This window comes from Arachis ipaensis, chromosome B2 (genome assembly GCF_059453495.1).
Source record: "Arachis ipaensis isolate K30076 ecotype BB chromosome B2, ASM5945349v1, whole genome shotgun sequence".
Lineage (NCBI taxonomy): Eukaryota > Viridiplantae > Streptophyta > Magnoliopsida > Fabales > Fabaceae > Arachis > Arachis ipaensis.
Window position 1 is genome coordinate 902147 of NC_142437.1, and position 72089 is coordinate 974235.

The window sequence follows — 72089 nt, forward strand, 5'->3', positions numbered from 1 at the left end:
GACTCGATCAAGCTTTTTTGCCACGTCAACATAATTTTTCACCCTCCTGTACCAAGAAAACCGCCTCCCAATAGTCTTCAGATCAAACAAACCACTATCTCCTAATGAAGTAGCAAACATGTCTGCTCTTTGATGAGAAAATTGACAGCCCTTAGATTCATGAGAAAATTTGACTTCATTAAAATCACCAAGAACAATCCAAGGTCCTTGAAAAACCATGGATTGTGCAACAAGATAATCCCGAAGGAGAACCCTTTTATTAAATTGAGGACTGCCATAAATACCACTACACCTCCAAATTAAATTATCAAAGTGAACCTCAACAGCAACACCTTGATCAAAAGCATCAATGAACTTACAACAAACACCTTTCATAGAGGATAGAAACCAAATACCTCCCTTATGCCCCTCTGCTTCTACTATACCAACAGAGTGATACCCCAACCTTTCCCAAAATAATTTTAAATGCTGAAAAGGGGAGTGAGTTTCAACCACAATAAAGAAAACAAGTCTAAATTTTCTAACAAGTTCCTTACAATGCACCCGGGCTAACTTATTAGAAGCACCCCTAATATTCCAAACAATCATATTTAAACTATCCATAAATAATAGGGACAGAATAAATAAGAACATAAACTCTAAATAGAATCACCAACCTCAATAGGTGGTTTGTCCTGTGGTACTAGCACACTCTGATCCTCAATAATTGCCACCTTCGGACCCCCTGACACTGCACCTGTCATGCTTCCATCTACTAAGGTTTCCTTCGTTGTGCCACCATTTTTATCAACTGGCGAGTTCTGCAAGGAGGAAGGCCGAGGACACTTCCGTAGAGAAATTCCACGACGTGCAGGAGTTCTGCGCGATGGAGATGGCGCAATTTCATGTTTTTCTCGCTTCCCCATCCTAATGCCAATTGATTTGCCTCCATCACCATGCAAATTGGGCCTTGGAACCCTTCTCGAACCAAACTTGTGCTGCTTTCCATCTTGGTCCTTCAAACCTGATGACTGGCCCATTGTGAATTTTCCCTTACGCAGCACTTGTTGCCAGCCCTCTCCATCATCCATGCATGTCTCATTAACATGACCATCAGGCACGTGAGGAGCCAATGATTCCGTAACCACATCCTTCCCTTTAACAACTCCTAATTTCTCACCCAAATTACGAGGATTCTCACCCAAATCATGAGCTTTTGATTCAGCCTCTTTTTGAATCTCATGATTGTTGTGTGGCACTAGTATTGGGGCTTCATTATTTTTTCCATCACCAAAGGAATTTCCGTTTCCTGCCAATGACTCCTTCTCCCTGCACAATGATTTATCATACCCATACCGTGCACAAGTAGCACAAATCAACTGTAAACTCTCGTACTCCACTTCATAAGTCACACCCTCCACTATAATATATTTGATTAAGGCAACTCAAGATTAATTTGAACACAAGCTCGGACATATTTTTCTTTTTCTGCAAGCTTAGTGGCCAAATCTACTTTCACCAGAATCCCTATTGCAGAAGCAATTCGCAGCATTGCTTGTTCCTGGTAGCACCAAATTGGAAGTCCCGAGACTCGAATCCATACAAGCGTTGATCCAAAGGATTTTTCGCATGGCCTAAAATCCACATCCCATGGCTTTACTATAACATAGTGACCGTCTATCAACCACGGGCCACCAAGAATGACTTTCTCATGATCCGTAGCAATATCAAATTTAACCAAAAAATATCCAAACTCCACATCCAACAAATCAAACCCTCCTTTGATGCGCCATACTATCCGAAGCTTATGCATGAGAGCCGTGTAGCCATAATGCTTATCCAGCACCTTGATCATGATGGCTTCCTTATAAGGTTCAGCTAGACAGCTCTTTGCCTCCTTGGTAAAATTGACACTTGGTGGACAAGAATCACCCTGCTTACCTGTCACCGTCGCGATACCATCCCTAGATAAAGACCCTACTAATGCAAAGGCCTTAGACTTTTCTGCACCAATGACTTTATCTCTAAAGGAGACCTTGGATGACTTTTCTAACCCCTCTCGAGAAGAATCCTCCTTAACACCGGATAGACCCCACTCACGCTCTCCCCTTATCTCTTCCGATGGCATGGCCATCTTCCTCACTGTGTTTCGCCCTCAACCGCTAGCCCCTGCTCTCTCCTTCTCTCATTCTTCTTGAGTACGGAGTACGTACTCTTTATCTGCTAGAGTTTTTTTTAGCTCTATCCTATTTTAATATAAGATTTTTATTTCTAATCTTCTTTATTAAAATTTAATTTATCGACTAATTATTTACTAATTTAGTAGGGTTTACACATTCAGATTTTAATAATTTATTAATTAGTTTATACCTATTATATTATTGTATATTATATGTATTTATTGAAAAAATAATATTAATAAATATTGTATAATTATAAAAAAAATAAGTTATAATCAATAAAATATTTTTTGTTTATTTTTTAATTTGTAAAATTTTAATAAAATTTATAGGTAAATAAAAATATAATTAATTTAAGAATGAGTGAATTTTGTAATTAAAATTAAAAAATTATATAGAAATAAATTATTTGATGAAAGACCAACGAATTATAACTCAAATTATATAGTCTCCCTATATTCATCTAAAGGTCGCAAATTCAAGTCTCACTTTTAATTTCAAAAAACAAATTATTTGATGAAAGATTGTTATATATATAATTTGCAAATATGATAACAAAAAGTATGACAATTTAGTGGACTTGCAGCAGGAAGGAATACGGCAATACGCAGTGTCATAGTCCGCATTTACAACTTGAGCGATTTAGTTGGTCCGATTTTTATTGGATTTAACCGGTAGGTTCTGATTCTTTACGTGAAATGGTCTTAGCCAACTGATTTGCCTATATCTGCAACCTAAGCAAGTTGGTTGGTTTGATCTGGTTTTTACAATTATAATATTAGAATAATAACAATTTTTGTTAAATTATACCATTAGTTTTTATATTTTTACTGAAATTAAAAATCCTTATATTTTAAAAGTTTGTAATTAGATTTCTGTTATAATCAAGCTTTTAATAATGTTTACCGTAAAAAAATACACATTTATTATATTGTCTTTTTTTTTCCTTTTCTTCTTCTTTTCCTCTTCAGTTTTTCCTTCTTTTCTTTTATTTTTTCCACATATTAACATAAAAATAGTAGTTTAATTTACCACAATTATATAAAAATAACAACAAATAAACATATTATAATCTAACAACTAAAGAGCTAAAAAAGAAAATTAAAAAACTTTTTTTATAATATTAAAAGCAAAACGCAGGAGGAAGAGAGGGACTCGTGAGCATAGATGCAATGGATCCAGCATGACAATAGTAAACTGAAGAGTGAGACAAATAGTGCTGGAGTGGGATACTCTTTTGAAAAGTGAACCGGACCAACACACCCAAACAAAATCCGACCCAGACAAGACCCATCCCCAACACAACCATCGCAACCTATTGGTTTTTTAGTTGGATTAAATCCTTTGGAGAATTTGATGAACGATAATTGATACAATGACAATGAAGATCTCACCGCTGCCGAAGATGTTGTGAGTAATCGAGAGTTGTTGTATTTAGAGTTGGGACAGAGGGTGGTGGGTGGGTGGAGGATTGAATTCGGTGATAATGTAAAGACAGAATGCAGGATAGTGGACGGTGGGTGGGGTGCTGTTTTGGAAAGTGAAAAAGTGAGAGTGAGAGAGTTGGGGTGGAATGAGGTGGAGTGGATTCAGATAGCTTAGAGAGTTTTTGGTCATTTTTAAATGGTTAAATTATACATTTAGTTCCTATACTTTTACTAAAATTACAAATTAGTTTCTGTTGTCAAACAAGTACAACTCGCATGTTTAAAATAGCGAATATGTTGACGAATATTCTGTTAAATCAAAGGTTGTTTGAATGGTAGGGACTAAATTATAAAATTTAATTTTGTTTAAAGACCAATTACAAACCCTTAAAATATAAGGACCAATTTATAATTTTAATAAAAATATAAGAACCAACTGTGTAATTTAACCCAACAATTTTTGGTTAATCCTATCAAACCGGTAAACCGACTCCCTCGAGCTTGAGCGGTTCGACCCCAAACATTTCTTATAAAAGGCACAAAAAGCCAAACTGTTCGCTTCTTCTCACGTTGTCAGTTCTGTCCTCCCCGCCGTCCAGCCCACTGCTCGCTTGTGGTCTCCATTTGCTAACCGCCCCTTTCTTCTGTGTTCTTCCGTCTCTTCTATTCCTCTCTGTCGCCTATGTCACCTCTGTTCTGAGCTGCCCTTTTGCCGTCGCATCTGCCGTTGTCTCCTCTCTTGCCGCCGGCGCCGACGGTTCTGATTTGCCGTTGAGCTTATCTTCTCTGGTCAAGGAGTGTTTTTTGGAAGCAGAAGCAGCGTAGAAAGCTTGTGAGGAGCCAACTCTTATTATCAATAGTTTTGGGTGTAGATCCAATTTCAGTATGGCTTCATTTGGATTATACCAAACGAGAAAGAAAAGATTGTAATTTTGTGCAACTGAGGGCTTAACAAGAAGATTCCCCCTATTGAGCGCGAACAGAGGCGCTTGTTCACGTCAACCGCAGAACCCCGTTCTTTCCAAAGAGCAGCGAGTTGTGTTGTCTGCAATTGCAGTTTCAACACTTCCAGGAGACGGGTACCTCAGATCCCTCCCATCATTTTTTCACATCATGTGTTAGATTCTTAATTTGAGTTTTTATTTTTCTTTATTTTCTTCAGTTCCATATGCAAACTTCTTTTAAAGATCCAATTGTTCTGTTAGGAGTGTTAGTTTTGATTTTCACCATAATGTAAATAATATCACTAATGAAAACAGTTTTGATTAAATGCTTATTTAAGATCCAATGCCATTTGTTGTTTAAACGGGACAGAGTCTAAAATTCTTACAAGCTATTCAGTTTTACATACAGAACGAGGCTTAAAGAATTTATTTCGACCCTCACGGTGCATAGCATTTATCAAACAATCCATGCATGTTAAATATCCCGCTATGATGCTCTTGTAAAATTTTGGCCAACTAGTTCTCTTCAATGAACGGTGTATATGTGTGTGGCTATGTGTAAATTCTGCTAGTATTACAATTGCAAGCCCAATGCACATGAAATTCCGTTTTTAACAAGTGGCAACTGACTATATGCTCCTTTGAGATGTGTGTGCAGGATCACTGTCGATCCTGTGGGAGAACTTTGTGGAACGAAAATTCATCAAATCAAATGGTATGATACTGGTAGGGAGTGATACACTAGTTTAAGTATTATCCTTGAGGAGCTTCATAGAGCAACACTTTTATATGCAGGCTTTTACATTATTCTTTTCAAAGTCAATTTTGGATCTTCTTCTGTGATCATCCTCCTGGTACAGTCCCCAGTCTCAATCCTCCAGGAAGGAGGATCTGCAATCCAATGCATGGGTACAGTCGCTTGGGTGGAGGAGCACGTTCCAGCAGCTCGCCGCCACTGTCCCCACGTTTCCGCCATGGCCGGAGCAAGGGCAGCAGCTGCAGCAGAGGTTCATCAAAGGAGGACACTAATTGGATGGAGAAATTGGCCTTTCTTCTCATGTCGGCAGTTTTCAGAAGGAGAGGGTTGCTTTTGTTTGCGCCCTTGTTGTATATTTCGGGGATGTTGCTGTACATGGGTTCTTTGAGCTTTGATGTTGTGAGTATAAAAGATGGTGTTGTTGTTGTGCACAAGCGTGCTCCTCCCGGTTCAGTTTATAGAAGTCCTCAGGTCTTTGAAAAGCTATGGCCTTTCATGGTGGATGAGGGTGCTCAAGCCAATGCTAATGCCACTGGAAATGCGGTATCCAATCTTTTCTTCTCATTTCAATTTTTATTCTACCTTTCGTGTTTAGTTCAGTGGACCAATATTACCTCAATTCATGTTTGAAGAAGTGAACCTCGGCAATGGTGAAGAAGGCTTTTATTTTTGGTTCTTCATTTAGTTTACCAATTAAAGATAATTGATATTTGCATGGAGCTGTCTGAATAACTACTTCCAATAATGACATTCTGAATTTTGATGACTTGTACATTCTATTGGATTGCTTGGTAAAGGTTTGAGGAGTGTCAGCAAGATAATATTTCAAGGTTGCACTATATATTGTTACAGCTAACTCGCGGGGGGGGGGGGGGGGGGGTGGGGGAACACACAGATACAGTCCATCACTAACTTTGCATAAACAATATTTACACGGAATTCCGCAAATAACTTGCGAGTTAAACGCTAGTTATTGCTGCAACAGATATATGAGTGCTTATATCATTAGATCTACTAATTTAGGATCAATAGGTCTAATACCTGATGTGCAGCTGTGTAGGGTTGACAACAGCGACAAATGGGCCAAGTGGGAGTAAATACCAAGTTGGTGCCACTTGAGCTAACGAATTTTCATAGTATTTTCAGCCATGGAAAACTTGTTATTGAATAAATTTTCATTTTCATAATTCCTAGTATATTGTCCATTTCTTTTAATAATATGCTTTTGGCCATGACTGAATAAAGATGGAAATCATGCAGTTGATGAAATCATGGAATCTAAAGGAGCATAAAGGGTGGAAGCCTTGTGCTAACAAAAGTGTTCCTCAAACAGGTCTTTGCTCCTCTGAATGAGAAGTTGTGTAATCCTGAAATTTTGTTTTGTTTCTTGTTGCATAAAGCATCAATTTATTCACATTTATATCTTCTGTATACTTCCTTTCTTGTTTATTTTGTTCACCATTAACCTTTTAGATCATGAGTCTCCATCATTTCATCTCATGTGTTTGTTATCTTTGTTGAAGCAATTATCTAACTTTTTCTCTCAACCCCCCCCCCCCAATTTTTTTTTTTAAATTTTAGAATTGCCAAAGTCAAATGGGTTCCTTATAATTGAAGCAAACGGTGGCTTGAATCAGCAACGCCTTTCGGTATGCCTATTGATGAAATCATTTTTTTTTTTTCAGAACTTTATGTATTGTGAGTTTTACATCATATGTGGTGTGCATGAATGGTGATTCCATTCCGTGTAATAAGGGAAGGCCATTTTTGCTATAGAAAGAAATGGTAAATCCACATTATTCCTTGGTTTACATAGCCATGTATGGAGCATGGAAGCACCTTTCCTCCTACAAAAGGAAGGATTGAAATTTCATGCTGTACGAAATGGGAAACCTTCATTAGTTTTTACGGAATGACAACTATGGCCCTTGTTAAATTTCTATACAATTCAAATTTTTAGCTCTGAGGAGCATCTATGTTTATTTCGATAAACCTTGATTCAGTTCCACTTTGATTCCATATATCAAACTAGATTACAGTTATATTCCATTCTCATTACATTAAATCACTGTTCTGTGTATCAAAGTAATGGATGGGTGCAATGCAACTTTAAATCCTGTGCATAGGAGAGATTGAGAGTGCTATTAATGATCTACAAAAATGATTTGGTTTTGAAAATCTATGCCTAGCGAGTTATGCTCTATGAAGTTGCTGAATGTTGTTCTCTAGGTCATTTTGCTTTGAATGGAAGTATGGTGTACTCTGTTAGGAATATCAGATAAAGAAACTAGACAAACTGACAAAGGACATTAATACTGGGGATTGCTGTTTGCCATGCATCATATTTCCATATTGCCTTTTATCAGAAAATTCAAATTTTTATATTGTCTTGGTACTTACTATACTAACTATCATACAGATATGTGATGCTGTTGCTGTTGCTGGACTACTAAATGCAACTCTTGTTATTCCAATATTTCATTTAAACAGTGTGTGGCGAGACAAAAGGTAAACTTCTTTTGTTCCACTTAATTTCGGAATTGGCAACCTGAATACATTGGTTATTTGATTATTCATGTTAATTGTTGTGAAATACTAGCCACTAAGGTTTTTTTTTTTTTGGGTGGGTGGGGAGGGGATTTAGCCTTCCCAAAGAAAAACTATAAAATTGATATATGACCATATTTGTATCAAGGGTATAAAAGTCCATAGAAATGTGACCAAAAGGTAGCTAATGAGGTCCAACAACTTTATAGTTTATACAGGAGTAAAGATGTTTAGAATCTCTAGTTTGATAATTTTCCATGTTTTCTCATTCTGCTTCCTATATGTCTACCTTTAACTTGCAAATAATACTGGTGACATAGGGTAGATGGAAGATCATCTTGTTCTTTGATTGCCCTTTAAATAAAATCATTGACATGGACTTCAAATTTGAGGATTGAAAAATGTTTGCCTTGGAAGGAACTATCCAAACAAAACCAACCTTTAGTAATGGAAAATCTTTCACATCTGAATCCTTTATGAGACTAAGTATTAGTTAGAGCATCCTTGTATTTTTCTAAAGTAGATTCTTTCTTACTTATGACCTTCGTTCTCTGTATTTCATATCTATCTATAAATTGGTGTACTCTTCCCATATAAAAGTAACTGTGAAAACCATTAAAACACATACTTAAGATGAAATAATTAATTGACCTTGGTCATGTAGAAAATTGTATAAGTAGACAAACTTCTTGTACCGAAATGAGTTGTAGTACCATTCATTCTTAAGGCAATCCATTTTAATATTCTGAACTTTGGACGTTATGTAAACTTATTACAATATTACTACATATGCAAAGCTTCTACACAAATGTTGAATTGAAAGTCTTAACACATTGGTCACCAAGGGATATCCTACAGCATTTAAAGAAACACTTTTTGATTGGATGATTTTACACCTTGTGTCATTATATGTCTACTATCTTCTTGACGATTTGTTTTTCTTACTAAAAAAGAAGAAAAGAGAAAATCAATCCCTCGCTGTGCATAATTAACACATCTAAAGTGCAATACTGCAATCTCAGTTATGTGTCCGCATATCTGGAACACGTTTACGTAGATTTTAATTCTATAAATAATTACATAAAAGTTCTCATAGATATTTTGTTTATCATGTTATGTAATCCAAGTTAATGGCAGTTATTTTCTAGTCCATATGAATACTTCTGAACTTGTTTATGTGTTGATATTTTTCTTTTGATGTCTGGCAGCAACTTTGGTGACATTTTTGATGAAGATTTCTTCATAGAAACACTTGGAAATCGTGTGCATGTGGTAAGAGAGCTCCCAAGTGACATACTTCAGAGGTTCAATAATAACATAAGTAACATTGTCAATCTTAGAGTTAAAGCTTGGTCTAGTCCTGCTCACTATCTTCAGAAGGTCCTTCCTCAACTATTAGAAATGGGGTGCGTTTTTTTCCCCCTCTGTTTCCTCACCATTGGTTGGCCTCCAATTCTTCCCAGTGACAATTTCAAGTTTTCCAAATGCTAAAATGTCAAATAATATTCTAGTAGAAGATAGAACAAATGTAATATATTCCTAATGTTTACATGTAGTCTCTTCACTCATCAATATTTTGATAACTGAATATGTTTAATTTAAGTAGGATTATTTGCAGGGAACAAATTACTAAAACCCACTCAACATAATGAAGTCACAATTAATGGAAGCAATATAAGAAAAATAACCAAATACACAGAAATAAATACCTGATTTTCAGGATCCAAACGAGTACATGTAAATACGAATTCCCCCCCTTGACTTATCTTGAAAAACTTTACGCCTTTACGGTACCTGCCATCTTTTCCAAAAATCTCATAGATGAAAGTATTGTGTAAGCTTGATGACCATACTTGCCTGATTCAACTAATGTGTTGTTTGCAGAGTTATGTTATTGAAATCTCATATTCTTTTAAAAATTTAGGCTGGGCGTTTATTTTGTTGTTTCCTTTATGCTGACAACGGGTAGGCTGCTAGATAAGGTTTTGTTGATTTGGTATATATAAGTTGGCGTAGGCTTTTAAAGGCATGAATGCACATGTATATACAGGAAGTAGAACATGAAAGCAGAAATGATGCATTTATATTATATATAAATGACAGCATGTCTTGGTGCTCCAAATTTAAATTCCTATTTCCTAAAGAGTCACGCAGTTATTATTGCTTCATGGCTTGTGTCATTCCTTTGCTGACCAGGAACAAATGCAGGCTTATTGTTACTTCCTTATACGCATGCTATAAAAGATTCTCTTCATAAGAAAAGTAGTTCTTGTCAATTGCCGTGGTTCTTTATTAGTACTGTTAAAGTGTTAATTTATGCCCTTTGCAGACATGATTTTCTCCATATGTTGTCTAAGGCTTCTAAGAGGGATTTGTTCATACTTGCTACAGAGCTATTCGCATTGCACCTTTCTCCAACAGATTAGCTCAGGATGTACCCTCAAAAATTCAAGAGCTTAGGTGCTTTGCCAATTTTGGAGCTCTCAGATTTTCAGAATCTATAAGAACACTTGCAGAAAGCATGGTTAATCGGATGGTTGAACATAGCTCCCACAGTGGAGGGAAATATGTTTCTGTGCATCTTCGATTTGAGGAGGTGATATTCTAAAATGTTTCGGTTAGCTAGCTATGTTTCTTATGCATAATTTTAAGTATATTTTACTTATGATGATTGATTTTTTATTTTTTAATTTATAATGACTAAGATATTTTTTCTTATTAATTTTTTTGATTGGGATTTTAGCTTATTAATTTTTCTTTTGTTTGGATTTGACTAATTTATTTATTCTAATTTAGCTTTAGTATTTATGTATTTGGAGCAAGTTGATTACATTTATATGGGTAAACTACCAAAATGGTACTGATACTTCATGCCGTTGTCAAAAATAATTTTGAAAGATACGAACGACAAACCAACCCCTGAATAATTTAGAAACATGACAAAAAAAAACCAAAAATATTTATAAGTGACAAACAACTTTTGTATTTAGCAATTGTCCGTTTGATTCAAGCTTTTGTGTAATCATTTAGATAATTATTTAGAAGGTGGATATAAAAAATTGTAGCAAAATTCAATTTCTAGCCTTTTTTTTTCCGTAAAATCTATTAAAGCATTTGAATCATTCACAGAAAAAAAAAAAATCACTTGGTGTAAAATCACCAAATTTTAAGAATAAAAAGTCGATCTTTCTAATAGTGGTTGCAAAAAATTGCATTAAACTCTGATCTCTAAAGCTTTTTTGAAAATATATATTTAATATCTGGTTATTTTTGTCACATTTTTAAATATCATGGGGGTTTATTTGTCATTGGTATCTTTCAGGGTTATTTTTATGGGTGAGATGAACTTTTGAGTATCATTTTGGTAGTTTACCCACATTTATAAATATCATTTTTTTTGTTTTTTTTTTTATATGTTGAGTAATATACTATGTCAAATCTTTATAGAAGTTACTGATGTTTCTTTAGTTAATTCTTTGTACATTAATTATGTATCATAATTAATAGTGGTTATATGTATAAAGGATATGGTTGCATTTTCATGCTGTGAGTATGACGCTGGGGAGGAGGAGAAGCATGAAATGGATATTGCTCGCGAAAGGAGTTGGCGAGGCAAATTCAGGAGAAGACATAGGGTAATAAAGCCTGGTGTAAATCGGGTTGATGGAAGATGCCCATTGACTCCTTTGGAGGTATACAGATTACAAATTCATTTCTTCCTTTAAGTATGCATTGGTGTGCTTTGTTATATTTTTGGCAAAATTGTCATCTTTGCAAATGATCTGAAGTTTTTGCTTCTCGTGTTTCTTCTTTATTTCCCTTAAACCCTCGTATAGAAAATAGCCAAGATACAGGATGCATGCAGAGAACTGTAAACATTCTGAGTGGGCGTGTTAAGTTTTACATTACTTAAGGATATTGTCAAAATTTGGCTTTACGATTTCTTGGCCCTCCTCCCTCAAGCCAGTTCTTTGGATGGAGTTATGCCCAAAATTTACCTTTCATAAACTAGTTATCAAATGAAAAATTCAAATAGAAAACTCAAAGGACGACATGGTATTTTTATTTGAGCAATGATAATTGCATATTACATTTTTATGCACAGGAGAAATCCCCTTGAAGACATGTTGTATGTGACTACTAATATGTTTTTACTGGCTCAATTGCTTGGGTGAATCTTGCTGTAAGAATAGTATGTGTGATCGTTCTGATATTCATTGCTCAATTTTGTTTGATGCTGTAGGTGGGAATGATGCTTAGAGGAATGGGTTATGATAATACAACCTCCGTATATGTTGCAGCAGGAAAGATATATAAAGCACAGAAGTACATGGCACCACTCAGACAGATGTTTCCACGATTACAAACCAAGAATACACTGGCTACTCCAGAAGAGCTTGCTCAATTCATGGTATTTGTGAATCGAACTATGCATAGATCAAGAAAAATCCATATTATATTGTATAGAAATGAAAGATGATTTCATTAAGAAGTAAATATCTGTAACACATTTATGAGGCAGGGCTACTCTTCTAGGTTGGCTGCTCTTGATTATACCGTTTGCCTACACAGTGAAGTCTTTGTTACAACCCAGGGTGGAAATTTTCCACACTTCTTGATGGGTCACAGACGCTATATATATGGAGGACATGCAAAGACAATTAAACCTGACAAGCGAAAATTGGCTCTACTATTCGATAATCCTAACATAAGGTACAACTTTGGCTCTCTTTCTTGGTTTGTATTTGCATTTTCAGTTGATGTGGGCAGCAAGAAATGTGTTTGGTAATACATTCAGTATAATGTGATGAAACAGAGATGGTTGAATAATCATCATTATGGTTAGCATTGGTTTTAGAAGTTTCTTGTTGCTTCTACCAGGGTAGTTGCGTGTGCATACCTTCTTGATGTGAACTATTTCTCCTTGAAGGTATATTTGAATAGAGGAACATAATTGATTAAAAAGAGATCCTACTTGGTGATAGAGGCTCTAAAGTTATGTCTCAAAAATTTAAACTGTTAGATAAAGATACATTCTTTAACTCCAATGTTGGTAGTACTCTTTAAATGTTTATCATTGATTTTATGCAACCTTGCCATGGGTTAGGGTAACGCTTCTGGGTTGTCTTTTATTTTGTATATGTGAAGACATTGGGCAATCTTTGGTTTTCATTCTTGGCTTTTTCCTGCAATGCTTTATAGATAGATAATGTTATGTTTATATTTTTGTTGAGGTTTATTAATATTTATTAAAAATAATTGCTGCATACACATTTGGTTGATTTCATCCTTTTTAGGCAGATTAAAACTCCTTTCTCAAGACAAACTAATGCTTAGCCAGTGGCTATTAACTTATTATGACTAATGGCACAGTTTAGAAGATAATATTTCACCCTTGTTATGATTTGGATGCTTGTCTCAAAACAAATTCGATGTTATTTATCACTTATTTCTATAAATGTTGATGTTACTGTTCTTCCAGGCTGCCAAGCATCCTCAAGTTACTTATCTTTTATTTCAATATTGATAACTTCCATTCTCATAACTCATGTTTTAATTTATGCATAATTATGCAGGTGGGAAGTTTTCAAACAACAAATGAAAGACATGCTTCATCACAGTGATCAAAAGGGCATCGAGTTGAAAAAGCCTGGTGCTTCTCTTTATACGTTTCCCATGCCAGATTGCATGTGTAAACAGGAAGAAGCAAGAAGTAGAAATTGTAGCTCTGGGAAATGTATGATGTTTTGAGTGTAAATATATGGCCTTTAGGAATACGTTCAATACCTGTATTTTTTTTTTTTTTTTATCATTTAGTTCGATTTTCTTTTTTCTTTTAAAATATGGTAGAGTTATTTTAAGTAAAAGCTTATAAAAAGTCCACGAATTAAGTGTTAATTGTTATTTTCATTTAAGTGCAACAAATGGCACTTAAGTGTACATTAAATAATTGTAAACTTGCACAGATGTTAGATTGCATCATGAATTATTCTTGGTTCCCTGCTGACTGCTGAGTTTAGCATGGCAATTTAATAGCGTGAAGGCTATATTGATGGCCTATAATTTTGGTTCTGAATTTACCAATTAGAGATAATTGATATTTGTATGAACTGTCTAAATGACTACTTTCAATAATGGCATTCTAAGTTTTGATATGATACATTGCATTGGATTTCGTGGTAAAAGTTTGTGGAGTGGCAGCATGATGATATTTTCAGGTTGCATTATATATTGTTACAGCTACCATTACAATTATATAGTGCTTATATCAAAATTTTCACAAAAATATTATTTGTACACCAAAATTAATTATTAGTGTATTTGTATATAAATATGTGTGATTTAATTTATTTTTAATATGTATTTGTATTTTAACATGTATACTTTTATTTTTGCCTGCAAATTAAATGAAACTAATAGTTATATGTATTTTTTTAAAAAAATTATAAATATTAAAAATAAAAAAGGATACGTTTTCCAAAAAAATTTGTGACTGTTTCAGTATAATTTTTCTTAATACAATTTGAAGTATTGATTAAGTCAAAACCTACTCTTAATAAAAAAAAAATCAAACATCCACATATTTTGAAGCACACAAATTTAAACAAAAAATTATGCATGAAAATTTCGACTATACTCACGTACTAATCAAAACCTATTCTTAATTATATATTTTTTATAATTAAAATTAATGATTAAAAATGACTGAAATATCAGTTTATTTAAAAGTTTTCTTATATTATATATAAGTATAGTATAGTAAGAAGCAAGTAAAATTTTAACTAATCATATTCGAAGTTTTTTAGTATTATCAGAAAAAAGCAGTCAATCAAAGCGGGTAAAACTAATATATTAAAAATTAGGGTAAAGTATTAAATTGGTCTTTTACGTTTGGGTGTAATTTTGTTTTACTTTTTAAGGTTTAAAATGTCATATTTGAATCTAAAAAAGTTTCATTTAGTTTCAATGTAATTCTACCGTGAGGAAGTTAAATAATTAACGGAATGCCCTACATAACAGTAGTACAAGAACAAGGTCGATAATTTGGAGAACAAGTATAAACTCCAAAGGCACAAAATCAACTGTGGATGTATCAAAATTTATTTATCATTCTCCTTAGTTTTATAGAAAATATTTCATTTAAATTGTAAAAAAAATGATAAATAAATGTATTGATGCAACCATTTATGTCTTAGGAGCTTGTATTTGTTCTTTAAATTATCCACCTTATTCTTGTACTGCAGTCATGTAAGACATTCCGTTAATTATTTAACTTTGACTTCACGGTATGCTACATTCAAGCAAAATAATTTTTTTTTAATTCAAATAGGACACTTTAAATCTTAAAGACAAAAATATAATTACATCCAAATAAAGAAAATCAATTTAATATTTTACCCTAAAAATTAATTAAATATTACTTGTAAGCAAATGAATATTCATTTAACATATTAAATATTTAAAGGAGAAAAAGTTATTTACGAAGGATAAAGTTAAAAACATAAGACATAAAACAATTAAAAATTTAAGATATTCTCCACATCCAAATAATTTTGTCATCTAAGCTCATCCAAGCAATTTTAGGCCATGCGCTTTTTCCATTTTTCTTCTTTTCTCACGCTTCTTCTCTTCTGCACGCTTCACGGAGCGTCTTCTTCTTCGCGTTCCTCCTCCCCATTTTTATTGTATTTTTTTTTGTCTTTTTCTCCTTCTCTCCCTGGTGAAGAAGCAGTAGAAGATAAGGAGAAAGAGTTTTGAATTGTACAAAACAAAAATGAACCAAACATATTATTATGGTGAAACAATTGTATAGTACTAAATGAACGAAACATAATCCATTATTTAAATTCAAATTCGAACAGCTTTCTTCATAATGAACCGAACACGTACTCATGGTGAAATAATTGTATAGTACTGAGTGAACAAAACATAATCCATTATACATAATCCATTATATAAAATCAAATTCGAAACACCTCTGTCTATAATTTAGAGATTATTAATTCAATTCAATTCAGATTCAGAACACCTGCGTCCATTTAATTCAATTCAATTTAGCAATTGCATTCCATTCAATTTAATTGAAAAAATAATTTGTGTTGTTGGTGATGATGATAACGAAAGAGGAGAAGAGGAGGAGGACGACGAGGAGGAGTAAAAGAAGAATCTGCATGCGTGAAGAGGAGGAGGAGAAGGAGGTATATGTAAATTTGAAAGAAGAAAAAGATGACATATGTGTGTACTTGAAAGAAAAAGAAGAAGATGATGAAGAAGCGTAGCAAAGAAGAAAAAGAAAAAGCGCGTGTAATGATAATCTTTTAATAAGAGTGATTTTTGTTGATATTTGACCTACTTAAATAAAACTTAGATAAAAAAAATACTTAAATGTGTAGCATAGCCCTTTAAAACCTTGTTTTCTGTTTATAGTTAGGTAAACTAATCCAGTGATCTATATATATATATATATATATATACGCAATTGAGTATAGGATAGTAACAAGCAAATAAAATTTTGAGTAAACACCTAACCCGGTCCCTGTCCATTTTAAATTAGGACAACGCGATCCCTCACCAAAAAAGTAACCCATGCCGGTCCCTGTCTATGCATAAAATAACTCATCGCGCCCCCTCCCATGTATTTCCATCTATGGACAGGGACCGGCGTGGGTTACTTTTTTGGTGAGGGATCGCGTTTGTCCTAGTTTGAAATGGACATAGATCGGGTTGAGTGTTTACTCAAAAAATAATATTAAAATGAGTAGTGTCAAAAAATATTGTAAATTTAATATTATAAAAAAATTATATAACGAGTAGTTTGACTATGATATTCTTTCATTTTTAAACTAATTCTTGTTCAATTTATTAAAATTAATATATTAGAAAAAATTCACCTTATAAAAATTAATCAAAGTTAAAAGATTTTAATAATGTCCATAGAACTTATTTTATACAATTATAATACCTTAACACAAAAAATTAATCACCATATAAAAATAAGTTTAATATTCATAAAAAAAATACTTTTTTGTTATGAAAAAATTAATTTTTTATTATTGACAAATTTATTATTCTCTTATATTAAAGTTAGTAGTATCAAAAAATATTGTAAATTTAATATTATAAAAAAAAGTATATAAGGACTAGTTTGAGTATTAATCCTATATATTATTTTTAAATAATCTAAAAAATACATGTTAAAAATAAGTTTGCACACGTTAATACATGATGATATTTAGGTGTATCTAAATATATTTACAGACAATTTTTTTATTTTTTATTAAGATATAATTAGTTAAAAATATGACACTTCTATATGTTAAATATATTTTAAATATGATACTTCTCGATATTCATCTGATACATTAAATAAGTAAAAGTGTTCGCACTTCATAATTGATATAACATGGAAAAAATATGTATTAAAATGTTGAATCATTTGTTATATTGACACATTGCGTAACAAATACAAATAATGCAACATAAATGTTAAAGATATAAAAGATAAGAGAAGATTGAGGGAAAAGAATAACACAAAAGTAAAAAAATTGATAATACACAATAAAATTAGTGAATATTACCTTGGTCATAAGATGTTTCACGTTGGCTATGTGAGAAGATTTTAGTAAAAAAGAATTGGTAAAATATCTATTATACCCTTAATAATGAACTAGTTATATTTGAAATTTTCTATTAACTTCTTTATTTTTTTATTGGCCAGCCCCACAAAACAAAGTTAAGTTCTATACTTTCCAAAGAAAACAAAATCTGATATAAGAGAATAATAAATTTGTCAATAATAAAAAAAATTAATTTTTTCATAACAAAAAAAGAATTTTTTATGAATATTAAACTTATTTTTATATGGTGATTAATTTTGTGTTAAGGTAATATAATTGTATAAAATAAGTTCTATGTACATTATTAAAATCTTTTAACTTTTTGATTTTATTGAAAAATTAATATATTTAGGTGAATTTTTTCTAATATATTAATTTTAATAAATTGAATAAAAATTAATTTAAAAATAAAAGAATATTATGGTCAAACTAGTTCTTATATAATTTTTTTTATAATATTAAATTTATAATATTTTTTTTACACTACTTATTTTAATATTATTTTTTTGAGTAAACATCCAACTCGGTCCCTGTCCATTTTAAACTAGGACAACGCGATTCCTCACCAAAAAAGTAACCCACGTGGGTCTTTATCCATAGACGGAAATACATGGAATGGAGCGCGATGAGTTATTTTATGCATAGACAGAGACCGACGTGGATTACTTTTTTTTGTGAGGAATCGCGTTGTCCTAATTTAAAATGGACAGGAACCGAGTTGGGTGTTTACTCTAAAATTTTAACTAATCATATTCGAAGTCTTTTAGTAACGAAAAAGACAGTCAATCAAAGCGGGTTAAATTACTTTATTAAAAAATAATTAAATATTACTTCTAAGCAAATGAATATTCATTTAAAATATTAAATATTTAAAGGAGGAAAAGTCGTTTACGGTGGATAAGATTAAAACTTAAAAGCCATAAAAGACGAATAAAAATATTAAGTAAAAAATTTATTTTGTAATTAAATTTAATTAAATTTTTTTATGTTTTTTAATTATTAATTAAATTTAATTAATAATTTGATCATGTAGTAACGTAGTATGACCGAAACATAAAACAATTACAAATTTAAAACTTTGTTTTCTGTTTATAGTTGGGTAAACTTTTTTTTTTGGTGTCTAGTTAGGTAAACTAATCCAGTGATGTTTCTGTTTGTTCCTATCTTCTTCACCTTTACCTTTATTAGTACATAGTTATCTAGAAAAGGTGAATAATTGACATTTAAGATAATCTAGAAACAAGGGTGAATAATGAATCATGAATCATGAATGTGTACACAAAAAAGACAATCTAGAAGCGTTAGATTTAATTGTGAATTGTGATGAACGGCAACATCCACATCACTAATAAATGGTCAAAGTAAATGCGATGATACTTGAAGAAGAAAACTGTTCACAACTCAATTGACTATATAATAATTAGATCAATCAATTTTATTTTTATTTTCTTTATTCAATTTTTTAATTTTATATCCTAAACAAAATTCAGTTCTATATTATTTTATAGCCGTCAACGGATTCCATAAATATTACTAACAATTTCTCTCCCTTGTTCAAACAAATCTCATCTATCTATAGTTAAAAGCAAAGCACAGCGCATCCATGGTTTCAGCGGCAGATTCCATACAAAGGTAACAACTTTCACTTTTTTTTTTTAATACCCTTTTGTAAAAAACACAAATTTAGAAGGGCATTTTGGATTTTTTTCCCCCAGGTATGCAGTAGTTACAGGTTCAAACAAAGGGATAGGGTTGGAAACTGTTAAAGGGTTGGCATCGAATGGTGTGAAGGTTGTTCTGACAGCAAGAGATGAGAAAAGGGGATATGAAGCTGTTGAGAAATTGAGGAGAGAGTGTGGTTTCTCTAACGAACTTGTGATCTTTCACCAGCTTGATGTAACTGATTCTTCTAGCATTGCATCATTGGTGAAATTTGTGAAATTCCAATTTGGAAGACTTGATATCTTGGTAAGTTTCAAGATTTTTATGATTAATGCTCTGCATATCAATTAACATGATCTTTTGCTTCATCCTTTTGTATTTTTAATTTTTCTATTTACTCTCTTTTTCTTAAGTGCTTAAAGTTCGAACCTTTGCAGACTGATGCTGAATATTCTAAACGTTGCTTCATCTCTCTATTTTTTTTTTAAATGTTCTACTTTTTTATATTTTTTTTAAGTGTTTAACTTTCCCAGATTAATGCTGAATATTCTGAACTTTTCTATTTTTGTCCCCCCTCCTTTTATTTTTCTTTTTCCTAAGTGACATTTATTATAAAATAACAATGCTTGGAATCTGGCTTATGCATATATGCAAGAATTTTCTTTTTATAAAAACTTGGTCTTAATCAAGCAAATTCTGTGTCTGTTCCAAGAGTAATTCCTCTTATGGCAGATTTTTTTTTTTTTTTTTTAAATTTAGTTTATTGGAATGATTCTGTTAATTCTATTTGCTTATGAATAATGTTTGGTAAAGGCATATGTTAAAATATGGAAAACACACCGACTGAAGAGTACTATTTGCAGTGTTGCATTTTTTTTAATTGATGTGAAAGTCAATACTTTACATTAAATAACAAAATTATTGTCGTGTAGGTGAACAATGCAGGAATCAATGGTTTCGATTCAGCTGATCTTATAGGATCAATAATTAAGTGGAAAGAGCTTAATCAAACTTATGATATGGCTGAAAAATGCTTAACAACAAACTACTATGGTGCTAAAGAAACAACTGAGGCATTTCTTCCTTTGCTTCAGTTATCCACTTCACCTATGATTGTCAATGTTTCTTCCACAGCAGGGTTGTTACAGGTACAAGAAAATGGCCAAAGTTTAAGTATCTTTTTTGGTTTTGTTTTCATTTCCTGTCTTCCTTCTCAATGCTTTCAAGAGTGAAAACATGAAATGGAAGTAGACAAACGAGGTTCAATTGTTTTTAAAGAGTCAAATAAATTTTCGGTCTCTGTAAATTTGTAATTTTCTATTTGGTCCCTGCAAAATTTAAGATGTTTAGTCTTAGCTCTTGCTGTTTGTTTATATTAAATGATGATAAGTCTCTTCTTGCAAGGAACAAACAAAAAGAAACAAAAAATATGGATCTTAAAGAACTACACTTCTTTAACCCTTTCATGGAAATGGAGGACACTTAAAAAGAAACAAAGACTAAGAATAAAAACGAGATTGATCCTTTACTTTCTTTAAATTGACTTTTTTAAAGTGTGAACTTGTCTCTGATACTTTGACAACACTGACAACATTGTCTTATGATGTTTTTTTCAGCACATATCAAATGAATGGGCTAAAGGGGTGCTAGATGACACCGAAAACCTCACAGAAGATCTAATAGACAAGGTACTAAGGGAGTTCATGAAAGATTTCAAAGAAGGTTCATTGAAAACCAAAGGCTGGCCAACCTATCTGTCTGCATATATGCTCTCAAAAGCAGCCATGAATTCTTACACAAGGCTTCTGGCACGGAAGCATCCGAAATTCTGTGTTAATTGTGTCTGTCCAGGTTTTGTAAAAACGGACATTAACCGAAATACCGGAATCTTATCGGTTGAAAATGGTGCTGCTAGTGTTGTTAGATTAGCATTGTTGCCTAGTGGTTCACCTTCTGGCTACTTCTTTGCTATGCAAGAATTGTCAAGCTTTTGATTTTTGAAGTTTGATGAATGATTAATTTTTGTTACATATTATGCAAATTACTAGTGAAAATGAGAATGGTGAAATTCTTTACCGATGTGTAATTTCTTGTGTGATAGTGAAATGTAGGGGAATTTTTACATGCAAGTTGGCCAATTCTATATTTCTAAATTCTGACTATATTGATGCTTCAAAATGGTCAATTTCAATTGAAATAGAATAGTCAACTCTAATTTTGCAAGTGGTGTTTTGAAATTTAATGCTCTAGAATATGATGCTTCCATAACAAAGAAATTTTCAGCATTAATTAGTCCAATACATGGAAAATGGGCTAGTACCTTCTCATGTTATTATTAGTTTCTTTCGAATTGCATTTGTTTTGCGTCTACAAAAAATTGTTAATTATGTGGATTAACAATTATCTTGTGTGATAATGAAATGTGGGCAAGTTTACATGCAAATTGGGTTATTCTGTATTCTTCTGTTGACGTTGCTTCATATTTTGAAATTTCAATTTGAGAAAGAATGGTGAATCTAATAATTCGCAAGGGATATTTGGAACTTTAATGTTCTAGAATACGAACCTTCCATAACAGATTTTCTCAACATTATTTATTCCAATACATTGGAATGGATTAGTACCTTCTCAACTTAGTTTCTGTCACGGTGCCTCTTTTTTCTCCTACAAAATTTGACTAATTATGTGAATGACAAAATACTTTATGTGATGGTGAAATGCGGGGAACTTTTCATACAAGCTAGTTGATTTGATATTTTCTCATGTTGTTGATGCTTCAATAAAAAAAGAATGGTCAATTCTTTTTTTTTTATTAAGTGATAGTTTTGAGCGTTAATGTTCTAGAATATGAACTTTCCATTACAATTTACAAAGAAATTTTCAATGTTTGTCCAATACATTGAAATTAGGCTAGTACCTTCTCTAGTTATTAGAATTTATTTTCTATAAGTGTGTCTTTTTTTTCTATAAAATTTGATTAATTGAATCCCGCTTTATATATATAGCAATTTATTGGTTCAAATTCTTAAAAGACGTTTACATGTATCATGATATTATTGGACATTTTTATTAAATTGGTTAATAATTTATTTTTTAATAAATCAGAACAAAATCGGTTTATTATAGCAACAACAATAAACCCAATTGTTCGCACTATAATTATTAGACCCAATTTGATCTGATTGATTTACACAATTTAAACCGAATCATGTTTAAATTTTTCGATAAAAAGATAAATATATCCCTGATTTTTATTTTAAAAAAAACAAAAAAATGATCCAGTGGATTATGTAAATTGGTCGGTTCGATCGGATCGGATAACAATTGGATTTATTGTTAATTTGTTATTGTTATAAAAAAATCGGTTTTATTCTAGTTTGTTAAGAAACTAAAAAATAACCGGTTCATTAATACGTCCAATAATAATGCGACACATAAGTGTCTTTACAGAAATATGTTTTACAGTCTTTATGGAAGCATCCTCCTAATTTGTTGGGTTGGGAGAAATGAATCCTTTTAATGTTTTTAATAATTGAAAGAGTAAAATATGATCTCTTACTATTAATTTTATAAGTGAGATAAAAAAATATAAAAAAATATTAAAAATTAAAAATTAAATTTTATTTTTTAATTATTAAAAAAACTTGAGAGGATTATTTTTTCAAAGAAATAACATGAGAAACCAAAAAAAGTTTTGATTAATGGTGTGAATTGCCTGTTTTCTTGAAGGCACGTATATAAATGCTAGGGCTACACATGGATCGGATAATATCCGCATATCTGCGGTAATTATCCGCATCCGATCCGAATTTTGTAGATATTATCCGATCCGCAGAGGCATCGGATCGGATCGGATCCAATCCGCACTGTGGTAGGATCGGATTGCGGATTCGGTAGTGATATCTGCGGATCCGATCCGCAAATCCGCATATCCGCACATCATATATAAATAGCATAGTTTAAGAAAGTAAACCCTAATGTGATATGAATTTTAGTGTGTTATTTTATGAATTTTATGATATTTTGTTTTTAATTTTTTATGTTGTACTTCAACTTAGAATAATTAAACTTAAATCTTGTGTTATTATTTTGTTTTTGTTATTCAAGAGAACTATTATTGATAATATTTTAGGAGTAAATAAGCTTAAACAGATAAAAAATGAATTTTTTGGATTTTTTTTGTAAAAACAGCCAAACAGAATCTTAAAATAGTTTTTTTAAATTATACAGGTATACTCGATATCCGATCCGATCCGCATACTTGCGGATCGGATCGGATCGAATCTGACCTAAAAGAATGCGGATATCATGTCCGATCCGATCTGATGAGTGAAGTGCGGATCAGATAGAATTTTAGGCTATATCCAATCCAATCCGATCCGTGTGCAACCCTAATAAATGCCGAATCATGGAATGATCGGCGTTTTCACATTGCAACATGCCACATATTTCATAATGCCATGACCGATAAAGCTAGATTTTAGTTACATTAAAAAGTGAACAAATAATTGGTATGGAGTAATTAGTGCTAATAATTATAACCACCAATAGTCCACTAGGCTTCCATGGACATTGTAGCACTGCATTGGTCTAAAGAAAGACTATAATTACTTCATAAAAGAGATACAACAAGAAGGGGTACGGATTTCATGTGTCGTGTGTGTTTGGCTTACCAATGTGCATAATATTTAGCTTTGGTTGACCGATGCGTCTGTTGATAAAGAAGAGTCATTGGATTATATATGCTTTTTAATCTAACGGTAAAAATTTGTTTGAATCTCATTTCATAAGATTGGCTAGTAATACTCTAATTTACTTTTATGTCAGTGGGGGTAACTTTACAAATATTAGTTTTATGATGTTATTATTGTTAAATTTAAAATGTTTCGTGGTATTATATAAAAAAAAAATAAAAAAATCAAATATTTAAATTAATTCAGTTTGAATTTGGAACCTTAAGGCTCAGTTCTCTCAAGCTCCTCGGCGACGCTCACTTGAACAACGGAACCGTCAGCCTCACGTACGACCTTCCCGTCCCCAGCTCCGGCTCCGGCAAAGCCTTATATTCTCGTCCGGTCAAATTCCGCCAACCGGGAAACCATTCTCTGGCCAGCTTTCGAACCTTCTTCTCATTTTCTGTAACCAATCTCAACCCTTCATCGATTGGCGGCGGCCTCGCATTTGTCCTCTCGCCGGACGACGATTCACAGTGTTGAATGGTGGAGCTTTAGCTCTTTCTTTCCGTCGTCGTCCGCGGGGGCGGCGGCACCACCACCGCTGGCGGTTACTCTGATGAACCCGGGGGCTAATTCAGCTGGTTCTTCGTCGTTGTTGTCGCCACCGCCATCAATTGCACCTTCAGTGGCACAAAAGGAGAGTAAGTCGTCCACAATGGTTTGTGTAAAGAAAATTTGGGTGCGGTTGCCAGTGTTGTTACTGCTGGTGCTTTTGTTCTTGCTTTATTTGCTGGTGCTTTGATTTGGGTTTATTCTAAGAAATTCAAACGTGTTAAAAAATTGGATACACTTGGTTCTGAGATTATTAAGATGCCTAAGTAGTTTAGTTATAAGGAGTTGAAGGCTGCTACTAAGTGTTTCAATGCTAATAGGATTATTGGTCATGGTGCTTTTGGTACTGTGTATAAGGTGTTTCAATGATAATAGGATTATTGGTCATGGTGCTTTTTTGGTTCTACACAAAGAAGCACCGAGATTTACAATGTTGAATGGTGGAGCTTTAGCTCTTTTTTTCTGTCGTTGTTGGCGGTAGAAATAATGGAAGGGGGACGGCAAAAGAAGAGGAGGAAGAGAATCTGAAAGAGGAAACAGCTTTTAACAATTAAGTGAAATATATTTGTTTAAAAAAATTAAAAAAAATTACTCTTATTTTATATGTAATTGTATAAGAAACCCCACAAAAACATGTATTTTGATTTTGATATTTTTTTGGTGCGTCTGTGCACTGAATCTGTGCCCAAGAAGAAGAAAAAAATAAAGAAAGAGTATATCATTTGGCAAATGTTTGGGAAACCGCAATTACACATCTTTTTTATATTTGGAACACCACCTTTTGTATTTAGGGTGCCTAAGACCAGTTCCAATGAAAAAAAAAATTATTCCCACTTTATTTTATGTTAGAAAAAGCATTGACTTTGTTGAAGCACCAAAAAAGCAGTCCCTGCTCAAGGATTAACGAAGGACCGTCTATGTTTATTGGAATTTGGACATACCAATAAAAATTTAACGATTGTTAGAATTTAGCTAAAAAATTTTAATATAAAAAAAAAACGAATTTTTGCTGAAAATAGAATTTTTTAGTGTATATATAAGAGGATGGATGTTGTAGATATAGTAGGTGCAACACGCAGGTCACGTGCTGATTCAACACGCATGGTGCGTGATAGACACGTGGCCCAATCAGCAGCAACACGCACCTTGCGTGCTGTTTACGTGGCGAACATCAAGCCAATATGCACTTTGTGTATTGGACACGTGTCAGGCATGCAAGCAACATGTATTTTGCGTGTTGGACATATGTGGCAAACGCTAGTTGGATAGTTTTGCAACACAAAACCTGCGAGATAAGTCCTTTGCCTATAAAAACTGAAGCTTGTTACTATTTTACTGCATTGCAAGAGAGGTATTTTTTTCACTGGTGTGATGGAAGACACTGCAAATATAGTGGTTTACCACAACGGTGAGGTTATACGAAATACATACGAGGACGTGAGTTTTGCTTGTGAGAGTACATTTTTATTTGTGGTTCCATGCACTGTAACGTTTGCGGAACTATAGTACGGACTCTCACTACTAGAAAACTAGTCATTACAGACGGATATTTTCGACGGATTTTATCCTACGGAAATACAGACGGAATTTTAGAGGAATTTTTTGTCGGAAAACAAAAAAAATGAATTAGCATAAATTACAGACGGAAAAGAGAATCCGTCGATAATTCTATCGAAAAAATTAATTTTTTTTTCGTGGAAAATGATTACAGACGGAAAATCTGTCTGTAATTAAATAGACAAAAATACTAGTTTTATTAAATTATTACAGACAGAAAATCCGTCTATAATTTAAAATTTTCCGTCTATAATTTTTAGTTAAACCTAGCATTTGCTCGAACTCCACTCACAATACACAAATCAAAGAAACTTTAACTTCAAATCGAAGAACTCCCTTAGCTAAACCTAGCTTTCCCCTCTCCGTCAACGGGCTCCTTCTTCTCTCCGCCGCTAACAGAATCAACCCGCGAAGCTGATAGAATGGCCAACCTTGTTAGGTTCAGCTCCTCCGTCCCCTCCTTCGTCGCTAAGGACACCCGCGGTTGGCTCCTCGACCCTATCTCGCTAGCTCGAGCTTCTGGCATTTTAGGTTTTTCTTTTTCCCCTCTAACTTTGGTGTTTCTCATCATTACCTTTTAGTTAGAGATCGGTATGTCAAATTGTATCATGATTAGCATGTTTATAATGTGATTATGCGATGGAGTAGAGTCAAATTGAAGTTGAGAATTTTTGGGTGGAGTAATTTGGGGTCTCGTTCATTTCGAGAATAGTTTGCATTTTAGCTTTGTTTTTTTTAATGAGGATTTTGCATTCTTGTTATGGATCTGTTTCCTAGTGTTTAGTGGATTTGTTGATGTATTTGAGTGGTTTAATGGAGACTTAGATGTACGATGTGATTCTATGTTTTGTGGCCATTGGAATTTGAAAAGGAAATGGTGGTTGGTTCTCTGCAGGTGGAGCTCTCACTTGTGCTTCGGTTCATATAGGAGAGATTCGGCCTGGCAGGTTGAGAGGGAATCATAGGCATCATGATTGCAATGAGACATTTGTCCTTTGGGGTGCCCTAATCAAATTTAGGGTAAGCTTTATGGGATTCTATATTTCTATTATTTTATTAACATATATTTGTACTTCATATGTCTTGAGATATTTCTCACTATTTATTGTTAAGTATAGCAACTCTTGCAGAGAGTAAAGGTGTTTTAACAGCATGATGTAATTAATTATTAGTTGCAATCGCAATTCTAAAAAATTGATGAGGCTGCCATAGTTTCATTGCTCTGGGTTGAAAAGTATTTCATCTGACACAATTTGTTGGATTAGCTGTGAAAATTTAGTATATTGAGTTTAGTTGACATAAGACAGAAGTTAATAGGTCCTTTGTTGGATCCATTATGCATTGTTGCAGTTACACTGATATATAAAGTCTGATTCTTTAAATTGCAGCTCTAAATGCAAGTGGTCTTGACAAATTTATTAAATCAATAGGAAGAAATCCCTCATATGTTGATTTGGAGGTGAGTTAATATTCAGGACATGTCTTGTAGCTTATTTCTCCTCATTAAACCAAATTTTGTTGCTTTATTATAATTATTTGAATGTGTTCTTGTTTGACAGTTGACTGAACAAAAATTGACAAGAAAGGAAGGTATAAGCTTTTCTTGTTTGAGGTTACTTGCTAAGATTAAAGCCTCGCTGTCTTTCACTTAAAATTTCTGAAGGTTTTGATAAATTTTACCACCAATAGAAGTAGGAGGCTAATCTGATTCAATCTGCTCTTATTGTCAATTATCTCTGTTTCCATCTCAATGTGTTCCAACATTGTTCATCTTTTGTTGTTTAGGAAGCATGAGACAAGATTGCAGCTTCTGGTTACTATGTGGTCGTTCCGGACTTTTTTTATGGTGAACCCTATGATCCTCAGAATACTAATAGGCCTTTAGGAGAGTGGCTAAAAGATCATGGAACGGTTAGTTCTTTTTAATGATTCAACATTATTTCTTTGTTCATAATGATTCAACATTATTTCCCCGTGATCCAAACCACAAGCTGCAAATCCACCATATCCTCTCTCATCCTCTCCTCTTTCTCCAATGAAACCACCACAAACAAGAACAAGAGTACATTCAGGGGACTTGGTTGTGCTGCTGCTTCTGCATCATCACAACAAGTCTCAGTTCCTGCTGCGATTCGATCCTCTGCTGATTGGAAGAACACTAGGAAGAACAAGAAGTGCAGAAGGAGGAACACCGAAAAAAGCAGCATAACATGTGACCATAAACATGCTTCTTCTTCTTTTTCTTCTTCTTTTCAGGATGTATGGTGTGGCCCTGGAATTGGATTCGCATCAGATCATGCTTCTGCTTCTGTGAATTGTGTGGTGGCAAGGAAGAATGCTTCTTCAAGAAGGAGCCTTGATGCTGTTGAGAGAGCAACACATAGGGAAAAGGTATTCTTCTTTCTCCATCATCATCTTCTACTTCAATTCTTACTGTTTTCTTATTTATTTATTTAATTGATTCATTTATGTTATTTTCTCTTCAGACACTGCATTTTCATGTTCATATAATTGTTGTGAGTTGAAGCCTCTTCTCTTCCTCAACTCAATGACAGTTCTTGATTGCTTAATTGATCAAATACTTGTATAAAGTATCCAGTCACTGAATTGAATCTGAATCACTTGTTTTTAGACTTGTTCTGGTTTATTGCATTGTGTGCATTACATGTTCCAAATATGCTATTGCTATTTGGCAGCGTCCATGATCTTTAAAAAGAACTAACCCTGAGAAATCTATGGAAGAGTTCCGAGCAGCTAGTCAAAAACTTGGTGATGGCGTGGGTGTAAAGTCTTTAATGCAAAGCACGGGACTTTGAATGATTGCTGGCCAGGCAGTTTCTGCTTTTAATTATGAGTGTTTTTTAATCTAGTGTTAAGTTCTAAGCATTTTTAGGGGCTAATAGTTTCTTCTATTTATGTCCATATAGAACAATTCAATGTATCAAATCTCCAAAGTCAATCTCATTTATAATTGAATTTGGTATAATAAAGCTGATTCACTTCTTCTAACATTATATGATGTCTTAATTTTTTGATAATTTTTTACCTCTCCTCTGGTTAATGCTTATCTTGTTTCTCTATTGAAAATTAAGTATAAAATGCATGGCTAAGTCATTCTGTGTACTTGAAAAGGGTTATCATTCTGTGTACTTAGCCAATAAATGAACCGTTATCATTCTGTGTTGTGTTCTACCTCTTTTAGTACATTAATAAATCAATGTAACTGGAGAGAGTATTAAAATATTTTTGTTTTCTAATCTGTGGATTCTTGTCTTTTTACTATGAAGAATAAATGTTATTCTATTTGGATACGTAATGCAAATATTTTTTACTTTGTGTTATCAACAGTTGTTGTGGCAATTGCAGTTGCAAATCCAACTGATCTTGTGAAAGTTAGACTACAAGCAGAAGGAAAATTGCCAGTTATATTAGAAAAGGTGGCGCTCTTCTGGCCTAACAAAGTTGGTTTTAAACTCAAATTATGTGATATTTAACATATCTGCTTGATTATATTGTCAGTTAAGAGTTGTAGAGGAAAAACGCCAAGAAGTGGAGGCCAGAGCTAGGGAGCTTGATAAACAGGTGAGGGTCCCCCTCCTCTTCTCCTTTTTCCAAACCAAAAAAAAAAAAGATATTAACTGAGCTTTGAAACCTAACAATATTAATGTATATCCGAGTTTGATTTTTCATTTGCTTAATACTTACCAATAGAAATTGCTTTACTCCTTGTGCTGCCTTTGCTGATTTTTCGTGTCCTTGTTCATTTTAATTTTGGCAGGTTGCTTCTCTTAGAGAAGGTGTATCCCTAGAAACCAAACTTCTGAGTAGGTAAGTTATGGTGTCAGTTTGTCTTTGAAGTTTGTCAGGTTATCTGATGACAGACACAATTCAGTTAAGTTCACAAGGTCGAAAACCGACTTTGGAATATCTCCATGAATTTTGTTGCCGCATAAATTTAAGTACAGCAATGAATAAGATGAGATTGCACTTAGATTACATGTGAATTGGTTACTTGAAAGGTCTAAATGTTTCAAAAGCGGCAAAGATAAACACCAAGAAGGAATTATCCCATTTAAATAGCAGTTGAATGGTTTGGGTAAAAGATTGGATTTAATAGAATAAGAGAATACTAATGTGGGCGTAAAATTATTTTTTAAACTGACATCTAATTAGGTGTTTTATATAGTTAAAAGCAACTTCTTTTTGAGATATTTGGTGTGAAAATGAACTGTTTTTCTTTTTCCCTTTTTTAATTTATCTGTAAGATCTGATTAGATGTAATACATGGAAATTAAATTATTATTCCCTAATGTCATCCATTTTCATATCTTTTTGTTTTGTATTAAATTTTTGGATTAATTCTTCCCCCGCCCCCTGTATTAGTCAAGGGACATGTATTTCCTGCAAAAGCTTCTGAATTTGAAAGGAGATGATGGTTTCAGAATGAATAAGTGCTTGTATCACTGTGGTACATAATGGGTTTGTGGCCCTTGGCCTATAGCATGCTGCTACTTCCTACAGGAAGGAGGTATTTCACTCTGAATCTGATATTTCCTAAAAAATTAACATGGTTTGTTAATGTTAATTGCACTCCAATTGCAATGTTAACTCTGTTATTACTTTGCATGCCCTTGCAATGTTGACTATGATGTTCTACAGCTCAAAAAGCAAAGTTCCTGTTTGGCCCTTTTACTTTCATGTTTTGGCGGTGCATATGCGCTTCTTCCTTATTTCATACTTTGGAATCCACCAGCACCTCCGATTGAAGAAACTGAACTTAAATCATGGCCATTGATCTTTCTTGAATCAAAAGTAACTGCAGTGGTAAGCACTCATCTTAGTTTCATCTTGAAAATTGTTGCAGGCAGATACTTGAAATTTAATCAAAAGTAACTGCAGTGGTAACAACTCCTTTTTGGTTCTTTTTTCTAATAATTGCCTTATTTGTTGTCTGAGTGTAGATCGGATATAGTAAGGTAGACATCCTCTGCTCAGAAGGTGGGAAGCAGCGAATAATTTTGATGGACCAAGAATCTCAAGAAGCAAGTATATTGCCATCATCACTAAGAAGCTCAAGAAAGAATGAAGCTATCCATAAATTAGGATATTGAATCTTGATGAGTCCACTAGTAGTTACTTATCATCTAATGTATTCAGATTGTATTATTGTATAGAAATAATTGCTTCTTATTATAAAGAAAGCGCTTTGTACTCACTTGGTGTATTTTTCTATTTATACCTTCAATAAAAATTTGTATTTATTATATTTATATTTATTTTGTATGAAAACAAATTTATTTTGCAATGAAAAAATCTAAAAAAATTCTATCTTATCTTACAGACGGATTTTCTATCTGTAATCAGAGTGTGGGATGATTTTCCGAGGTTCAAATTACAGACGAAAAATCCGTCGAAAAATCCGTCTGTAATTATCGACGGAAAATCCGTCGGAAAGTTTGTCGTCTCAGGGAAATGGATGGAGAATTTACAGAGGAAAAATCCGTCGGTAACTGGTAAAAATCCGTTGGTAATTTTTCGACGGAAAAAAATCTGTCGGTAAATAATTTCTGACAAGGCTTTTATAGAAGGACAAAATCCGTCGGTAACCAAAAATCTGTCAGAGCATAGAGAGTGATATTATAAAGAGAGTGAGCAACATTCTCTATCGTAGTCTGGTTGTCGTATTTGACAGCCTGATATAGTTTGAGGTTATGCCGATCATTGGTGAAACAAGTATTCAGCGGATGTTTCATATTTACCAACAAACTCAGGTGCAATATCCAAGGATATAGTCGTATGTTGAGTTTGAACATATAACGTTATGGAATGAATCCCATGCACCCTTTATTTTTGTATTAAATAGTTGTGAAATGAGAAGTTAGTCATTATAAAATTCATCTTTTATATATATATATATATGAAATATAATTATTTATAAAATATACCTCATAATTATTTATATATGAAATATATATAATTATATATATACGAAGTAAAAAATATAATTATTTATACATCCTTATCTTCAAATAATTTTTATTTTCTATTTTTATAATTAGTAAATTGTTGTAATTCACTAATTCTTGTGTTGATCAAGCAAGAATGATGTCATCAATATAGACAATCAAAGAGGTAGTAGTATCATCTCCCTTACGAAGTATACGAAGATTTTTCTCCTAAGTGATCAGAAAAAGGACTTTGTTGATAGCTGGCAAGGGTTCCATGAGAAGGATTTGGCCACAAATTTATGCAAAAGATTCATGTAAACCCATCAAGAAGCAATGTACATACTCAGTTTGGAGAAATTCGTGCATTGCTTGAGCATCACCACAATTGCATTAAACACACATGCCGATGAGTTCAATTCTTCTCGTAGGACTTTTAACATTTGTGAAATATTGAGAAACAGACATGGCACTTTGGGGAAGATTGATCAATTCACGGTTCAGTTCGAAGTCACGAGGAACATTACCATGCTGGAAGCATTTCTTTAAATCATTCCATAATTGTGTGTAGATAAGGGATGTGGCAATATCTTTTGACACTGAATTCAGAATCAAAATGCTCACCACGTCGTTCACACATTGCCAATTCTCAAATTTTTTTGGCTCGGTGATTGGATCAGATTTGGTGGAAGAATTGAGCCATTAATTGATAAAGTCAAGCTTACGTTTGGCGTTCAAGGATTCATGAAGAAAATCCAAATATATTAGTCTTTATCTCAGGTTTAAACTATAATACCAAGCTCCAATTCTTGAAGAAAAAATCATTGAACATAAACATAGACAACAATTATTTAGAATTTAATTATGTAAAATAAAATTATCAAATAATAATTATTTTATGATAAATCTAGTTAAAACATATAAAATAATTATTTTATTTTACATTATTTGATAGCTGAATTATATATATAGAGCAATGCTAGGGGGCAGCAACATTTGTAATTGGTAGCCATCAATTAGCCATCAATGATGATTTGATGGTGTGAGATTGGTGTGAGATTTCATCCAATGGCTCACATTTCTCTGCTGGTTACATGCTGGCCAAAATACAATAAAATTGCTGACCCCCTAGACTTTTCCATATATATATATATATATATATATGGTGAATTCTACTCAACCCAATAACATGTAAGTTACCCTTCATGATGTGTCACACTTTAATTAGTTATTATGTTAACTATAGTTGAGTTATTTTATAATTTATTATTTGAGATGGATAATTGTATAATTTCTTAAAATATTAAAATTCTACCCCTTAACTGTGATCTACTGCCTCTCACGCAATCGTCGTTGAATTCCCATGGCTTGTAACTTTTCCGTTCTTCCCAGTATAGCCAGCGCCGACTTCATTGCTATCTCCTGTCCTTTCACTCAATCTTTTTTTTTTTTTTTTTTTTTTGCCATGGATCACTCCTTACCAACATAATTAATGGTTAGTTCGGTTATTAAATTTTTTTCATTAAAAATAATATATAGAATATATATTCATATATAAAATATAATATAATAAAATAAATTTATTCAGAGTACTTAAAAGTATAATTAAAATTAGGAATATACAAATATAATAATAAAATTTGTACTCTAAACAAGTAAACATATCTTTTATCATACATAAATTATTTAAAAAATATAAATTGTTAAAATTAATAACACAAATTTAAAATGATAAAATTCAACTTTTTTACAAGTATTTTTTATAGTATTTTTATTCTTTTAATTTTTAATTTATTAATATTTTTTATTTAATTAATAATTAAACAAATTATTTTCATGAGAAATCATTTTTTGTATATTCTTAAAGAAGAGATCAATATAACAGTTTAAAAATTAATGTAAAAATGATATTTTAAATAAAAAATAGTTAATATTAAAATTTTTAAATACAAAAGCAAATTGTATAGATATTCAAGATATAAATATGAAATACATGTTTAAAATAAATAAAGAACATGAACACTCCCATTTTATCTGTTTTATTTATTTTATGCATATATTTATATTTATCTTTTAAATATTTATACAAATTATTTTTATATTTAAAAATTTTGATATTAAATCTTTTTTATTTAAAATTTCATTTTTACGTTTTTTTTAAATTATTATATTGATCTCTTCTTTAAGATAATACAAAAAATAATTTTTTATAAAAATAATTTGTTTAATCATTAATTAAATAATAAAGTACTAATAAATTATAAATTAAAAGAATAAAAATATTATAAAAAAATACAGTAAAAAAGTTAGATTTTATTATTTTAAATTTGTATTATTAATTTTAATAATATATTTATTTTTTAAATAATTTATGTACGATTAAAAATATGTTTACTTAGTTAGAGTATAAATTTTATTATTATATTTATATGTTCATGATTTTAATTATACTTTTAAGTATTTTGAATAGATTTATTTTATTATATTATATTTTACATATGAATATATATATTTCATCATGTAATTAAATAAAGATATATTTTTTTAATGAAAAAAATTTAATAACCGAACTAACCATTAATGATATTGATGTTGGTAAGGAGTGATTCATGGCTAAAAAAAATAGGGATTAAGTGAGAGGACAAGAGATAGAAATTAAGTTGGTGCTGGCTATACTGGGAAGAACGGGGAAGTTACGAGCCATGGGAATTCAACGACCCGTTAATGAATGATGCACTGTAGAAAGAGATTGCGTGAGAACGTGCTTCAATTAACGGGGTAGAATTTTAATATTTTAAGAAATTATATAATTACCCATCTCAAATAATAAATTACAAAATAACCCAACTATAGTTAAGATAATGACCAATTAAAATGTGACATATCATGAAGAATAACTTACATGTTATTTTATATTTTTATTATAAAAATTATTATTATGTTATATATATTTTGTCTCTATTGTCAAAATTTTTTAAATTCATCACTAATAGTAGGTCTTAGTTAGGATGCTGTGGTCTTTTGCTGAGCTTTCTTTTTCAAAAACACAAGGGAAGAAAAATTCATCATCAGAACCCAAGGGAATCAGCTTAGTGGAAGAGTCTCGATTGGGTTTTAATTTTGAAAGATTTTCTTGGAGAAAAAATGTACAAAACTCAGATGGTCATGTCTACACTTATATCGTTTTGGTGCATTATGATGTAACCTTATTGTTCTTAGTGGCTAATAAGGTGGCTACAAAGAAGAAATCAATCAAGAATACATGATTAAAGATTTAAAGTTGATCTCTTTTTACTAGCAGATACAGTTTCATTGAGTGATCAACAATTTAGTCATTCTAACCCGACAATTTATATTCATACTAGAATTCACTTTTTTAATAATATCAGAATATTAATAAATACTAAAATTATAAAAATTAGACCAAACCAACTAATTAGACACCCGGTTAATTGAGAACGGGCTACTAGATTGGTTTAGTTTAAAGTTGATGACAATGTTAACTAATTGGCTTTATTATTTTAGCATATTCTGATTTGGCAAGTTATAATAGTTGGTTATATTATTTGTAGTTGTAGCTGAGCTAATAAGCTGACTCTGCATCTAGTTAGATAGTAGTTATTTAGCATAGCTAAGTTAATTAGCTGTTAGTGAGAACTATAAATAGCAATAGCTAGATATATCGTAAATTGATTTTACTCATTTTATTTTTCTGTATTTAATGAGAAGTTCACATTCTCACCTATTCTCTCTAAAGCACGGTTTTTTTATGGTGCAGTGAGCAGAGAGGACTGAGAACATGAAGAGAGGTGAAGAACAGTTGTAGATTAGAGTTGTGATTCTGCTAAAATGGCATACGCCTCCATTTTAGACGTAGAGGTAAATTGCGATCAAAACTAAGATCTCACAACAGTAGAACTTCGAAGCTTAGCAAGACTACTATCAAGACTTTGCGAACTGGAATGGAGAGAGGGTACTTGTCCGGAGGATGAAAAATTAATAATAATTATATATAAACGAATATATTTAATCTTATTATTATATTATCTTTGTTTTTATATTAAATTATAAATTATTTTTTTGAGAATTATGTTAAAAAATATTTTGTTAAATTTAATATATAATTATATATATCGCATTAAATTTAATTTAATATCAAAATTAAAAATAAAAAAATAATAAATAATAATAATGTTCTTTTTAAAATAATCAATTAATTAATTATTGAACTGATGCTTAATTTAAATTATTTTTTAATGTTCAATTTTTTAAATATAAATAAAATTTTTATAATGTTCAATTTTTTAAATATAAATAAAATTTTTATTTTTTAAAAAATTAGTTGAGATAAAAAAATATTATTTATATATTAAATAATAAAAAATGATAAAAAATTGACTTTTAGTTATTTAATATTAATTAGGGTTAAGTACTGTTTTCGTCTCTAAGATCTAGGGTAAAAATCAAATTCGTCTCTGACCTTTTTTCGTTATTAAGATTATCCTGAACGTTATAAAATCATCCTTTTGTCCATAAAGAATATTTTTTGGACAATTTTACCCCTAAACAAAAATTAAAAAAAAAATTCATCTTCATCTTCTCTTAACGCAGATCCGATTCCATAAACAATTTCATCTAAATGCATATCCTTCTTCTCTTCCTTTCTCATTCACAACAACAACCCTTTATCTTCTTCTTCTCATAACAACCCCTCTTTATATCTTCTTTCTTCTTCATCTTTTTCTCCAGTCTCCACGCAAATCTTCAACAACAACAATACCAACTATTTTTTTTTTTAATTTCAAAAAAAAATCAAACAGAATCAACAATAACAATACATCCAGATTCAAAACTCCATCACAACAACACCACTAACTATTTTTTTTAATTCAAAAAAAAATCAAACAAAGCTAACACAAAATCAACAACAACAATATATTCCAATTCAAAAATCCATCAACAACAACATTACATTCAAATTCAAGACAAAAAAATTCAAAAATCCAATCTTTTAAACTCAAGAGAGAACGCAGAAAAGAGAAAAGAGAGAACATGAATCCCAGATATTCTAAATCTGAAGAACAAGTCTTCTCAGAGGTTACAGATCCACATGCCACATGAACCACAAACCCTCTCTATTCCGAGAAACCTTCTTCAAGCAGAGAACATGAACACAACCCTCGATCTCTCTCTGAACAACGATCATGAAGGAAAGCATTCGCTAGTCCTCACCGGAACCTCCACCGTGACGACAGAAAGCTTCCCCTCCCTCCCTTCGCCAGAAGCTCCGCACAGCAGTGATTGGCGCCGATGACTCAACACCGGCTGTTGCTCTGCTTTATTCCCTTCTTTCTTTCTTTCCTTTTCTTTCTTCTTTCTCTCTGTTTCTCTTTTCTTTTGTTCTGCGTCTTTTTTTTCTGTTTTAGGTGGGAGGGTGGGGGTAGGTAGGATTGTTTATTTAATATTTTTTATTTTGTTTAAGGGTAAAATTATCTAAAAAAATGTTATTTATGGATAAAAGGATAATTTTATAACGTTTTATAACATTGGAGATGATTTTAATAACAAAAAAAAGTTGGAGACGAATTTAATTTTTATCCCAGATTTTAGGGATGAAAACAGTACTTAACCTTATTAATTATTTTTTTAATTATAAAAATTCTTAATTTTTTAGATACTTGAAAGTTTAAATTTTAAAATAAATAATATAATTTTAAAAAATTGACTGATATTAATTAAAATTAATTGAAAAAATTAATTTTTTAATTGAATTCTAATTTATATTATTTGTTTTAATTTTTATACATAATTATTATAAATATAAGTAAAATTATTAGTATATATATATATATATATATATATATATATAATTTTAATTTCAAATTATAAATATTTTTTTATATTTTTTAAATTATAAATATATTGATGTTTAATAAAATTTATTTTAATATATTTTTGTCCCATTATAAACATTTTTTGGGTCTGTGACTAGAGCCAAATCAAATGCGAATGTTTCGGTAAAAGCTAAAAATTGTTTGATAATAAATTGGTGAAAAAATCAGTTAATTAATCAAATCAATGTAATTTTGTAGTGATTGATTATTTTAAAATAATAAATAAAAATTATATATTTGTATATAAATATATTATTTTATTATATCTAGTTGAAATCTAATTGAATGCTTTGAATATCTAATTAGGGATGGTAATGAGATTTCATGAGGATAGAGACCCTCCTCCCGCGTCCCTGCCCTGTTTAGTAAAATGCTCCGTTTCTATCCTATTTCTGTCACGGTCTTTATTTATTTTTTTCCAATAAAAAAAAAGTATCTATGGATATTAAACTTTAAAAGAATTTGAAAAAATTAATATAATTATAATTAAATTCAATACAATTTAACTAAATATATTAAATTTAAATATAATTCAAATACAAATTTAACATAATCAATATACACACAAAATTTTTAACATATAAAATAAAATAAAATAAATTCTAACAAAATAATATAATAATTTTTGGTAATCGATCATAACTAGTTAATAATACTCCTTTTCTAAAATGACACAAATTTAAAAAGTTATTGCAAATTCACTTTTTTTTATCTAATTCCACCGGTTTGATGATATGTCTATTTTTCAGAATTTTGATAAATATTTTACAAATTTACTTTTTAATAATAATAATAATAATAATAATAATAATAATAATAATCCAAGATGTGTAAATATTCTATATTATAAATAAAAGAGCAAAAAAATAATTTTATAAGTGCCATCTGCAATAATTTTTTAAAATTATTAAACATGAATAAAATAATAATTTTTTTTAATTAAACATCGATGTCATAGCATCAGATATATAAAACAAAAACATTATTGGATTTATGTTTAAGACGGTTGTTTGGACCACAATATTTCATAAATAAATAAAAAATGGGACCACGACATACATATCTATCATTACAAATATTTTACACATATTATTCACCAACGGTTTAATTACATTATCTTGAAATATATAATTTTTGGTGAACGAAAATTATATGTATGAGAACGTACCATCGATATGATAGGTATAGAAATAATTCAAATTTGATATCCGTGCAATAAGGTCAGACGGACCACAATATACATCTATCACTACAAACATTTTAAACATATAATTTAATCAATGGTTATTATATGATTTTTTCCCCTCTTTTTAAAACATAACTATAAAAAAAGAACATTGAACTCTACCAAGAATTTTCCTTGGTCTCTTCTAGCACCAATTAAATTGAGAAGTTACACTGATAGAATAAGTAGTGAATATGCAGTTTGTTGAGTGGCTAAAAGATAGTAATAGTTTGTTATAAATGTTCTTATTGGTTTAAATTGGAGAGCTTTATTAGTTAGTGCTCTCTATCACCTACAAAAGCCAATGCACACTCTTGTATATGGCAACTTCAACAATAATACTGTTGTGAGGGTATCTGAAGAAAATTGAGTTTTTTCGGAACGTGAGATCTAAGACTCTTTTTAGACAATGTTTAATTTTTATTGATGTTAAAATATCGTCATTCGTATTTCTTATAAAATAGTAAGAGGTGATATTTGTAAAAGATTCTGACGCTTAAGTTAGTAAAAATTTTAAGTAGATTTTTAGTAGATTAGGCTCTAAATATATCTGAAGTTATCAGTATATAATAGTAGTAATAACTATTCTTTTTAGTGTAATTTTACTTTTGATGGTAGATGGTCATTTTCTTTATTTTAAAAAGATGTTGAGATCTTTCTTCTAAATAAAGGAGAGAGATAGTAAAAAATATCTTAAGAGTTAGTTACTTACTCAAATAAATAGAACCGATCTCTTTTATCGTCGATCCCAATTTTTTTAAAGTCGAGAAGAAACACGTCGTGTTATATTTTTTAATTGAATTTCATTTATTCTGGACCTTGCTAACATTTTTAGGTCAGAGTATAAACAAATACCATTCACAAATATAACACGCTTTTTTATTCTCTTCAATCTCACTCAAATAAAAATATTCTCTTGGTAAAAAGATACCTATTAAATTTCTAAAATAATTTTTTTTTAACTGATGATAAAATAAAAACAAAAAACGACCAATATATTCAACGAATGTAATTTATTTTCAAAAGAAAATTAGTAATTCCATACAAAAATTTAGTAAATATTCTTAAGCGATATTTAGCAAAACTCCACAAAGATAAAAAAAATTATTAAGAAATATTTTTGAAAAGATTTTTTAAAGTATTTATAAAAATTGAAAAAAAATAATTTTTATAATAAAAAATATCTATTACTTCTTTTGGAAAATGAAAATTTTTGTGACTAAAAAATTAAACATAAAATAATTTATAAATTATTATTAGAGTAAAGGATAAATAGGTCCCTAACCTTTTTTTTTCGCGGACATTTTCGTCCTCAAAGAAGAGGAAATACATTCAAGTCCCTCACCCCCGAAAAACGTGGACATTTCAATCCTTTCGTTCAAATCAGGCGGTTGGACTGGACGGAAAAATCTGACTTGGCAGAGGTGGCGCTGACATGGCCGTTACGGAATCTACGTGGCAATGAACTTTTCAAAACAGGACATATAAGTCCTCAGAGACGAAAACGACGCCGTTTCATTACTGACCCCCAATTTTTTAAACTTTTTTGCCCTAATCCCTCATCTGCACAGAATCGACGAAGTGGGTGTTGTGGGGAGTGAATGAAGAAAGGAAATTCTTCCTTCCATGGCATCTGAAGGAGTTTTACAAAAGAAAGCCAAGAAAAAATTCAAACTTGTCACGATATTCACTTACCCAAAAGAGCAAAGAACCAAAAACATTACAAAAAATCAAAACTTGTGTTGAAGGTGTGAGTGAAAAAAAGGAACTAAAATTATGGAAAATGAAAATTACTTGTTGAAAACGACAGCGAGGGAATCGAAGTTGATTGGGTCTTCAAGGTAGGACTTGAGTTGTGCGGCTCTGACGGCGGTGGCGAACCTGACAACAGGTGCCCTGGTCATGCCATCACAGAGGACGACGGAGGAGGCGCCGCCGGAGACATATGGCCTTGCAACCCCTGTTTGTGTTTGCAACCAAACAGCCCTCGATGGTGGCCATTGGCACCGTGTGCTCCACCCCCATCGAGCAATAATGGACCCGCAACACCCACTGGAATCTGAACAAACCCTATCGGCACCTCGCCGGACACCATCTGCTGTACGAGCTCCTCGTCGTCGGAAGAGAGAGGAGGAATCTGAGGCGGAACGTGAAGTGGAAGCTGAGGTTTCTGCGATGGCGGAGCAAGAGAAATAGCGGCGATGACGGAGCAGTCAATTATTCTGGCAGGGCAGGGGCCGGGGTTTCTTGTGTCGTCTTTAATGATTTCTTCTTCTTCTTCATCGGAGGAAGGTTGAGAGGAAGCTGCAATAATGGGTTGGACAAGGCCAATGCCGAAGAATCCAAGGAGGTAGATGAGGGAGAAGAAGTGGAGGTCAGTAACGAAATGGCGTCGTTTTCGTCTCCGGAGACTTATATGTCGTGTTTCGAAAAGCTCACTGCCACGTGGGCTCCGTAACAGCCATGTCAGCGCCACCTCTGCCAGGTCAGATTTTTTCGTCCAGTCCAACTGCCTGAATTGAACGGAAAGATTGAAATGTCCACGTTTTTTGGAGGTGAGGGACTTGAATGTATTTTCCCTTCCTTGAGGACGAAAATGTCTGCAAAAAAAAGTCAGAAATCTATTTGTCCTTTACTCTTATTATTAATATAAATCTTTATGTTTTAATTTTATTTTATAAAAAAATTTAATTAAATTATCTATTCAAACTAACCTTAGACAATATCCATATTTGATTCCCAACGTTGCGTGTATATATATATATATATATACACTTACACAAATACCACTAATAATTAAACGCACGCATAGACATATATGTCCCTATAATGACGTGTAAATATGTTGATATCATACAAATAATGACTCTCTCCTAAAAATATCCAATTATTGTGTACGGTGCATATATATTTTATTTCGTATATATCTATCATAATATAATTTTTAAATAGAGACAAGATAAAAAAGATGAGCAGCTTCGCTATAAAAGGATGCCAACAATTAGCTGATAAAAACAAACCAAAGTTATTTTTCTTAGAATTGCTTCTGTAACAAATTAAAGCTTTTAATACGCTGGGCATCATTAACATGGGAGAAGAAGCAAAAAGGTAGAGAGAAACGATAGTCTCATGAAATTATATATATTTAAAAAGAAAACATTAAATTATGAAATTGTATGTTTTTAATCATTATTATATTGTGGATTTTAATCTTCTTATGCTAGTCTTAAAACTTACTTCTAAAGAAATTTAAAAATCCAAAGGAAAAAGAAATTAGTATATGAAATTTTTTGATACGAATGCTGTGTTTTATGATATCATCATCAGTAGAAATAAATGCTTAATTTGAATTCTATAGATATCAAACAGATTCCTTATATAATAATATGTAATTTAATAATTTTATAAAACTAGTTTATATTTATAGTATTGAATATCCCTCAATTAAAAGTGTGATATAATAAATTGAACCTAAAAATGGGGGGAACTTACCTAGGAAAATACATCGCTTAATTTGCCTGTTAACACTTTATTTTTGTGAACACTTGGGAAAAAAAAGGGAAGAAAAAGAAAAAGAAAAAGAAAAAAGAAAAGAAAAGAAAAGAAACATTTGCTCAAAATCGAAGCTAAACAATGTGTAATCGGGCTCAAATATATATTATAGCTTCTTAATTAGTAGTAAATTCTAAATGTAAGATTGATAAATATAATAATTATCTTGATCCCATAACTATAAATTTCTAATCCAACAGAATGAAAGAATAAAGTCTTTAATTTAATTACCCAGAGACTTCTATATTTTTACGAGACTTTTATCCACTTAGCTTGCAATGGATAAAAAAATCTCAATTAGTAATAACTAACATATGTTTGCTTTATTAGGTATGCGGTAGTGACAGGAGCAAACAAAGGAATTGGGTTTGGGATATGCAAGAAATTGGCATCAACTGGTGGCGTTGTGGTGGTGCTTACAGCAAGAGATGAGAAGAGGGGTTTGGAAGCCATTGAAAGATTGAACAAAGAGTTTGGCCTCTCTCATGACGCTTTGCTTTTTCATCAACTTGATGTCACTGACCCTCTTAGCGTTGCTTCTTTGGCAGCTTTTGTTAAGACAAGATTTGGAAAACTTGATATATTGGTAAGCTGTTTATTTGTACTTAATATTTGTTATTACACATTATTTTATTTGATGTATCGTAGTACTTTTATATTTAACTGAATTTTGACGCACATTTCCTTTAATAAGCACAAAAAGTATAGGAGGATAGTTTCATTTATATTTTATTTTTGACGTTTTACTATTTCATTTTAATTTTTGAGGATATAGAGTATATTTTTTCTAAATAAAAATATGTACTAAAAAGGCACTGATCTGATAAATATTATTTTCAAATAATGTTAATACTTAATATCTGTTACACATTATTATAAATTCAACGCCAATTGAATATAATTTCTAAGGACGAATTAATTAAAGTCATGTATTGGATTGATATTTGATACTGTTTATTACCAAAGAATTATTAGAATATACATGTTCGACACAATAATATTGGTGCAGGTGAATAACGCAGGTGTTCCTGGGGGAGTAGTAAATGGAGAGAACGTCCTTAGAAGGGTAAATTCCCTCATTCTCATTAAAAATAATTAACTAAACTGTCTAATACTATAAAATTATTCAATTATGCACATAAAAAATAATAACTAAATCAATTATTTATATAAAAAATATATGAAATAAGACATAAATATATAATAATTAATTTATTAGTGTAAAATTATTTTGAGCTTTTAAGATAATATCTTATATTATCACTAAATAGATGGCATCATAACCTTAACTAATTTGTTGGTGTAGAAAAGGGGTGAATTAACGGGTTGGACCGATTGGAATATCATAGTTAGACAAAATTATGAGCTAGCTAAGGAATGTGTTGAAACCAACTTCTTTGGAGCTGAAAGAGTAACCGAAGCTCTTCTTACTTTGCTTCAGCTATCCACTTCACCAAGGATTGTCAATGTTTCCTCCGCAATGGGGGTATTGAAGGTAATATATTTAATTTGTATATATGTGTGTATTTTCTACAATTAAAAACTATATCATGCATTTTACAAATGCATTTTTTTTTCTATTTTTTGTTTAGATATTATTTTCATTCAAAAATACTATGTACACGTTAAAAATTAATCATCATATATTTTTTTATAAATACATGTGTTATTTAATATGTATTTTATATTTTAATATATATATTTTATACTATGGGTTTGTTTGGGTGAGCTTTAAAAAAAAAGATCTTTTTTTGAGTTATCTTTTTTTAAAAGATCTTATAGAGAAGTAAAAGTAATTTTATGTTTGGATATCTCATCTAAAAAGGTCTTTTTATCTATCAATTATGTTTGGGTATAACAATATAAAAGTACTTTTTTGTTTATTTATTATATGAAAAACATCTTTTTTTTAAGAAAAAAAGATCTTTTTTTGTAAATTATAGCTTCTCAAAAAAGATCTTTTTTTGATTTTACTAGTGCTTTTACTTTTACTACTAGAAATTTGCCAAACACGTTAAAAAATAAAAAAAGATCTTTTTTCAATGAAAAAAGATCTTTTTTTAACAAAATAATGGCGCCCAAACATGCACTATAACTAATTTGGTGATTAATTTTTTTATATATAATTGATTATATTTTGCTAGGGTTTCAAATTTCTATCCTAGTTTGAGAAAAAATGAAAAATTCTTATATTTTTATATAATCATTTATATTTAATTTTTTAGATAATTAGATTACATGGTGACGAAACTCTTTTCATATATACACTTTTTTATTTTTAATATTGGATTAATAATGGTATTTTTCTAAATTGTGATCTACTGTGATATTTTTTTAAAATGTGGGATGATTTAATTTACGGAGTACAAATCGGACCGTCCGATTTTTAGAACAGGTACTCGAACAGTCCAATTTGTGTACCCAAATTTTTAAAATTGACAGATACCTCCCATAATTTTAAAAAATTCCAAAAATTATCACGTTAAGGTATAACACCATCCTACTTCCATATCCAAATTTTTTAGCGTTTATATATATATATAAACAATTATTTTATTTCAGCATATACCAAATGAATGGGCTAGAGGATTGTTTGAGGACATTGATAACCTCACAAACCAAAAACTTGGCGATGTTCTGAGAGAGTTCCTTAAGGATTACAAACAAGGTTCATTGGAATCCAAGAACTGGCCAATAGTGGTTTCAGGCTACACAATGTCAAAGGCTGCTTTGAATGCATACACGAGAATGCTTGCTAAGAAATTCCCTAATTTTAGAGTAAATTGTGTGTGCCCTGGATTTGTGAAGACCGATTTGAATGAGAATACTGGATTTATGAGCATTGATGAAGGTGCTGAATCTCCTGTAAGGCTTGCATTGTTGCCTGATGATTCTCCTTCTGGTCAATTTTATTCAGTGGATGAAATCATTCCCTTTTGATGCGTGTATAACAGGGTATAAGAGTGATGGTATAGTCTTTTATCTGTGTGCTTCATAAGGATTCTTCTAATTCAAAATTTACTCAATATATAATGGATAGTTGTTTATAGTAATTAAGGACAATACAATATATGTGAGTGAAATTTTAAATTATGAGAATTTCTAGACATAATAAGAAGAAATTATAATTTCTCATATGTAAATATAGCTGCAGGCTTCTTTGTCCCATTTCATCTATGTGCATTCGTTGTTGTCCTATGGTTTTTTTTTTTTTTTATTTAAATAAAAATTTATACTTGTTAATTTAAATAATGCTAGTATAAAAAATTATGATTTTGTGTATTATATATTAATTACATACAGAAGCAGTTCAATTTCGTAAGGTGAGTATATTAAATTAAAGAACAATATCATTTTATAATTAGTGTCAGTAAAATTATAAATGTATTTTTGATATGATAATTTGATATCGTATTCACTATAATATTTTTTGTCTATTGCAACATATATTTAAAATAACACTTTAAAAATGTTGTCTAAAATATATATAGACAAGACTTTATACAAGTGACAAAAAAAATAGAACTTAACAACGTATTTTAATCAACACACTATAAGTGATGCCTTTGAATTAAAAGACACTTATTAAGTGTTGCTCCATCAAATATACAAAAGCAACTATTATAAAGCTAATATCTTACTTTTTATAAGAATTGTCTTTTAATTTATTTTAAACTTTATTTTTTAAGTGTTGTCTAAAATTTTTAATGTCTTTTTTAAAAAATAAATCTTATCTTTAATACACATTTTAACTTTGATTTTCAGTTTCTATCAATTTTAAAATAAAACAAATCCAACTTAATAAAAAAAAACAATAAAACACAAAGTTAAGATTAAAAGAGAAGGACCATAAAAAGAGAATTAGGGTTCTCTATTGCGCGGAAAAAAAAAGAAGAAAGAAGGAAAAAAAAATGCACAGTAAGGGGAGAGAGACAGAGAGTGACGAAGAGAAGAAAAGAAAGGGAAAATTGCTATCAAAGGAGGAAGAAGAGAAAGAAGGAGAAGAAGACGACAGAGAAAGAGGTTGCCACTACCACTTTCTTCACCTCCAGTACCATCTCTGCCTTGCGCTGCTGTTGTTGTTTCTACCTTGTGCTGCCAAATCTGCCACTGCTGTAATCCATCTTCTCTGCTTGTCGTCGTCGTGTTTCTCATTGCTTGAGCTCGCGCCTTGTTTTGCTCTGCTCTGTCGTATTTTTCTGTTCACGCCGTTCTGAAACTTCTGCTCTGTTCCGCATTATAAAACCTTTGATCTGCTCCGCCGTGGTGTCGTGCTCTATCCTCTCAAGCAAATCGACAACTCTCCGCTGTTTACCTCTTTCTCTCAAGCCTCTCGCCTTAGCCTCGGTCCTCAGGCATCTCTTTCCTCCATCGTCGTCGTTGAAGGCTTGTAGATTGATTTTACATACTACTTGATTAATTTAGTTGAATTATTGAATTAACAACAATTAATCACAATTTAGCAATGTGACCCTAAAGAGTATAGCTTTCCCGGTAGCATTTGGTGTGAGAAAAGGGATAGCATAGTTTGGTTGTCCCAATTCCACTCTTAAAAGGTGTTGAGTTAAGAAATTAATTAATTGATGATGACAAACATTTGATTAGTGGGCTAATCACCCAATTAGTTTTGATTATTTTTTATAAGTGATGCAGGCCAAAAACAAGTGGTACAGCAGCCCAACATCAAACAAAGGATATCTAAAAATGGGCTAAATGGTAAGTGAAAATAAAAAACAAGCCCAAATCATTCATCTCAAGCTAAATTCTTCAAAGAAGCAAAGGCAAGGCACCAACGGGCTGAACTTGAGTAGAACCCGATCCAAGCCCGAATTGAATCTCAATTCCCTCTCACTTGCTTTCACCAAATCAACGTTTCTTTCTTCTCTGTCTCAGTCAAATCAGAAACTCAGAAAAGTAAGAAAGAGAGAAAGAGCTTCTTCCCTAAAGCAAGTCACTAAAGAAGCAAGAGAGAGAGAGATTAAGCTTGAAACACAGAAGTCTAATCAGAAAATCCAAACCAAATCAAGCTTAGGTTAAAGGTAACCCATTTCCTCTTGCATGCTTCATATCTTCTTCTCTTCTTCCCAACAATCTGCACGTCCGAAAATGGCATACATGGGAAAGTTGTTTTCTGCCTCAATCTGCTGTATATCCACGGTCTTAAACAAGACTTGGGGACCAAGTTATTTTTCAAGGGCTAAGATTAAGTTGACCATTGGAAGATGTCTATGGTTGTTGTTTTATGGCTTTCGGTCAAGATGAAAAAGTCAGAAGCAAAGTTTCTAATCTAAGGTTTAAGGAGAAAAAGTGAATATGTGGGTTGGTGAAGCTCAAGGCTCAAGATGTTGACCTTGGAAGAAGAACCCAGCAACATGCAAGGAGATAAAAGAGGTTTGCTGTTCATTCAGAAACCAAGAAGAGAAAACCAGTGAATAGATGTTTTGTTCTGAGAGAGCTCTTTGAAGAAGTTTAACTAACTGGACAGTGTAACCTAATCAAAGGTGCATTCTGCTAGTATGAAGAACTGAATCAGAGGCTTGCCAATCTGGTTTTGCACATAGCAAAGAGACTGCTGATGAAGTCAATCTCCTTCATGTTTTACAGATTGTGATGTACTTTTCAATGTTTATCTTTCTGTAATTTCTTGTGAGAAAAGGCATATTGAGAGAGCTCAAGTAAAAGCCATGAGTGAAAAAGGCTGAGTGATACACTTGAGAGAAAAGCCTAGAGTTATTTTCAGATTTCTTTAGGTATGTCTGTGTCTTGTATCTTGTACCTGTGAGGTATCCCTTTCTTAGTTGGGTCAGCACTAAGAGTGAAGAGTTAGGTATTAGCATAGCCAATGTCAAGTTAGGTTAGAACTTGAATGTGAAATTGGTGTATGTAATACTTTTAACTATAGTGGAAATTCCTCCATAGTTATGGAGGAGACTGGACGTAGGTTGCATAGCACAAGGCAACCGAACCAGGATACATGCTGGTGTTAGCTATTCTCTTCTCTGCTATGTTCTGTTTTCTGATATTCATGAGATAAAAATAAATTGTTTCATAAATTTTCGCTGCTCAGATCAAACAGAATCAGAATCTTAAGATTGATTAAAAAGGGTTAACTTCAGTAATTAAAAGGAAGGCATAGATTCAACCCCCATTCTCTAAGCCTACCACAACCTTCAATTGGTATCAAGAGCTGAGGTCTCAAGAATCAAGCTTAACCGCTTGGAGCAAATATCCAATGGCGAACAACCTGGGCACAACCACAGTTGCCTACACCCTTACTGAAAGCCAGTCAAACAACCGGCCACCTTTCTTCAACGGGAAGAACTATTCCTACTGGAAAGAAAGGATAAGGATTTTCATCCAATCCATTGACTACAACCTATGGAAGATTGTTGTGAGCGGTCCCAAGATCCCAACAAAAACAAGTGCTGATGGAGTGGTGACTCCAAAAGAAGAAGCTGAATGGAATGAAGATGATAAGAAGAAGATAGAGCTGAATGCTAAAGCAATCAACCTTCTTCACTGTGCTATCAGTTTTGAAGAGTACGGGAAGGTGTCTAGATGCAAGACAGCCAAAAAAATCTGGGAAAAACTCCAGGTTACACACGAAGGCACTAAACAAGTTAAAGAAACGAGGATTGATATGCTGCGAAAAGAATACGAGATGTTCAACATGAAGGATAGAGATAGCATTGATGAAATGTTTGAGAGATTCTCAATCATAATCAACAACCTTGATGCTCTGGGTACAAACTATGCAGAACAAACCTTGGTGAGAAAACTCCTTAGAAGCCTCACAAATGAGTGGGAAACTACTGCCACTGTCCTAACCGAAAGCAACAACCTAAGCCCAATAACCTATGATGAGCTGAGAGGAAAACTCCTTGCCTATGAAACCACACACACAAACCTAAATTCAAAGAAAAAGGGAATAGCCTTTAAGTCAAAAGTTGAACCCAAAGAGAGTGAGTCCAGCGATGATATTTCAGATGATGAGCTTTTGTTTTTTGCTAGAAGATTTAGAAGGATGATGAAGAACAATGGCAAGTACAAGGGTTCAAGCTCAAAGGAATACAAGATGGACTTGAGCAAAGTGACGTGTCATCATTGCAAGGAGACTGGACACTTCAAACTAAACTGTCCCAAGCTCAAGAAGGATGATAAAGGCAAGAAAGAAAGGAGAAGAGTACTCATGGCAGCCTGGGAAGATCTTGAGAACGACTCAAATGAAGAAGAAGAATCTGAAGGAGAAAATAAAGACTGCTTCATGGCTAGAAACAACAATCTTGATGAGGTAAATTTCTATGACTTAACCATAGATGACTTGCATGCTATTATTGATGATCTCACTGCAAATACATCAAAGTTGCTAGATAAATATAATAAGTGCAGATCTGAAAGAGATGTGTTCAAAGATGAAAATGATTTTTTAAAAGAAAAAGTGAAGGAAACTGAATGTGCTTCGGATATTATTGAAGAAAACAGATTTCTAAAATCTGAACTTGAAAAATTAAAAGGAAAGCACATTATGGATCCTTCCCAAGAGCTAATGGCTGAAAATGAAAAACTAAAAGATAGGATTAAGAGGCTGAACGGTGACTTAGCAAAATTTGCTCAAAGTTCAAGTAACTTAGACAAATTACTTGCAAACCAAAGACCACTTTTTGAAAAATATGGTTTGGGCTACATAGCCAAGGAAGATGCAGTTTTCAATGATTCCTCTATAAAATTTGTGGCTTCTTCATCAAATGCTAAATCCACACCAATCAAATCTGGTATTGGATATGTTCCAACTCTTGAAGAAAAAGTTGATGAAGTATACACAAGTGAAATTGAACTTTCATCAAGAACCGAACCTAGCTCAAACAGGCCAGGTTCGGGATACATTTCGAAAAGTAAGGTTGCTTTCAAAAAACTACCATTTTACAACAAAATCTCCTATTCAAAAGGTACAAAAGTCAATCAAAATTCTGGTGAAAATGTTTTTGCAAAGAGGAACAATTTTAACAAAAAATCAGTTTGTCAAGAGAAACGCATCTCTTCCAAAAACCAGAAAATTTCAGTCATTCAATCATTTCCAGCATGGTAGCACATCAAAATTTCAGCAACATGCATATGAAAATCACTGTTTTAATTGCAAAAAATTTGGCCACTCATATGGACAATGTTTAATTGAAAAGAGAGTTGTGGGAAACCAAATTTATAATGTTGTTTGTGATTTCAATGCACTTGGGCAACCAAGATGGATTAACTTCAAAGGATCCAAATTAGTTTGGATACCTAAGGCTACTTGAAACTCTTCATGCAGATTTACCTAGCATCCAAAAACAAAAAGGACATGTGGTACATGGATAGTGGGTGCTCAAGGCACATGACTGGAAGGTCAACTTACTTCATCAAACTAAACAAGTATGATGAAGGTTTTGTGACTTTTGGAGATGATGGTAAAGGTAAAATCATTGCTGTTGGAAAAGTAGGTAATGAACAATCTACTTTCATTGATGATGTATTTTTGGTATGTGGTCTAAAGCACAATCTTTTGAGTATAAGTCAGTTGTGTGATTTGGGATATTTAATGACTTTTAAAAGACTTGAATGCTGTGTTGTTAATGAGAAAACAAATAAAGTGCTTTTTGTTGCCAAGCGTGTTAATAATGTGTATGGACTTACTCTTGATGAACTAAAGGATCAAAATGTAGCCTGTTTTCATTCTAAAGAATCTGAAAAGTGGTTATGGCACAAAATATTGGGCCATCCAAGTATGTTTCAAATAAACAAACTTGTAAAGAAAGAATTAGTAAGAGGTCTTCCTTTGATAAAGTTTGACAAAGACATCACTTGTGATGCTTGCCAAATGGGAAAACAAACAAAAAGTTCTTTCAAACCAAAAGAAGACATCTCTACTAAAAGACCACTTGAGTTGCTACACATTGATTTATTTGGTCCAACAAGAACTCAAAGCCTAGGTGGTAAACATTATGGTTTAGTGATTGTGGATGACTATACTAGGTTTGGTTGGGTTTTATTTCTTGCACACAAAAATGAAGCCTTTTCGGCATTTGAGCCTTTTTGCAAGAAAATTCAAAATGAAAAGGATTTAAAATCTCTTCTATAAGAAGTGATCATGAAACTGAATTTGAAAACAACCTTTTTGAATCCTTTTGTGAGGAATATGGAATATCTCACAACTTCTCTTGTCCAAGAACACCACAACAAAATGGTGTGGTGGAAAGAAGAAATAGAAGCATACAAGAGATGACAAGAGCTATGCTTTGTGAAAGTAATGTTCCAAAATTCCTTTGGGCTGAAGCGGTTAACACGGCTTGCCACATTTTGAATAGAACAATCATAAGGAAATTTTTGAAGAAAACCCCTTATGAACTTTGGAAAGGTTACCCACCAAACTTGGATTACTTGCACATCTTTGGATGCAAATGTTTTGTTTTAAATAACAAGGACAATTTGGGTAAATTTGATCCAAAGGCGTATGAGTGTTTGTTTGTAGGATATTTCACAACTAGTAAAGCATATAGAGTTTATCATCAAGATGCTAGGATTATTGAGGAGTCCATACATGTTACTTTTTGTGATACTAACTTGGTGCAAAGTATGTTGGAAGACTGTGATGCAGAAAATCAAGCTCAAAAGCACGGTGAAGATGTGCATACTCAAGAAAATGGAAATTCTGGACAAGCTGAACCAGAAACTGTCGTTGCTGAAAATTCAAGAGACAATTCCATTTTGTCTCATGAATCTGAAGGAGATCCTGAAGCATGAAGCTCCCAAAATCCCTTGGTATCTGAATCTGCCTCTAAGTCCATCAGACCTCATGAATGGAGGTTCTTGAAGAATTATCCAGAGGAATTTGTTATTGGGGACGTCTCTCATGGAGTGCAAACTCGGTCTTCCACAAGAAAGGCAAATGAAGGAACAAACATTATCCTTCTCTCTCAAATGGAGCCTCAAAATGTCAAGGAAGCCCTTAGTGACCCCTCTTGGGTAAAAGCAATGGAAGATGAGCTCAAAGAGTTTGAGAAGAACCAAGTATGGACTTTGGTTCCTAGGCCAAGTGGGAAGAAAGTTACCGGTACCAAGTGGATCTTTCGAAACAAGCTAGGTGAAGATGGTAGCATTGCAAGAAACAAGGCAAGGCTAGTGGCACAAGGATATGACCAAGAAGAAGGAATAGACTTTGATGAATCCTTTGCCCCTGTTGCTCGAATGGAAGCCATAAGACTTCTCTTAGCTTATGCTGCGTTTTGTGGTTTTAAATTATACCAAATGGATGTGAAATGTGCATTTTTGAATGGGGTGATAGATAGAGAGGTGTATGTGGAACAGCCACCCGGTTTTGAAAATAAAGAGCATTCAAACCATGTTTTTAAATTATCAAAAGCTCTCTATGGTTTGAGACAAGCTCCTAGAGCTTGGTATGAGAGACTTAGCTCTTTTCTTTTGAAAAATGGTTTTCAAAGAGGCACCACAGACACAACTCTATTTATCAAGAATTCTAATGATTCTTTTATTCTAGTCCAAATATATGTTGATGACATTATTTTTGGATCAGCAAATGAATCCCTTTGTTCTGAATTTGGAAAACTCATGACAAGTGAATTTGACATGAGTATCATGGGTGAACTTAATTTTTCCTTGGGCTGCAAATAAAACAAACTGAAAATGGAATTTTCATTCATCAAGAGAAGTATGCCAAGGAATTAGTTAAGAAATTTGGTATGGAAAATGCCAAACCCATGGGTACTCCCATGCACCCTAATTCTAAATTAGATAAGGGAGAAACTGAGAAAGATGTTGATGAGACTAGGTATAGAGGAATGATTAGTTCCCTAATGTACTTAACTTCCTCTAGACCCGATATTGTGCAAAGCGTTGGATTGTGTTCTAGGTTCCAATCCAAACCGAAAGAGTCACATCTTTCTGCAGTTAAGAGGATCATTAGATATGTTCATGGCACATCCAATTTTGGTCTTTGGTATCCTAGGATTGATGATTTTTCTGTAGTTGGTTATTGCGATGCAGATTTTGCTGGTGATAGAGTTGATAGAAAGAGTACTTCAGGTCTATATTGCTTCCTTGGAAAGTCATTGAATGTTTGGTCAAGTAAAAAGCAACCAACTATGGCCTTATCCACTGCTGAGGCTGAGTACATTGCTGCTTCTTCTTGTTGTTCTCAGCTTTTATGGTTAAAAACACAGCTTGCCGATTACAAATTAAATGCTGAAAATATTTCCTTAATGTGTGATAATATGAGTGCCATTAATATTTCTAAAAATCCTGTATTGCACTCTAGGACTAAGCATATTGAAGTGAAATTTCACTCAATAAGAGAACATGTCCAAAAGGGGGATATTAGTATTCAATTTGTCAAATTAGAGGAGCAATTAGCAGATATTTTTACAAAACCATTAGCTGAGGATAGATTCTGCACACTTAGAACTTCTCTAGGAATTTTGAGTTATGATTCTTTATTTGAAAAATGCTGATATATTTGCTGGAGATTTTTGTCTCATAAACAGGTATGAGACAATTCTGGGCAGGTGATGAACGTTTCCTTCAAATCAGCGTGTTCTGGGCTTGCTTCAAGTGAAAGTCAATCTGGGACAACCTTAAGTCAGATCTGGATAGCCCTATATGTTTCCTTTGTTCAAACCACCTATGGGCCCAACATGAATGTTAAATTTTTGCTTGATATTTTTGCTTGTGTGTTTAAGTTTTCACAAAGGGCTTTCAGTTAAGTTTTGTGGCCCAAAAGGTTTTCAAGTGGATTTTTTTTCAAAAAGGTGTTTTAGTTTAATTTTGTTGTCTTTCAAAATTTAAAATTAATTTCCTGTTTTATTTTGAATCAAATAAAATCTTTCTTATATGAGGTCATGTCTTTTCAAGTCTTTTCAAATGGTGATGCAGTTGCATGGTTTTGGAAATCTTCCTTTTGGGTACGGTTACTGTTCCGAGGGTTACCTGAAACTGGAGGTCGATCTCGGATGAGATCTTCTGTACTGGTCGGACCGACGTGTCCGGCTGGTGTAGCAGCCGGAGCTGACGTGGCCGACTTGTTGGACTGACTGCCCTGCTGATCCTTTGTCACCGGAGGGTGGGGGGTACCTGCAAGAGACTCCGATGCTTAAGTTAGCATGGATATTAAACAGGTTTTATGTAGAATCAGAGTATGAGTTATACTTGGGTGCTCCAGTGTATTTATAATGGTGAGATGTGACCTTCTTTGGATAAGATAAGTTAGTTATCTTATCTTTATCTTATCTTATCTTATCTTCTGTCGAGGTCAGCTTATCTTTCATAGAACCGCCCTTATCTCTATAGGCTTGGGCTGCCTTTGGATCTGGGTCGTGTTCCTTGAGTTGGGCCCTTCTTTGGGCTTTCCTGTCGATTTGGCCGAGTTTTTTGCGAAGAATTCGGTCCGCCTGACCTAAAGAGGTCGGTCGCTTTGCTACTGAACATCCCGGTTCGGACAGTTCGACCCAGGGTATGAACAGTGCCCCTGCTTGAGCTCGGTCTTCTTTTTCGAGGTCGAGTCCTTGACTTTGGTCCTTCTCTAGTGAAGCCGAACTCAAGCATTTTGTCGATTCCTTTCTTTGTAGAAGCTTTTTTTTTGTTTTCATATGAAAGCGCGCGCTTTTATATCGGCACTTTGGGAACGTGTGAGGGTTTAATGCCTTCATTAATTTTAACATTAATTGCCCCGTTTTCCCTTTGACTCTTTATTTTGACTTTGAAAACCCAGAAATTGTTTCTCTCCTTCGCCCTTTTCGTAACTTCCTTGTACTTCTTCCTTCATTCTCTCGCCCCTGCCTTTTCACCCTCATTTCACGTTTTCTTGCGTTGCGGCGTCGCTTGGCGATTTTCTGAAGCTTCTATTTTCGCCTGGAGTTTTGTGGTTTCGCGTTTCTCCCTGCGACATTGCTTTTGTTCGTGCTTTTTCTTTTGCTTGTGAGAGGGTGATTCCAGATTTCGTTTTCCATCTTCAATTTCTTTGAAGCTTGCTGCTTTTTCCAGGTTGGTACTAGCTTTCTTACTTCTTTCGTAGCTCTGTCTTCAGTTTTTTGGTGAAGCTTTGATTTTGCATGTTTGAAAGTTTGAATCTTTTCGTGGTCTTGTGTTTTCTTGTCACTGTAATATGTTTTTCCTGACTTTCTTTTATGCATTCTCTTGGTATTTCCGTCGAGGCTTTCTAGGGTTTTATTGTTACTTCTGGTTGTTTCCTGTCTGATACCGATAGAAAATCTACATCTGTTCCTTGCTTTTGTTTGGAGATTGCTTTTTGTCTGGTTCTGAACAACTTCACACCTTTGGTGATTTCTTCTTGGCGTGCTTTGATTTTTTGGAATGCTTTTTGCTTGGTAGACTGTAATGAAAAATGTTTGCAGTTTGAATTCTTTCTGAGAGATGCTGGGGTGTGAGCTGTAGATTTTTCCTAGAAACCTTGCTTTGTTACTGCCTCCAAAGGATGCCCCAGGACTTTGGTTTGAGTCTTGGGGTTTTCCTTTTCTGTTTCTTCGCTTGCATCGTATTGACCGAGTTGTTTTCTCTCTTGTCCGAGATGTTTTTAGTAACCCCATCTTCTTTTCTTATTTGTAGGATTTAGTTGGCCTCATGTCTTCTCGCAATAACATTGTAGAGATGTCTTCCAGAGTTCCCGAGGGGATGTCCGATTGGCTGGACTCCCTTGTCTTGTTGTGTGTTTCTGTTGTGGATGCTGAATTTTGCACAGAACTGAGGAAGCGCCATAGTATTTGTGGTAACAGTGCCCGGGAGGGGGATTATGAGCTTGTTGCTCCTGATTCTGATGAGAGAGTTTGTTTTCCGACTTCCATCGAAGGGGAGCGTCCCTTCTTCTATGCCTATGAATACTTCTTCAGTCAACTGAACGTTACTTTTCCTTTTACTGCTTTCGAGGCCGACCTGTTGTGGTCGTGTAATATTGCCCCATCCCAGCTTCACCCCAATTCCTGGGGTTTTATAAAAATATTTCAGCTTCTTTGTAGAGAGTTAGATGTAACACCTTCTCAGACTCTTTTCCTGTATTTGTTTGTTTACGCCAAGCCTGGTGGTTCTTCAAAAAAGAAGGCTTCTTGGGTTTCTTTTCGGTCCGCTCAGGGCCATAAAGTTTTCGCTATGTATGACAAGTCCTTTAAGGACTTCAAGAACTACTTCTTTAAAGTTCGTGCTGTCGAGGGGGTTCGCCCCTTTTTTCTTGATGAGAATGATGAGCCTTCTTTCCCTCTAGAGTGGCAGAGGGATGTAAGGGTGTCTCGCTATACTTGGGAGATGCTTGATGATGTTGAGCATGCCTTTGTTGTTGTGCTTGAGGATTTGTGGGGGGCCCCACCCCATCTTGACACAAAAAGATTTTTGAATGACCCATCCTTGGTTCGGACTGTTTTGGGTACTTGTCTGGCTTGTTTCTATACTGTTTCTTCATTTTTGCTTCCTCTTATTGTGATTGTAACTCTCTGCTGTGGCTGGTTTTATTTGCAGAGATGTCAAAGAACAATGACTCTATGAAGGCCTTTAGAAAGGCAAAGAAGGCAACTGCTGCTCTGAACATCTCGGCCAAGGTGGCCGGGGAGGGATCTCTTCAGGTTCCAGTGAAGCCTCCTGTGTCAAGTTCTCCCGGGCCGAAGAAAGCGATTCATGTTCCTCGGGTTCGTCTGGTCGATCCTCCACAGGCCTCTACCGTTGCTTCTGGTGCTCCTCCTAGTAAGAAGCAAAAAACAATTGAGCCTTTCAACCTTGATGCTCCTGACTTTGATGCAATCGAGTTTGTAGATCAACAGATCGCTCCTTATGGTGCCCTCCCTATGAATGATGTGTCGCTTCTTCATCATTATGAGTATATAACTCGAAGTAGTATCAAAATGGCACACATGGGCGCGGCCCTGTATTGAACTGCTCAGAGTCTTCCTCTTCATGCCACTAAGGCTTTTATGGAGGAGGCCAAACAGGAGTTTGATCGGATGAAAGGCTTGAAGGAGGAGCTTGAAGTGAAGGTGGCCAAGTTGGAAAGAGATCTGGAGAATGAGAAAGTGAGTTCCCTCTCTCTGGCTGCCTCTGTAAGGCTGGCTGAGGACACAGCACTGAGGCATAAGGATAGCTATGTCACATCTTATCGGGAGGGAATGCGCCTGAAGGAGGAGTTAGAGAACGCCCGAGCTGATTACTCTGAGCTCCAGGGTCATCTTGTCGAGAGTGTAACTGCTGCCTATGAGAACCTGAAGGAGCAGGTTCGGATTATTGCTCCTGAGGCCAACCTTACTCTCTTCAGCCTGGACAATGTTGTGAGGGATGGTAAGATTGTCCCTGATGACCAGGATGATGATGATGATGCTGAACCTCCCCCAGTGCCTTCTGTCGAAGTGTCGTCCTCCTCGGTTCCTCCCGTTGTGTCTGATCCAGATTGTCAGATTCTGAACCGGGATGATGAAACTGTAGATGCTGTGCCTATTCAGATTCGCCCTCCTTCTCCCCGTACTGATGCTGCCGGGAAGGCTCCTGATCTTTGCTGATCTTCTTTTTAAGTATTTGTGTAAATAGCCCGGTTTGTGGGCTTTTGAACTCTTTATTGTTTTGTTTCACTATAGACGCTTTTTAGTTGCCTGCCTGGCAACTTTTATTTTGAAAAACAAAGGTGGCTTTCTGAGGTCGATTTCGGTGGCCTCTTCAAGCTTTATTATACTCTGTTTTCTTTAACATGATATCTCTTCTTGGTTTTTGAGAGTGTTGTAATTTTTGCTGCTTGACCTCTTTGGATTGCTTTGTACTCATTTGTTTGTATCTTGGATCCTTTGAGGCTGCGACTGTGTGGGTCCGACGTGTTTCTCGGTTTTCACGCTCTTGCTGGTATTTTTAGTGCTCCATAACCGATTTCTTTGCGTTGGTCCCCTTCTAAGTTATTTTGTAATCCTCTTTCTTGGACCTTTGTTAGGTCTCTTTCAGGGATTACTTTTATAACTTGTTTTGTAGGAGACTGACTTCGTTAGGTCGATCTCTTCTAAGTTATTTTTGTAATCCTCTTTCTTGGACCTTTGTTAGATCTCTTTCAGGGATTACTTTATAACTTGTTCTGTAGGAGTCCGACTTCGTTAGGTCGGTCTCTTCTAAGTTATTTTTGTAATCCTCTTTCTTGGACCTTTGTTAGGTCTCTTTCAGGGATTACTTTATAACTTGTTTTGTAAGAGTCCGACTTCGTTATATCGGTCTCTTCTAAGTTATTTTTGTAATCCTCTTTCTTGGACCTTTGTTAGGTCTCTTTCAGGGATTACTTTATAACTTGTTCTGTAGGAGTCCGACTTCGTTAGGTCGGTCTCTTCTAAGTTATTTTTGTAATCCTCTTTCTTGGACCTTTGTTAGGTCTCTTTCAGGGATTACTTTATAACTTGTTCTGTAGGAGTCCGACTTCGTTAGGTCGGTCTCTTCTAAGTTATTTTTGTAATCCTCTTTCTTGGACATTTGTTAGGTCTCTTTCAGGGATTACTTTATAACTTGTTTTGTAAGAGTCTGACTTCGTTATATCGGTCTCTTCTAAGTTATTTTTGTAATCCTCTTTCTTGGACCTTTGTTAGGTCTCTTTCAGGGATTACTTTATAACTTATTTTGTAAGAGTCCGACTTTGTTATATCGGTCTCTTCTAAGTTATTTTTGTAATCCTCTTTCTTGGACCTTTATTAGGTCTCTTTCAGGGATTACTTTATAACTTGTTTTGTAGGAGTCCGACTTCGTTAGGTCGGTCTCTTCTAAGTTATAGCAATTCCTCTTTAATAGGGTTGGCCAGACCTCTTTCCCGGGATTCGCTGATAACTTGGGTTGACTTGATCCAACTTCTTGATGTCGGCCAGTCTTTTTAAGTTATTATATAGCAATCCATAAGACCTCGTCAGGTTCTTTTTTGGGATCACTTTCGATAACTTCTTGCATTATTCTGTGTTCATCATTGCCGATTTGTAGTTAGCGGTTTCTGTCCTAGTTTGATCATCATTTAGGTGAATCGTGCTTTCACCTTTGTCGGATGGTCATTCCTATCGAGATCATACAGTGAATTTGTTCTTCACTTTCTGTCGATCTATTGCTTTATAATCGGACGATGAATGCTTCAGATTAATACGTCTTGAGAATTTGTAGAAATCTGAAATATATTTTATTCAAAGAAAGTGCAAATATATACATGCGGTGGTTTTTTATACCCTTAAGTCGACTTGAATCTCAGTCTCGATGCCTCATTAAAAAACCTTTTCAGGAAAAAGAGTGCATCTTGTGACGAGATCTTTTATTTTTCCTAGCTATAATACCTTCTTAGGTTACAGGCGTGCCATGATCTGGGGAGTTCTCGTCCCTCGAGTTCGGACAGTCTGTAGTAGCCCTTACCCAGTATTTCTTTAACTCGGTAGGGTTCTTTCCAGTTGGCTGCCAGCTTTCCTTCTCCGGCTCGAGTTGTTCCAATATCATTTCGGATTAATATGAGATCATTCTCACTGAAACTTCTTGGCACTACCTTTTGATTATACTTAGAAGCCATTCGTCGCTTCAGTGCTTCTTCTCTAATCCGAGCTCTTTCTTGGGTTTCGGGAAGCAGGTCGAGCTCTTCTCTTTGAAGTTGAGAGTTGGTTTGTTCATTGTAATGAACTACTCGGGGGGACCCTTCCTCGACTTCTATTGGAATCATTGCCTCCACTCCGTATGCTAATCAAAATGGTGATTCGTTTGTAGTAGAGTGGGGGGTTGTTCGATACGCCCATAGGACTTGTGGAAGTTCTTCGGCCCAGGCCCCCTTAGCTTCTTGTAGCCTCCGTTTCAGTCCGGCCAATATGACTTTGTTGACCGCTTCGGCTTGTCCATTAGCTTGGGGATGTTGGTGTTTTATATTTAAGTCGGCTACCAGTTTTCTGAAGCCTGCATCTGTAAATTGGGTGCCATTGTCTGTGGTAATGGAGTGTGGGACCCCGAACCTTGTGACAATGTTTCTATATAGGAATTTCTGGCTTCTTTGAGCAGTGGCGTTAGCTAGGGGTTCTGCCTCGATCCATTTTGTGAAATAGTCCACTCCTACTATGAGGAATTTAACTTGTCCCGATCCCTGGGGAAAGGGTCCGAGAAGGTCGAGTCCCGACTTTGCAAAAGGCCAGGGTGATGTCACGCTGATGAGCTTTTCCGGTGGGGCGATGTGGAAGTTGGCATGCTTCTGACATGATGCACATGTCTTTACAAATTCTGTAGCTTCCTTTCGTAGAGTTGGCCAGTAGAATCCCGCCCGGAGTACCTTTTTGGAGAGAGCCTGTGCCCCGAGATGATTGCCGCAAATGCTACTGTGTACTTCTTCCAAGACTTCCTTTGTATGGGAGCTCGGTACGCATTTTAACAATGGTATTGAGATCCCTCTTTTGTACAGGGTGTTGTTTATGATAGTGTAGTACTGTGCCTCCCTTTTTAACCTCTTTGCTTCCTTTTCGTTTGTAGGGAGTGCTTCTGTCTTGAGGTAGTTAATTATGGGGGTCATCCATCCTTGATCCTGACCTGTTAGGATTTTTTCTTCTTCCGATATTGACGGATTCTGTAGAATTTCCTAGATGAGGCTTCTATTGTTGCCTCCTGGTTTGGTGCTGGCTAGCTTTGAGAGTGCGTCAGCTCAGGCATTTTGCTCGCGAGGTATATGGTAGATGTTATATTCCCCGAGTTGTCCGAGCTGTTCCTTGGTTTTATCCAAATACTTTTTCATGGTAGGATCTTTGGCTTGCTAGCTCCCTATTATTTGTGAGGTGACGACTTGTGAATCGTTGTAGATGTTGAGCTTCTGAGCTCCAACCTCCCTAGCTAGCTTCAAACCAGCTAGTAGAGCTTCGTATTCCGCCTGATTGTTTGAGGTCGGGAATCCGAATTTGAGGGAAAGCTCAAGTTGGGTTCCTTGGTTGCTTTCGATTATCACACCTGCGCCACTTCTGGTTTTATTTGAGGAACCATCCACGTATATGTTCCATTCTACAGGAATCTCCGGGGTGTCTGTGAATTCTGCAATGATGTCGGCTAGGTATTGTGATTTAATGGCTGTCCGTGGCTCGTATTGGAGGTCGAATTCGGACAACTCGATTGCCCACTGCAGGATTCTTCTTGCTAGATCTGTTTTTTGCAATATCCCCTTTATGGGCTGGTTGGTCCGAACCTTAATGGTATGGGCTTGGAAGTACGGATGAAGTCGTCGGGATGTTAGTATGAGAGCATAGGCAAACTTCTCTATTTTCTGGTAGTTCAGTTCTGATCCCTGCAGTGCTTTACTAATGAAGTAGAAGGGTTGTTTCCCACCCTTGTCTTCTCTAATTAATGCCGAGGCTATTGCCCGGCTTCCTACTGTAAGGTACAGTATGAGTGGTTCTCCTTTCCATGGTCGAGATAGGATAGGTGGCCGTCCCAGGAATTCTTTGAAATCTCGGAAGGCTTGCTCATATTCCGTTGTCCACTCGAAGTTCTTTCCCTTCCTTAAAGTAGCGTAGAAAGGGAGAGATCTTATCGCTGACCCTGATAAGAATCTGGATAAGGCTGCCAATCTCCCATTGAGCTGTTGTACCTCTTTGACGCATGTTGGGCTTTTCATGTTGAGTATTGTTCATACACTGGGTCGAACTGTCCGAGCCGGGATGTTCAGTAGCAAAGCGACCGACCTCTTTAGGTCAGGCGGACCGACTTCTTTACCAAGAACTCGGCCAAATCGACAGGAAAGCCCAAAGAAGGGCCCAACTCAAGGAATATGACCCAGATCCAAAGGCAGCCCAAGTCTATAGAGATAAGGGTGGTTCCATGGAAGATAAGCTGAGCTCGACAGAAGATAAGATAACTAATTTATCTTATCCAAAGAAAGTCAGATCTCACCATTATAAATACACTAGAGCACCCGGGTATAACTCATACTCTGATTCTACTAAAAACCTGTTAAATACCCTTGCTAACTTAAGCATCGGAGTATCTTGCAGGTACCCCCCACCCTCCGGTGACGAAAGATTAGCAGGGCAGTCAGTCTAACAAATCGGCCACACCAGCTCCGGCCGCTATACACTAGCTGGACACGTCGGTCCGACCAGTACAGAAGCTCTCATCCGAGATCGACCTCCAGTTTCAGGTAACCCTCGGAACATTGGCGCCGTTGCCGGGGAACCTGGAAGTCATCCCATCACCATGGCGGACAACCATGACAACGACCACGATTCAGATCTAGAAGATAGAACGCCACACAAGAACACGGACGCTACACTCAAAGATACTCCGGAGTCCAACGGGGACAAAAATTCATCAAACCCAGGAATAATAGAGGCGCTTCAAGACCGATTAAAGCAACTCGAAAAAGAAGCCCAACATCAATGGAAAAAGGAAGAGGACCTACATCGGGAAATAAGACGACGTCGAGAATTAGAAGATAAGCTTTTAAAACTCGAAGCCGATCTCAAAACGAAAGCTACTCGATCCACCCCAGAGGATAACTCCCGCCAGGGTCAGGATCCATTCACCAGAGAAATCATGAAGACCAAAATTTCAAAGGATTTCAAACTCCCGGACATGACTTTATACGACGGCACTTCAGATCCCAATCACCACCTCAGCAATTTCAGAAGCAGAATGTACCTTACAGACGCCTCGGATGAAGTCCGCTGCAAAGCTTTTCTAACAACTCTTAACAAAACAGCCATTAGATGGTTCGACAGTTTACCTCCGAAATCCATCTCAAGCTTTGACGACCTGGCCAAAAAGTTCTTGGCCAGATTTTCCATACAAAAAGATAAGGCTAAACACGCCCCCAGCTTACTAAGAATCAAGCAAGGAGATCGGGAGAGTCTTCACAACTACATGGAAAGATTCAATAAAACATGTATGGACATACAGAATCTACCAACAGAAGCGGCTATTATGGGCCTCATAAATGGCCTACAAGAAGGACCTTTTAGCCAATCCATATGAAAGAAGTATCCTGCATCCCTAGACGAAGTACAAGAACGAGCACAGAAGTACATAAACATGGAAGAAAATTCTCGACTAGGGGAAGCCTCGAGGTTCGGTCCCGCCTACCGAGACAAAGAATCCAAGAAAAAAGAAGATCGCTCCGGAGAGAAAATAAAAAAATATCCTAACTACACCCCTCTTAGGGTATCCTTGGTAGATGTTTACAAAGAAGTCTGCCATACAGAGAAAATACCCCCAGCTCGGCCACTCAAAGGCAAAAGGGGAGGAGGAAATCGCCACGAGTACTGCGAGTATCATCGAGTCCGAGGACACTCCACCAACGAAGATGTCGGACGATCTGAGCGATCACCTCGCACACCGGAAAGACACATCCACATGATCCACGGCGGATTTGCGGGGGGAGGAATTTCCAAATCATCCCGCAAACGACACCTCAAAGAAGTATACCACGTCGAAGGAAAGAACGAGGCTCTCGACATCCCAGCAATCACGTTTACCAAAGAAGACGCATCCGGAATCATCTTGGGACACAACAACCCCATGGTCATCACCATCATACTAGCAAACGCCAATCTCCACCGTACATTAATCGACCAAGGAAGCTCCGCCGACATCCTATTTAAAACCGCCTTCGACAAGCTCGGTTTAGAAGAAAAAGAGCTAAGAGCATACCCAAACAGCCTGTTCGGACTCGGAGATACCCCAGTACAACCACTAGGATATGTATCGTTACATACAACCTTCGGAAAAGGGAATCAATCCAGAACGCTCAAGATAGACTACATCGTTGTCAACGTAAGCTCAGCTTACAATGCCTTAATAGGTCGGACAACGCTGAATCAACTCGGCGCAATAGTCTCAACTCCACACCTATGTATGAAATTTCCAACTGCAGAGGGAATAGCTACAATAAAAGCATATCAAAAGATGGCACGCCGCTGTTATAACGAAAGCCTAAACCTCAGAGGCGAAGGAAAATAGTTTCACACAATCGAACTTGGCGGAGCTCAGAAGCGAGAAGAACTCCGTCCACAGCCCGAAGGAGAAATAGAAAAAGTCCAGATCGGAGATACCTCGGACAAGACAACTAATATCGCCATTATCCTAAAAAGAGACGCCAAGAAATCACTCATACAGCTTCTTCGAGACAACGTTGACCTCTTCGCATGGAAAGCCGCCGACATGCCCGGTATAGATCCCGAACTGATGAGTCACAAATTGGCAGTCTATCCGGGATCCCGGCCGATACAACAAAGACGAAGAAAACTCGGGCCAGAGCGATCTCAAGCTGTGGAAGAACAGGTGCAGGCACTGCTAGAAGCTGGATTCATAAGAGAAGTCAAATATCCACTATGGCTAGCAAATGTCGTCTTGGTGAAAAAGTCAAATGGGAAGTGGCGAATGTGCACCGACTACACCGATCTCAACAAAGCCTGCCCAAAAGACCCTTATCCACTCCCAAGCATCGACGCTCTAGTAGATGCCTCATCTGGATATAAGTATCTCTCGTTTATGGACGCATACTCGGGGTACAACTAGATCCCAATGCACCCACCGGATCAAGAAAAAACCTCGTTTCTAACACCCAAGGCAAACTACTGCTACATCGTAATGCCTTTTGGCCTTAAGAATGCGGGAGCAACGTACCAAAGGCTAATGAATAAGGTCTTCTCAGACCACATCGGAAAAATCATGAAGGTCTACGTGGACGACATGTTGATAAAAATACAAAGTGAAGAGACGTTATTAACCGACTTGATCCAAGTGTTCGGCACCATACGGAAGCACGGCATGCGACTTAACCTGGCTAAATGCACTTTCGTAGTAGAAGCAGGTAAGTTCTTGGGCTTTATGCTCACACAAAGAGGAATTGAAACAAATCCAGATAAATGCCAGGCCATACTCAACATGAAAAGCCCAACATGCGTCAAAGAGGTACAACAGCTCAATGGGAGATTGGTAGCCTTATCCAGATTCTTAGCAGGGTCAGCGATAAGATCCCTCCCTTTCTACGCTACTTTAAGGAAGGGAAAGAACTTCGAGTGGACAACGGAATGTGAGCAAGCCTTCCGAGATTTCAAAGAATTCCTGGGACAGCCACCTATCCTATCTCGACCACAAAAAGGAGAACCACTCATACTGTACCTTGCAGTAGGAAGTCGGGCAATAACCTCAGCTTTAATTAGAGAAGACAAGGGCGGGTAGCAACCTGTCTACTTCATCAGTAAAGCACTGCAGGGATCAGAACTGAACTACCAGAAAATAGAGAAGTTTGCCTATGCTCTCATACTAACATCCCGACGACTTCGCCCATACTTCCAAGCCCATACCATTAAGGTTCGGACCAACCATCCCATAAAGGGAATATTGTAAAAAACAGATCTAGCAGGAAGAATCCTGCAGTAGGCAATCGAGTTGTCCGAATTCGACCTCCAATACGAGCCACGGACAGCCATTAAATCACAATACCTAGCCGACATCATTGCAGAATTCACAGACACCCCGGAGATTCCTGTAGAATGGAATATATACGTGGATGGTTTCTCAAATAAAACCGGGAGTGGCGCAGGTGTGATAATCGAAAGCAACCAAGGAACCCAACTTGAGCTTTTCCTCAAATTCGGATTCCCGGCCTCAAACAATCAAGCGGAATACGAAGCTCTACTAGCTGGTTTGAAGCTGGCTAAGGAGGTTGGAGCTCAGAAGCTCAACATCTACAGCAATTTGCAAGTCGTCACCTCACAAATAATAGGGAGCTAGCAAGCCAAAGATCCTACCATGAAAAAGTATTTGGATAAAACCAAGGAACAGCTCGGACAACTCGGGGAATATAAGATCTACCACATACCTCGCGAGCAAAATGCCTGAGCTGACGCACTCTCAAAGCTAGCCAGCACCAAACCAGGAAGCAACAATAGAAGCCTCATCCAGGAAATTCTGCAGAATCCGTCAATATCGGAAGAAGAAAAAATCCTAGCCATAACAGGTCGGGATCAAGGATGGATGACCCCCATAATTAACTACCTCAAGACAGAAGCACTACCTACAAACGAAAAGGAAGCAAAGAGGTTGAAAAGGGAGGCACAGCACTACACTATCATAAACAACACCCTGTACAAAAGAGGGATCTCAACACCATTGTTAAAATGCGTACCGACCTCCCATACAAAGGAAGTCCTGGAAGAAGTACACAGTGGCATTTGTGGCAATAATCTCGGAGCACAGGCTCTCACCAAAAAGGTACTCCGGGCGGGATTCTACTGGCCAACTCTACAAAAAGAAGCTACAGAATTTGTAAAGACATGCGCACCATGTCAGAAGCATGCCAACTTTCACATCGCCCCACCGGAAAAGCTCATCAGCGTGACATCACCCTGGCCATTTGCAAAGTGGGGACTCGATCTTCTCGGACCCTTTCCCCAGGGATCGGGACAAGTTAAATTCCTCATAGTAGGAGTGGACTATTTCACAAAATGGATCGAGACAGAACCCCTCGCCGACGCCACTGCTCAAAGAAGCCAGAAATTCCTATATAGAAACATTGTCACAAGGTTCGGGATCCCATACTCCATTACCACAGACAATGGCACCCAATTTACAGATGCAGGCTTCAGAAAACTCGTAGCTAACTTAAATATAAAACACCAGTTCACCTCCGTCGAACATCCCCAAGCTATTGGACAAGCCGAAGCGGCCAACAAAGTCATATTAGCCGGACTGAAACGGAGGCTACAAGAAGCTAAGGGAGCCTGGGCCGAGGAACTTCCACAAGTCCTATGGGCGTATTGAACAACCCCCCACTCTACTACAAACGAATCACCATTTCGATTAGCATACGAAGTGGAGGCAATAATTCCAATAGAAGTCGAGGAAGGGTCTCCCCGAGTAGTTCATTACAATGAACAAACCAACTCTCAACTTCAAAGAGAAGAGCTCGACCTGCTTCCCGAAATCCAAGAAAGAGCTCGGATTAGAGAAGAAGCACTGAAGCGATGAATGGCTTCTAAGTATAATCAAAAGGTAGTGCCAAGAAGTTTCAGTGAGAATGATCTCATATTAATCTGAAATGATATTGGAACAACTCGACCCGGAGAAGGAAAGCTGGCAGCCAACTGGAAAGGACCCTACCAAGTTGTAGAAATACTTGGTAAGGGCTACTACAGACTGTCCGAACTCGAGGGACAAGAACTCCCCAGATCATGGCACGCCTGTAACCTAAGAAGGTATTATAGCTAGGAAAAATAAAAGATCTCGTCACAAGATGCACTCTTTTTCCTGAAAAGGTTTTTTAATGAGCCATCGAGACTGAGATTCAAGTCGACTTAAGGGTATAAAAAAGCACCGCATGTATATATTTGCACTTTCTATGAATAAAATACATTTCAGATTTCTACAAATTCTCAAGACGCATTAATCTGAAGCATTCATCGTCCGATTATAAAGCAATAGATCGACAGAAAGTGAAGAACAAATTCACTGTACGATCTCGATTGGAATGACCATCCGACAAAGGTGAAAGCGCGATTCACCTAAAGGATGATCAAACCGGGACAGAAACCACTAACTACAAATCGGCAAAGATAAACACAGAATAATGCAAGAAGTTATCGAAAGTGATCCAAAAAAAAGAACCTGACAAGGTCTTATGGATTGCTATATAATAACTTAAAAAGACTGGCCGACATCAAGAAGTCGGATCAAGTCAACCCAAGTTATCAACGAATCCCTGGAAAGAGGTCTGGCCAACCCTATTAAAGAGGAATTGCTATAACTTAGAAGAGATCGATATAACGAAGTCGGACTCTTACAAAACAAGTTATAAAGTAATCCCTGAAAGAGACCTAACAAAGGTCCAAGAAAGAGGATTACAAAAATCACTTAGAAGAGACCGATATAACGAAGTCGGACTCTTACAAAACAAGTTATAAAGTAATCCCTGAAAGAGACCTAACAAAGGTCCAAGAAAGAGGATTACGAAAATAACTTAGAAGAGACCGATATAACGAAGTCAGACTCTTACAAAACAAGTTATAAAGTTATCCCTGAAAGAGACCTAACAAATGTCCAAGAAAGAGGATTACGAAAATAACTTAGAAGAGACCGATATAACGAAGTCGGACTCTTACAAAACAAGTTATAAAGTAATTCCTGAAAGAGACCTAACAAAGGTCCAAGAAAAAGGATTACGAAAATAACTTAGAAGAGACCGATATAACGAAGTCGGTCTCTTACAAAACAAGTTATAAAGTAATCCCTGAAAGAGACCTAACAAAGGTCCAAGAAAGAGGATTACGAAAATAACTTAGAAGAGACCGATAAAACGAAGTCGGACTCTTACAAAACAAGTTATAAAGTAATCCCTGAAAGAGACCTAACAAAGGTCCAAGAAAGATGATTATGAAAATAACTTAGAAGAGACCGACCTAACGAAGTCGGACTCCTACAAAACAAGTTATAAAGCAATCCCTGAAAGTGACCTAACAAAGGTCCAAGAAAGAGGATTACAAAAATAACTTAGAAGGGGACCAACGCAAAGAAATCGGTTATGGAGCGCTAAAAGTACCAGCAAGAGCGAGAAAACCGAGAAACACGTCGGACCCACACAGTTACAGCCTCAAAGGATCCAAAATACAAACAAATGAGTACAAAGCAATCCAAAGAGGTCAAGCAGCAAAAATTACAACACTCTCAGAAACCAAGAAGAGATATCATGTTAAAGAAAGCATAGTATAATAAAGCCTGAAGAGGCCACCGTAATCGACCTCAGAAAGCTGCCTTTGTTTTTTCAAAATAAAAGTTGCCAGGCAGGCAACTAAAAAGCGTCAGTAGTGAAACAAAACAATAAAGAGTTCAAAAGCCCACAAACCGGGCTATTTACACAAATATTTAAAAAAGAAGATCAGCAAAGATCAGGAGCCTTCCCAGCAGCATCAGTACAGGGAGAAGGAGGGCGAATCTGAATAGGCACAGCATCTACAGTTCCATCATCCCGGTTCAGAATCTGGCAATCTGGATCAGACACAACGGGAGGAACCGAGGAGGACGACACTTTGACAGAAGGCATTGGGGGAGGTTCAGCATCATCATCATCCTGGTCATCAGGGACAATCTTACCATCCCTCACAACATTGTCCAGGCTGAAGAGAGTAAGGTCGGCCTCAGGAGCAATAATTCGAACCTGCTCCTTCAGGTTCTCATAGGCAGCAGTCACACTGTCAACAAGATGACCCTGGAGCTCGGAGTAATCAGCTCGGGCGTTCTCCAACTCCTCCTTCAGACGCATTCCCTCCCGATAAGATGTGACATAGCTATCCTTATGCCTCAGTGCCGTGTCCTCAGCCAGCCTTACAGAGGCAGCCAGAGAAAGGGAACTCGCCTTCTCATTCTCCAGATCTCTTTCCAACTTGGCCACCTTCACTTCAAGCTCCTCCTTCAAGCCTTTCATCCGATCAAACTCCTGTTTGGCCTCCTCCATAAAAGCCTTAGTGGCATGAAGAGGAAGACTCTGAGCAGTTCGATACAGGGCCGCGCCCATGTGTGCCATTTTGATACTACTTCGAGTTATATACTCAAAATGATGAAGAAGCGACACATCATTCATAGGGAGGGCACCATAAGGAGCGATCTGTTGATCTACAAACTCGATTGCATCAAAGTCAGGAGCATCAAGGTTGAAAGGCTCAATTGTTTTTTGCTTCTTGCTAGGAGGAGCACCAGAAGCAACGGCAGAGGCCTGTGGAGGATCGACCAGACGAACCCGAGGAACAGGAACCGCTTTCTTCGGCCCGGGAGAACTTGACACAGGAGGCTTCATTGAAACTTGAGAAGATCCCTCCGGCCACCTTGGCCGAGATGTTCAGAGTAGCAGTTGCCTTCTTTGCCTTTCTAAAGGCCTTTCTAAAGGCCACAGCAGAGAGTCACAATCACAATAAAAGGAAGCAAAAATGAAGAAACAAGTATAGAAACAAGCCAGACAAGTACCCAAAATAGTCCGAACCAAGGATGGGTCATTCAAAAACCTTTTTGTGTCAAGATGGGGCGGGGCCCCCACAAATCCTCAAGCACAACAACAAAGGCACGCTCAACATCATCAAGCATCTCCCAAGTATAGCGAGACACCCTTACATCCCTCTGCCACTCTAGAGGGAAAGAAGGCTCATCATTCTCATCAAGAAAAAAGGGGCGAACCCCCTCGACAGCACGAACTTTAAAGAAGTAGTTCTTGAAGTCCTTAAAGGACTCGTCATACATAGCGAAAACTTTATGGCCCTGAGCAGACCGAAAAGAAACCCAAGAAGCTTTCTTTTTTGAAGAACCGCCAGGCTTGGCAGAAACAAACAAATACAGGAAAAGAGTCTGAGAAAGTGTTACATCTAACTCTCTACAAAGAAGCTGAAATATTTTTATAAAACCCCAGGAATTGGGGTGAAGCTGGGATGGGGCAATATTACACGACCATAACAGATCGGTCTCGAAAGCAGTAAAAGGAAAAGTAACGTTCAGTTGACTGAAGAAGTATTCATAGGCATAGAAGAAGGGACGCTCTCCCTCGATGGAAGTCGGAAAACAAACTCTCTCATCAGAATCAGGAGCAACAAGCTCATAATCCCCCTCCCGGGCACTGTTACCACAAATACTATGGCGCTTCCTCAGTTCTGTTCAAAATTTAGCATCCACAACAGAAACACACAACAAGATAAGGGAGTCCAGCCAATCGGACATCCCCTCGGGAACTCTGGAAGACATCTCTACAATGTTATTGCGAGAAGACATGAGGCCAACTAATCCTACAAATAAGAAAAGAAGATGGGGTTACTAAAAACATCTCAGACAAGAGAGAAAACAACTCGGTCAATTCGATGCAAGCGAAGAAATAGAAAAGGAAAACCCCAAGACTCAAACCAAAGTCCTGGGGCATCCTTTGGAGGCAGTAACAAAGCAATGTTTCTAGGAAAAATCTACAGCTCACACCCCAGCATCTCTCAGAAAAAATTCAAACAGCAAACATTTTTCATCAAAGTAAAACACAAAAAGTCATTACAGTCTATCCAGCAAAAAGCATCCCCAAAAAAAAAGTACGCCAAGTAGAAATCACCAAAGGTGCGAACTTGTTCAGAACCAGACAAAAAGCAATCTCCAAACAAAGCGAGTAACAGATGTAGATTTTCTATCAGTATCAGACAGGAAACAACCAGAAGCAACAATAAAACCCTAGAAAGCCTCGACGGAAATACCAAGAAAATGCATAAAAGAAAGTCAGGAAAAACACATTACAGTGACAAGCAAATACAAGACCACGAAAAGATCTAAACTTTCAAACATGCAAAATCAAAGCTTCACCAAAAAACTGAAGGCAAAGCTACGAAAGAAGCAAGAAAGCTAGTACCAACCTGGAAAAAGCAGCAAACTTCAAAGAGATTGAAGATGGAAGACGAAATCTGGAATCACCCTCTCACAAGCAAAAGAAAAAGCACGAACAAAAGCAATGTCGCAGGGAGAAACGCGAAACCGCAAAACTCCAGGCGAAAACAGAACCTTCAGAAAATCA

General features: G+C 35.1%; 5 protein-coding genes and 1 long non-coding RNA gene across 6 annotated transcripts; 5 read left to right on the plus strand and 1 right to left on the minus strand.

Moving 5' to 3' along the window:
* The first annotated feature begins 4146 nt into the window (after positions 1–4146).
* LOC107626612 (O-fucosyltransferase family protein) lies at positions 4147–13862 on the plus strand. The gene is made up of 12 exons (XM_088504808.1): positions 4147–4665; positions 5189–5245; positions 5326–5830; positions 6548–6620; positions 6869–6936; positions 7707–7795; positions 9043–9240; positions 10226–10430; positions 11359–11526; positions 12078–12245; positions 12357–12547; positions 13411–13862. Exons 3-12 carry the CDS (start codon positions 5432–5434, stop codon positions 13583–13585), a joined length of 1734 nt encoding a protein of 577 aa, XP_088360934.1. The 5' UTR covers positions 4147–4665; positions 5189–5245; positions 5326–5431; the 3' UTR covers positions 13586–13862.
* A 4799-nt stretch (positions 13863–18661) lies between these two features.
* On the plus strand, positions 18662–21199 carry LOC107626611 ((+)-neomenthol dehydrogenase). Its single transcript, XM_088504809.1, has 4 exons — positions 18662–19083; positions 19167–19419; positions 20046–20261; positions 20730–21199. The coding sequence occupies exons 1-4, from the start codon at positions 19055–19057 to the stop codon at positions 21105–21107; spliced, it is 876 nt and encodes a 291-aa protein (XP_088360935.1). The 5' UTR covers positions 18662–19054; the 3' UTR covers positions 21108–21199.
* A 5036-nt stretch (positions 21200–26235) lies between these two features.
* On the plus strand, positions 26236–28354 carry LOC107623152 (uncharacterized). Its single transcript, XR_002356898.2, has 6 exons — positions 26236–26489; positions 26854–26978; positions 27347–27417; positions 27518–27548; positions 27744–27869; positions 28215–28354. It is a non-coding gene; the product is annotated as an uncharacterized LOC107623152 (long non-coding RNA).
* A 339-nt stretch (positions 28355–28693) lies between these two features.
* On the plus strand, positions 28694–31228 carry LOC107623142 (uncharacterized). Its single transcript, XM_088504752.1, has 7 exons — positions 28694–28727; positions 29307–29395; positions 29478–29540; positions 29737–29786; positions 30342–30486; positions 30618–30782; positions 30920–31228. The coding sequence occupies exons 1-5, from the start codon at positions 28694–28696 to the stop codon at positions 30373–30375; spliced, it is 270 nt and encodes an 89-aa protein (XP_088360878.1). The 3' UTR covers positions 30376–30486; positions 30618–30782; positions 30920–31228.
* A 10810-nt stretch (positions 31229–42038) lies between these two features.
* LOC107623133 ((+)-neomenthol dehydrogenase) lies at positions 42039–45742 on the plus strand. The gene is made up of 5 exons (XM_016325292.3): positions 42039–42130; positions 42905–43160; positions 43584–43640; positions 43881–44069; positions 45137–45742. Exons 1-5 carry the CDS (start codon positions 42111–42113, stop codon positions 45512–45514), a joined length of 900 nt encoding a protein of 299 aa, XP_016180778.1. The 5' UTR covers positions 42039–42110; the 3' UTR covers positions 45515–45742.
* Positions 45743–69440: 23698 nt separating this feature from the next.
* Positions 69441–70085, minus strand: LOC148572765 (uncharacterized). Its single transcript, XM_088504753.1, has one exon. The coding sequence runs from the start codon at positions 70083–70085 to the stop codon at positions 69441–69443; it is 645 nt and encodes a 214-aa protein (XP_088360879.1).
* Between the last annotated feature and the right edge of the window lie 2004 nt (positions 70086–72089).

Excerpts from the sequence above, each read along its gene's own strand:
- LOC107626612 (XM_088504808.1), top strand. The coding sequence starts at position 5,432 with ATGCATGGGTACAGTCGCTTGGGTGGAGGAGCACGTTCCAGCAGCTCG. Across the intron at positions 6,621-6,868 it reads CAAAAGTGTTCCTCAAACAG|AATTGCCAAAGTCAAATGGG; the intron begins GTCTTTGCTCCT and ends TTTAAATTTTAG. Across the intron at positions 6,937-7,706 it reads TGAATCAGCAACGCCTTTCG|ATATGTGATGCTGTTGCTGT; the intron begins GTATGCCTATTG and ends ACTATCATACAG.
- LOC107626611 (XM_088504809.1), top strand. The coding sequence starts at position 19,055 with ATGGTTTCAGCGGCAGATTCCATACAAAG. Across the intron at positions 19,084-19,166 it reads GCGGCAGATTCCATACAAAG|GTATGCAGTAGTTACAGGTT; the intron begins GTAACAACTTTC and ends TTTTTCCCCCAG. Across the intron at positions 20,262-20,729 it reads CCACAGCAGGGTTGTTACAG|CACATATCAAATGAATGGGC; the intron begins GTACAAGAAAAT and ends TGTTTTTTTCAG.
- LOC107623142 (XM_088504752.1), top strand. The coding sequence starts at position 28,694 with ATGGAAGAGTTCCGAGCAGCTAGTCAAAAACTTG. Across the intron at positions 29,541-29,736 it reads CTAGGGAGCTTGATAAACAG|GTTGCTTCTCTTAGAGAAGG; the intron begins GTGAGGGTCCCC and ends TAATTTTGGCAG. Across the intron at positions 29,787-30,341 it reads GAAACCAAACTTCTGAGTAG|TCAAGGGACATGTATTTCCT; the intron begins GTAAGTTATGGT and ends CCCCTGTATTAG.
- LOC107623133 (XM_016325292.3), top strand. The coding sequence starts at position 42,111 with ATGGGAGAAGAAGCAAAAAG. Across the intron at positions 42,131-42,904 it reads ATGGGAGAAGAAGCAAAAAG|GTATGCGGTAGTGACAGGAG; the intron begins GTAGAGAGAAAC and ends TTGCTTTATTAG. Across the intron at positions 44,070-45,136 it reads CCGCAATGGGGGTATTGAAG|CATATACCAAATGAATGGGC; the intron begins GTAATATATTTA and ends ATTTTATTTCAG.
- LOC148572765 (XM_088504753.1), bottom strand. The coding sequence starts at position 70,085 with ATGGCACACATGGGCGCGGCCCTGTATCGAACTGCTCAGAGTCTTCCT.